The sequence below is a fragment of the Lynx rufus genome, unplaced genomic scaffold (assembly GCF_022079265.1).
Source record: "Lynx rufus isolate CCGP_SWC_20201006 ecotype Redwood Valley unplaced genomic scaffold, mLynRuf1.p SCAF_14, whole genome shotgun sequence".
Taxonomy (NCBI): domain Eukaryota; kingdom Metazoa; phylum Chordata; class Mammalia; order Carnivora; family Felidae; genus Lynx; species Lynx rufus.
In genome coordinates, this window is record NW_025814828.1 from 12,746,045 (window position 1) to 12,817,027 (window position 70,983).

At 41.2% G+C, this 70,983-nt stretch overlaps 1 pseudogene; it reads left to right on the top strand.

The window, feature by feature from the left end:
- The first annotated feature begins 36,863 nt into the window (after positions 1-36,863).
- On the top strand, positions 36,864-37,185 carry LOC124509650 (60S ribosomal protein L36a-like; annotated as a pseudogene).
- Positions 37,186-70,983: the final 33,798 nt, after the last annotated feature.

The window sequence follows — 70,983 nt, forward strand, 5'->3', positions numbered from 1 at the left end:
GGATGGCTTAAACAACAGAAATTTACTTTCTCGCAGTTCTGAGGACTGGGAAGACCAAGATCACAGGGCCAGCTGATTCACTTCCTGGTAAGAGCTTTCTCACTTGAGTTACAGATAGTCAACTCCTCAATATGTCCTCACATGGCCTTTCTTCAGTATGTGCACAGGAAAGGAGAGACCTCCTTCTCCAAACACTGTCACATTGGGGGTCAAGGCTTCAACACTGGGGAGACACAAACGTTCAGTCCATAATTTAGGCATTATGTGCAGTAGCTATTATTACTATTACAATTATTATTTATATTATATTATTAACAAGACAGGTATCGACACTCAGAAAACAGCTACAATGGCATGGCTTAGTCTAAAACAAAAGAACTCTCGTTCTGACTTGAGCATCCACTGACCTGAATTGACATTGGCAGAAAGTAAAGCGTCGGACTCTTGGTGCCCCTTCTGAGACTCCCACCGCTGAAGCAGCACTGAGCTATCTCACCTTCTTGTGCCTTGAGGCCTCTGGCGAAAACTGGTCTGCCATTACTGGTTGAGCACAAACGATCTGGGCAGGCTGCTAACCAGGATCCTCATGACCATCCACAGGGCATCCTCTGTGTCCTACACCACATCTAAAGTGTGACAGTCCTTGGAGCTCCACTCTCTTCCAGTTGTGAGACTTGAAATCTTGGTTGCTCTTCCTGATCCCAAGGATCCACAGCACCCAGGATCAAGATATTCCCCTCTTCAAACTGCTACACGGATGTCTCTACCTTCTCCTATTCTCTGATGATCCAACCAAGGTATAGGTAGTCTTCAGGGCAGCCTTCGCACCTCCCAGAAAATTCTTCCTTTTCCATCCTGGAAAGGGTGATAAGTATGTTTATTTCTACCCTGAAGAACAGCAACTTCAAGTAAATAAGTCAAAAATAAATTTGTCAGGGGGCACCTGGGTGGCTCAGTCGGTTAAGCATCCGACTTCGGCTCAGGTCATGATCTCGCAGTTCGTGAGTTCAAACCCCGCGTCAGGCTCTGTGCTGACAGCTCAGAGCCTGGAGCCTATTTCAGATTCTGTGTCTCCCTCTCTCTGATCCTCCCCCATTCATGCTCTGTCTCTCTCTGTCTCAAAAATAAATAAACATTAAAAAAAATTTTTAAAAAATAAATTTGTCAGTCATTTTCTCCATGACTTTCAAAAAATATTTGCTGATAGATAAGAGGATACAAAATTTCAAGAAATTCAGTTAAAGGGGAACAAACATCCTCATTTTTTTTCACGGAATATGGAATACAGTCTTTCATGGAATGTCGACCTCATAGGTTCTTAGAGACCATTTAATCTATACTTCCAGATGAAATGTTAAATTCTCTCTCAGTCAACTACACCTTTTGTCTCATCAAATGCCAGGAAAATATCTGATAAAAAGAACATCAAGCTGGATCTCAAGAGATCTGGGTTCTGAACCAAACTCAGTCTCTAATAGGGGTTTCAGCTTCCTCGTCTCTATCCTTAACATTCTGCAATGCTTCAAGAAACAAGATCCTGGACTCCATAAGTGGTTACAACATCTAAACATTGTCTTCTGTTGTAGAGGGGGCCCCCTTTCCGAATGTCCACTGTACTTCAAAGAGCAGCGAGAACCATCACTAACCATTCACTCCAGCAAACACTGATAGCATACCAATACAATTCCTGATGGATTCAAATATTTCAAAAGTCCTTGAGCACCTGTTCATTTGTGTCCTTATACAAGCTTATGATATATGCTCCTTTTATTTAGCACTATATTTTTAGGCATTCATCTTCTGCTCTTGAAACACAGTGAAAAAGGGATAAAATTTCAATATACGTAGACTGAAGCTTGCTTTCTTTGAAGGCAAATATCACCCCCAGCTTTATCACTCAAACATAGTATTATAATCTTCAGGCTGAAAAGTGAAAACGAGACACAAAGGTGGAGGCTTTCTCTGTGGTTATATCCTGCATTCAGATATAACAAAGTAGAACACAGGACCTGGCATAAACCCTACGATACCCCTCATGTGGCACACAAGAATCCAGGAAGCAGATGGTGTGGTACTCCAGGCTCTGCTTTTTCTTATGTGGAAAAGTGGATCAAACTGTGGGCTTCAAAGGAAGTTGCAAAAATAAAACTACATTCACATCAGAAGTATTTATTGATGGGACACCTGGGTGACTCAGTCGATTAAGTGTCTGACTTCGGCTCAGGTCATGAACTCATGGTTTGTGAGTTCAAGCCCCACATCAGGCTCTGTGCTGACAGCTCGGAGCCTGGAGCCTGCTTCGGATTCTGTGTCAACTTCTCTCTCTGCCCCTCCCCCACTTGTGCCCTGTCTCTCTCTGTCTCTCAAAAATAAATAAATGTAAAAAAAAAAATTTTTTTTTTAAAAAGAAGTGTTTATTGGGCCAGCCTGTGCCCCCGCCTTGTGCTAGCTCAAACGAAGCAGAAGGGCAAGAAAGTCCCTGTGCCCACCCTCATAGATCGCAGCCTCTGTCCACTCACCACAAAGTAGGACTGAGTAAATCTTTTCAGACACCATGAAGGATCCATTTGCACCATGAAAATTTTACTGGTTGTCTTCTGAGGTGAAGGAGGAAGTTACATTGCACAGCACACATGTCTCAAAAAATTCCCTATAAATCTCTCTCCCCAAGTCTCTTCTCTGAGCTGCGCAATTCCCTTTTTCCTCCATCTCAGACACCACCATCCTCTCCGCTTATGTGGAACATTTTAGCCTTTTCCTGGCTTCTCACCTTCAGTCTTGTGTATCCCCACCCAAGAGTGAGGTTGTAAGCTTCTTGAAGTCAAGAATTGTGTTTCATACTTCCATAGCACAACAAAAAACACTTTCATTTTTAAAATTTTCCATTCAGGGCACCTGGGTGGCTCAGTCAGTTAGACGTCCAATTCCTGATTTGGGCTCAGATCATGACCTCATGGTTCCTGAGATTAAGCCCCCATGTTGGGCTCTGTACACAGAGCCTACTTAGGATTCTCTCTCTCCCTCTCTCTCTCTCTGCCCCTCCCCTGCTCACACACGTGTACTCGCTCTCTTGCTCTCTCTCAAAATAAATTTAAAAACTTTAAAATATATTTAAAAATTAAAATAAAATAAATAAATAAATCTCTATTCTTTCCCTAGCAGCAGGCTGGGGATAAGCAGTTATGGAGAGCTGGAGATACCCCTGAATGCCTTATCCTCAGTAAAATGACTTTTCCATGCATGAGGAATACTGTTGACTGGGAATACACAAGACTGGAGAAAGAAGCTAGGACAGGAGGAGAAAGGAAAGAAATGAAGAAAGGGGAGTAGCCTGGAGGGATAGGTGGGGTGGGTGGTGATGTTGGGGCTAAAACCAGAGAGTTTAATGGCTGCGAGGAGAGACTTAGCAAGAGATACTACAGAGATTCTTTGAGAGACATGAGTGTGTTGTACGATATGCATCAGTACCTAGCATAGAGTGCAGGCTTTACATGCAATGAAGGAGTAATGACAGCAGAAGTAATGACAATTGCCCAAGCGTGAATGGTGAGGGCCTCCATAAGGGTGACAGAAGAGAATATTCTGAAATACAATGTCAAAATTTTGTCTTTTTTAACATGACTGAATAACAATTTGTAAATGTCCCCCACCCTAAAACCACTTTCTCCCCTCCCTCCAAATATCCTTTGCATCGTTCAAGGCTCAGATCAATTTCCATTCCCTCCATGAAGCCTCCTCAAACGTTCTGGCCATCAACTCTTCCCTTCTTTCAACTTATAGATATAATTCGTATTGTTGAGCTGCTGTCTTTGAATCCTGCCATCTATCCAATATGTTATTATGGAAGTAATCCTTAACCACAGCTTTCATCACATCACATCTTTACAAAAAAATTTACTGGCTTCTCTCTGGCAACAGGACTTTTTAAAAATTGAAGGAAATCAGTCCTTTATGACCAGGAAAAATTGATTCTACAGGTATCAGCTTAGTACCTCTCTTATACAAGCATTTTCCCAGAGCCTGAGTGAATACAGCAATCTGTCATATTCCATTCCTTTCTCATACTATTTCACAATTTAGATCCTGTCCTGCTCATCTACATGCCAAATCAATATAGCTTCTGAAAATCCAGAACCACAATGTACAAAACTTAAGGCAATATACTAATGTATTTCAAAGCCTAGCATGGCCTAACAATCAAAGATTTACTCACTGCATCTTCCACAGAAATATGTAAATGTTATTAAAAGGATTCTAAATACCCCCTTTGGAAGGAATCATTCTAAAACTTTCATTGTTGGACCATTGTAACTGCTATTTAAATATTTCCAATCCAGGGATGCCTGTGTGTTCAGACGGTTAAGTGACAGACTCTGGATTTCAGCTCAGGTCATGATCTCATGGTTTGTGAGATGGAGCCCCGCATGGGGCCCTGTGCTGACACTGTGAAGCCTGCTTGGGAATCTCTCTCTGCCCCCCTCTCTCTCTGCCCCTCCCCTACTCTCTCTCTCTAAAAAAAAAAAAAAAAAAAAAAAATCCCAGTCCAGTCACACTCTACCCACTACATGGTTTTCCTGAAAGTTTATCCTAACTTTGAGAATGTTCAAGAGTCTGGAACCAAAATTTCAACTGATTAAAGCAACGTTTTCATCCCTGGGTGTGCATCAGAATCCTTAGTGCTCCCTCCAGGCCATTAATTCAGAATCTCCAGAGATGGGCCTGGACATCGGTATCAGATTCTCATGTGTGACCAGTGTTGGGAGCCACTGTATTAGAGGAGTTACCTGCTGCTATCTTAGTAGAAGTGGGGGGGGGGGTGCATATCTAGGTCCGACAGAGGGAGTTCATAAGCCCTATAAGCACACCAATTCCTGAGAGGGCTGGCAAGAGCCAAAAAGGATGCCAGCTTTGGATAACCTGGGCACCATGCAGAAATGAGGCAGAGCACATCCAAGAGGGGGAGGGCACCCCAGCCACACACACTGCCTCCTTGAGGAACCAGCCATGTTTCTAAAGTGAGCTAGACACACAGAATTGTTCTGATATCAAGAGACTCATGTAGCAGTAAGAAGAATTGGTTAAACTTTCCTACAACACTCTCTTGCTTCTAGAGAAAAATCTATATGATCTGTAATTCTGCAGGGAAGTCCTATGTCCTCTGATCTCATTTAAACCACCATTAAATTACTTCTTCTCAACTGACATTAAAAACAGTAAAGATGGGGACATCCAGCTGGCTCAGTGAGTAGAGCATGTGACTCTTGATCTTGGGGTCATGAGTTCAAGCCCCACATCGGGTGTGGAGTTTACTTCAAAAAAAAAAAAAAAAGCAGTAAAGATGTTGTTGAATGGCTATGTATTGACATTGATTTTTATATCAACCACTCCTGTCTTTGGGGCCAAGCTCCCAGACTAAATTTTCAGGAAGACTCTGGGTAAAGTTCAGTGAACAAATATGACCTCAAATGGTACAAGTGAAACTGTTCATCAGGCTTGCTTTAGCTTGATACCACAGATGACACAGTAAGCCGGAGGCCAGTCATGACTCAGCTGTGATAATTAAAATCAATTACAACCTTCAGATAAGATTATCTTTCAATCCTGCTATGGTAAATGCTCTTTTTTACATTTATATCATTTTTACAGCTTCTAGATATTTCCAAAACGTGAATTCAGTTGTTGACAAAGTATTAACAGAGCCTTTACATTCTTGAGGGAAGTGAATCCTCAAATTGACAAATATTACACGGAGAAAAAATTATGTTTCCTCCGTTACATAAAATAAAAAGTAACTGTGCAATGTAAGTAAGCTTCCTAGGCTCCATGCCTAAGAGAGAAAAGCAAAACCTGTTGCCCTCCTTGTCCTTAAAATTCAGGGTCACAAGACCCTCAATCTTATTTCTCTCCTGCTCCCCCAACCACCCAAACCATGTCCCCCACACACCCTCATGCCAGTCTGTCCTCCCCCTCAGCCTGGAGTCCAGCCTGGAGCTGAGCCTGCCTTCCATGTTGTCCCTAGGCTCCAGCCCTCAAATGTAACTCCATCCTCCCAAAATGGTGAATGTTTTTCTTAGGAGATGTGCTTTGGACATCTGACATAGGTGTGAGCCATGCCCCATCAGACCACTCTGTCACCTCTACTCTCTCACTGTGCTCATTCTCTTGCCCACCAGCCTCCCAGCAAATGATATATACAGGTGTGTATGTGTATGTACATCAGTGTGATAAGTGAAAGAAAACAGAGGATCTTTTCCTCCTCCACCCCTCACAGCCTCCCTATCACCTCTACCCACTCCTAGTTTATGGTTGTGACAAAGAGCTAAAAAGAGCAAGCATATGAGCACAAATGAAACAGGACACCTCACTCCAGTACCATGTATCAACCAACCAGCCATCGATCTTTGAGACCTCAAGATGCAAAGACACATACTTCAAATTCTTACACCCCCAGACACTAGGGTGTCATTTTTCCATTGTATGGAATGTGTAGGGTGGCATATGCATGAAAAGAGTCCCAGAAACCTCAGCATTACAGGTCACACTGTAAGCTTCTGATAGCATCACCTTGAAAGTGAGTGCCGGGATTAGGGGGGTGGCAGGAAAAGGAAGGATGACTCCAAAGAGAAGGAAGTAAGGTCCTTTCCTAGACTCACAGAACTTGGAAGTTGAAGGTTCTTATTTGAGTTTCGTGGCTTCACAATGACCTCAAATAAGTGGTTATCCAACCTGTGAGTAATGCCTCCTGAAGCTGCCCATTCTATTTTCTGACTGCTAATAACCAGACACATTAAAATAAATCTCGACTGTAAGCTCCACAGAGCACAGATCTTAGCCTGTGTTGGGTTCGTTGATATGTTCGTTGATATGGGTACCCAAACAGTGCCTGGCACAGAGCAGTCAGTCATAAAATAGTTGTTAAATGAAAGAGTGCCTCCCAGTGGCTTCCCATGATTCTATTTCTACCCTGGAAAATCCAAAAGAAGAAGGCACCTGGGTGGCTCAGTAGGTTAGGCATTCGGCTCTTCATTTCAGCTCAGGTAGTAATCACTGACAGCATGGAGCCTGCTTGGGATTCTCTCTCTCCCTCTCTCTCGGCCCCTCCCCCTCCCTCAAAAGAAATAAACTTTTTTAAGAAAGAAAAGAAAATCCAAAAGGCAGCTATTTTTCTTCACTGTAACAGCCCAGCAAATATTTTAAGACAACTATCAACTATCATGTTTGCGCCTTCCCAATCCCCACTGCAAATCTTTTATTTTCCAAGTTTAACATCTCTGTTCATTTACAACCATTTCTTATAGGGTAGGACGCCACTTCCGGCTCCCAACAAGATTTACTAGATGCCTATTGTACGGTCACCACTGGGGAAGGGTGGGGCCCTCAAAGAATTATAAATAATATCTCTTCCATCAGAAACTGACTCTGTCATCCACCCCAATTGTTCTAATTTGTCCATCAGGACAATTATAAAAGACTTTGGCAAATGGCTAGCATAAATCCAGATGAACTGCGTCTACTACTTTGTCCCAATAGAGCTATCTGGCTACCTCATCCACCAGGGGAAGGAGGAGAGGAGCAGGAAGAGGAGGAAGAGGAAAAAGAAATGAGGTTAATTTAGCACTACTTCATGACTTCATGCAGTGGTTCTCAACCTTGGCTTCACTTTGGAATCACTTAGGAAGTCTCCATAAAAGACTCCTAGGACCTCATCTGAGAGATTCTGATTTAATTGCTCTGGGGTGTAGGCTGAGCACCAGGACTTTTCAAAGCTTCCTCTGAGTGACTCTAATGTGTAGCCAGGGCTGAGGACCACTATATATATTCATGCAGACTCCTGGGAATCAACCCATCTCTTTTAATGGGCTCACAATCTTTTTTTTAAGCTCGTTCTAGAATATTGCATCTGGCCTTCCACCTGGTTTTGAAAGTGAAATTTTATTGGAACACAGCCATGTGCATCCATGTACATATCATCTGGTTACTTTCATGCTTCAACAGCAGAGGAGAGTACTTGTGATGAAGACCATGTGGCCCTCAACACCTAAAATATTTACTATCTGGCCCTTTAGAGAAAAAGTCTGCCAACCTCTGGCTTAAAATCAATATCAAGTTCACCAGCCTATAGTTTGGGGAATTCATAGGCTTTCTCTTTTCAAAGATCAAGGTGCTGTTGTTTATTTGTTTGTTCTTAATATTTGGAACTTCCAACCTATTATTCTCCTGGACCCACTTCTACTATCCATGATTTCTTGAGAGACTGGCAATATCATATATCACAACTCTATAAATATTAGAATTAATAGATTTTATTCTGATGTATGAATGTATATAGTAGAAACTCTTTCAAGGTCGCCTTTGACTGCATTTAATAACCATCATGTACATGAGAGTATTGACCAGAATGCGTGTGCCTTTTATAAGTGTTTACTTACACTTCCTATCTGAGCATTCCACATACTGTGGTGCAGCCGAGTGTCCTACGCCATTGTCTGAACCCGCAAGCTATTGAAACCTAAGATTATAGTATACATAACACATAATACTTGATATATAATGTTTACTGTGTAATATATACCATATGATATCTGACAGACAAGTTATGTCTGTGAGGCAGGTATCATTGCTGTCACACTCTCTCTCAGGCATTGTGGATTCTGCCTTGCAGGCGTTTCTAAAGCTTATGATCAATGCTCCATGGGAAATGAGCCCTAACATAAATGTGTTTCACTGAAACTTTAGGCATGAAGAACACAAGGGAAGACACTGAGACTTGTAAGAATATCTACCCCACCCGACTTTCCTTAGATTATTCCCATATTGCACAATAATCTGGATTTCTGGTATCATTCAGCATGGTCTTCTGGCAGCGTGGTCTGAGCATTTGTAATTATATATAATTTTTGCATATATACTCTACCCCAGGTGAATCATCAGAATTAGTGGTGTTTTTCTCTATCACCTGCACAGTTAATGTGGGCTTTCTTAGAGCCTTGTTTCCCATTGGACACTGATAAGTCCTAGAAATTGCCACAGCCAGAGAAACTGCATCAGAGCACGGACCTGCTTCAATCACAGACTTGCTCTGGTCCTAACAGCTTGCAAGTTCAGAGGACATGATGCTGAGCCAGGATGCTGGCAGTCCTCAGAAATTAAATGTGTAATCATGCCTCCTGCATGAAAATCACTTTCGTCTCAGTCAATAAGCTTGTGAAGAAAATGGAATCATTAACTGGAATAGTGGAATCTAAAAAAGCATTTTAATGCATTTACTATATGAAATGCTTTCACCACTAGAAAGCCATTTGATTGGGGGTTGGAGGGGGGGGAATTGTTGGGAATTTACAAAGGCTAAACGATCTTTGGAGCTACTCCTAAACCTTTCACTGGTTTGATTCAAATCAGAAGTAATGAAAGGCTGTACGGCATACCCCACCACCAATATACACAATTTATTCATGTATACTTTGACAAGAAGATACAGGAACCCATTTGGATTACCTTAAAGACACAAATATTGAAAATACCCAATGGCACATGCACCTGGTCCTGGAATGGCCAAGAAAATGTCTCTCAGCTCCACTTCAGCTGAACTGCCATCTTATTACTCAGCGGTGGCTAGCCCTGCTTCCTGGTCCCTCAAGTTGTGACAGTCTACACATCACTGCCGATTTCTGGAAATCCACTTCAAATGGCTGCAAAGGGCTATTGTACTTTTAGTGTTGAGTGCGTGGTTTTTATGATCGAATTCTTTTCAAAAGCACTCTATCTGTGGCGGGTTTGTGCTTTATTTCTCTCAGACAGAATGTTTAATTAACCAGGAGACCTCAGTTTCACATGTAGTGGTACACAGTTGAGTACATCAAGTCACAGAGAAATAATTGTTCTGAATCCACCCCTGAGCGGGGAAAATCATACTTTGTTCTTTCCCCTATCAGAATATTCCACATCCCAGTAGAGAGGGGATTTGACCTCAACCCACAACCTCTGAGCACGGAAGATCACATTCTGTTTTTTTCTCCCTCTCAGTGTCCCACATCTCAGGTAAAAAATGGTAAAGGTGGGATCTGACACCAGCCAGACTGGCTGTAAAGCCCACATTATCTGCACTCACGATAACACGTTAGATTATGCTTTAAATGCAGTACGAAGGCTGCTTGCTCATTAAAATAAGGCTGGGGTAAATATTTTAATAAAGCAATTTGTCACCTGATACTCTCTGCTGGTCAAATTCAAAGTTAACACAGTCGTTATATGACCCAGCAATGCTACTCCCGGGTCGAATTCATTTCAAAAAATGTGAAAACATATGTTCACACAAAAACTTGTACATGAATGCTCACCGCAGCATTATTCACAACAGCCAAACAATGGAAACAGCCCAAATGCCCATCACCGATGAGTGGATAAACAAAATGTGGCATTTCCACACAATGGAATATTATTCAGCCATAAAAAGGAATGACATTCTGACACCTGCTACAACATGGATGAACTCTGAAAATACCACACTGAGTGAAAGGAGACTCACACAAAATCCACATACATATGACTATATTTATATGAAATTTCCATAAGAGGTGAATCTATAGAGACAAAAGGGAGGTTAGTGGCTGTCGACAGCTGGGGAGATGAGAGTGGGAAATTGGGAGTTACCGCTAACAGGTACAGAGTTTCTTTTGGGGGTGATAAAATCTTCTGGATTAGACTGTGGTGATAGTTGCATAACCCTGTGAATATTCTAAAAACCACTGAATCATAAACTTTGAAACTCTGAATTTTATGGTATGTGAATTATATCTCAAAATTTAAAAAGAAATGAAGGAAATAAGGGAGGGAGAGAGAAAGAGAATGAAGAAGGGAAGGAGGGAGGGAGGGAAAAGAAAGGGAGAAAGGAAACCCAGCACTAAGAGAGAGGACTCAGGTACCTGGGTGGCTCAGTTGGTTAAGTGTCTGACTTCTGCTCATGTCATGATCTCGCGATTTGTGAGTTCAAGCCCCACATCAGGCTCTGTGCTGACAACTCAGAGCCTGGAGCCTACTTGGATTCTGTGTCTCCTCTCTCTCTGCACCTCCTCTGCTCGTGCTCTGTCTCCCTCTCTCAACAATAAATGTTAAAAAAAAATTTTTTTAATTAAAAAAAAAAAAAAAAGGAGAGAGAGAGAAGACTCCAGGAAGAAACAAACTTGGAATGGAGGGGGAGAGAGGGCTCCCCGGGGTTGGCATTCAGCCCTCACTGGGGAAGGTGGAGCTGGGGAGCACTCGATAGCAGAGAAGTTTGTCCGATTGCCCTGGGCCAGAAACAAGCCAAGAGCCATGACTGGGAGCTACAGGCCAGGGCTGGCAAGCTGGAAATCCCCCTATTGGGAGCCAGCAGGGGAAGGTGGTGGGAAGGAAAATGCCCCTCACAGTGCCGATGAAATTCACCGGGAAGCTGCCCTTAGAGGTACTGTTGAATTTGCTGGGAAGCTGGCAAGGGTATTGGCCAGACTCTACAGAAAGCCACAAGGGTGCCACCCAGGGCGGGGGGCTGTTGAACTCACAGGGAAGCCAGCCAGGGCACCTAAGAAAGGTGTTGTTTCTGGGCCCATCCAGCAGGGGCACCTGCAAAAGTTGCCATGAAACTGCCTGCAGGGGTGCTACTGAAACGCACTGGGGGGAGCTTCACCAGCCCAATGCCACAGGAGGAAGAAGCGAAACACACCGAAAGCAGGAAAAGAAGCCCCTTCCTCCTCCAGAGTTTCTCCAGCACCCTCGACCTATTAAACATAACCTTGCGCTGGCTGGCAATGGAAAACCATTCCAGTATCACAATCAGGGCCACAAAGAGCATATTTGAGCTGAAAGACAAGAAATTGATAATGGACACAGATACTATCAGCTGTTCTTCAAATAAAAAGTTTGTGCTCACATAAAGTTTGGAAAACACTACTTAACATACCACCCTCATAATACACATTAGTGCTTTAGCGGCTAAGACATCCCTTGGGAAAGAATCCCACTGACTCTGCTCACAGTAGCATTTCTTACTTGATCACAAAACTCTGTTTCTTCTTCTGATGAGCACCCCACAGAACACTCCCTGGGAAACTGCTCCGAGCACAGTGTGGTGAGACTGGCATACAATAAACACAAGAGAGAAGCAATGGTGTTGGACAGCAGCTTGTGTGCCTTCACTGAGTCACATGGAGCCCGTCTGCTGTTTAAGGGACTCCTGCAGAACAGAATGCACACAAATGAAGTCATCTGGCTGGGCTCCTTCATGGCATTTCCATCATTTTATTTACTGCACACAAACCATAAGTTCTGCAGACATTGTGGAAATACAGTTTATTTAGGTAACTAAAAATATCCCCTGAATGGCATTTGGCCATTGCTACATTTCTCAACTCCTCCTGTTTGCCCAGTTCTTGCTCTAAATTACCCCTTGATGATACAATGGAAAGAGGATGGAATTTAAAAACCAGAATTGATGGTATTAGGGTCACGGGCCTTAGAATACCATAATCCTGCCTGGCCAATCACTCCATTTTCCCTTTGGGGAGTTCCTGAGTAAACTAGGAGGACAAAAAATAATGGATAAGAATCAAAGCAGTGTTTTATTGGGGAGCCTGGGTGGCTCAGTTGGTTAAGCGTCCAACTTTGGCTCAGGTCGTGATCTCACAGTTCGTAGGTTCGAGCCCCACATCAGGCTCTGTGCTGACAGCTCAGAGCCTGAAGCCTGTTTCAGATTCTGTGTCTCCCTCTCTCTCTGCCCCTCCCCTGCTCCCACTTTGCCTCTCTCTCTCAAAAATTTAAAAAACAAAAAAACATAAAAAAAAAAAAACAGTGTTTATCATATGTCCACTGAAAAGGGCAGAATCCAGCAAAGGAAAGGGTGAGCATAGGTGAGCTATGTGGGGAGAAAGTCCCTACATCATTCAGTCTTGGGATCAAAATCCAGTTCTATCCCACAACTGGCAATGTAGGGGAGGAAAAAATTATTTTCGGCTATCCTTCCAAATTCCCAGCTGGGACCCTTGCAGCTGAAGACAGATTAACAAGAGAAGCAAACTGAAGGCTATTAACATGTATACCTCATGTACATATGGGAGATACCCTGGAAAAACTGAGTAACTCACAGAGTTAGCTTAGAATTCAGGCTTAAATACCATCTTCAGCTAAAAACAAAAGAGACAGAGAGAGAGAGAGAGAGAGAGAGAGAGAGAGGTGTGAGGGAGGACAATTATGGGGAAGTGACCAGGAAAAGTACAGGGAACAAGAGTAAGGTTTGTTATGCAGATTTAAGCCAGTGTCTTCTCCATTAAAAAGGACATGTAAGTAGCAATCCAAGCTACCAGAAAGATTCAAATTACCTATCTAGAAAGTAGAGGATTCCAGCCCTCTCTGCTCATTTGCTCTGGGGGAAGCCAGCTGGTATACTGTAAGCATGCCTACGGAAAGACCCATGTGGTCAGGAACTGAGGGAGGCCTCCGACCAATAGTCATGAATATCTAAGACCTCCTGACAACAGCCATGTGAGTGGGCCATCTTGGGATCAAATCCTCCAGCCTCAGTCAGGTCTTTAGCTGACTGCAACCCCAGATGACAGCTTGGCTACAACCTCATGAGAGACTCTGAGCCAGAACCACCAGACAAACTACTCCCGTATTACTAACCCTCAGAAACTAGTTGATAATAACTTTTTGTTGTTTTAAGTCACTAAATTTTGGCGTAATTTTTTACACAGAAATAGATAACTAATACAGATTCTCCAAATGTAATTCTGAATAAATCATTCTGAACTCTGGGATTCTACCTCATTTCTCCACCAAAAAAAAAAAAAAAGTCTTGAATAAAATTCTCTGGTCATGATACCTGATGAAACCAGGATTGAGATCTTCTATTATATCACAACGACATTCCTTGAATTTATTCCTACATTCATTCACTCAACAAATGTCATCAAGCACTTAATATGTGCCTGGCAATGTTCTAAATCCCAAGGATAAAGCAGCAAGCAAGACAAAAATCTCTGTCCTCATGGTCCTCACATACTAGTTAAAGAGAAACGAACAACAATATATAGGATGTTAGGTAGTGATAAAAGCTAATGAGGTAAAACAAAGCAGTGACTTAGAGATCGATCAAACTTCACTTCTGGCTCTCAAAAGAGTTCAGGGCAGTCTCCCTCCATGTGGTGATTCGGAGACAGACTCCTTCCATCTTCTGGCTCTACATTCTCAGTTTCAGAGTCCTGTGAAGATGCCTAACAGATGAGGAAAGTAAAGGACAAGAAGGCAGACCTGCTTCTCAATCGCCTCCAACCAGGAGTGACACACATCCTTCTACTCACAAATGTTACATGGCCCCACCCAGATGCAAAGCAATCTGGGAAATGTAGCCCCAACCAACAGCTCTATGCCACAAAGGGGAGTCAAATCTTTGGTGGGCGGCAAATTTTCTCTGTTACAGCCTCATTGATCTATTCCAGCTCTGCCTGTTCTACCTGCTGGGGCAGACTTAAGCTCAGGCACACTCATGCCGGGAGAAAAATGCCTCCTGCCTTGATATCTAAAGTCCCATCACAGGGCACCTGGCTGGCTCAGTTAGTAGAGCATGCAACTCTTGATCCCAGAGTCGTGAGTTCAAGCCCCACGCTAGGGGTAGAGATTACTAAAAAAATAAATAAACTTTAAAAATAAATAAAATAAATAAATAAGAATAAAATAATAAGATCCCATCACAAGAAACTCAATCCTTTATCTGAGTCATTTCCCTATTTTTTAACAGCTTGCTAAAAATGCAGTCACCTGTAATGGTGGCATATGGAGTTCTCCCCCAATCCTTAAAGAAGCTTATCAGATTTTTTTTTTCATTCCCTGGAGTAAGAAAAACCAGTTTAGCTGGTAACTCCACGACTCTTAATGAGAGAATAAAAGGGAGGCAGAGAGGGCCTGTGCTGATAACCACTCACAGCTTTGCTAAGAGTGAGTGAGTGGTTGGGTTCTCCATCACAACTTTAAATTACTCCAGGCGTCATCTTACCTGCTTATCCACAGCTACTCTCCCAAGTCAAGGGAACACTTTACAAATGCACATTAGCTGCACACAGTCATTCTCAAAGAGAAAAGAATGGCCCCACTTAATTGCACGCGTAGCTAATGTCAGGAGTAATAACTGAGATGAAAGTGGTTCATCAAAGCAAGTCAGGAAAGATGAGTCTATTTAAAAGCTAAATGGGGTTCTGAAAGGCAGACCCTCAAAAGAGTGATTTCAAGGCTGATTTTATTTTAATGCAAAGATCCACTTTTTCTTCTCACTCCCTATGATTATTTTATACAAATTGCATTACATCAGTCCCTTGGGAAATACAGGTGTAAGCTCCATTTCCACTTCCTAGGACTGAAAATGACTTCAGAGGAGCTAAATTGGAATTTTAAAATATTCTTTAAACATTCATATGTTCTGGAAGCAATAGATGCAAATGCAGAGACACACTGCCTTGGTTGACAGTTTCAGAGTCTCTAACATCAACCTGTAACCTTCTATGCTAAAGAAATTTGTTCACTCAAAACAATTTACCAACTTCCTCTCGGAAAGGCAAATTCTCAGCATATTTCCATAAAAGTGAATTAATTTGCTAGGCCACAAGAATAAAATAAAATAAAATAAAAAAAAAACCCTGGGTTTTTATTAGCAATCACATCTGTTCCAGTTCTGTCTTTGAAATTGAATGTGCAAAATGTCACTACACAGACAGAATGTTGCAGTCATTTTAACCCTGGAGACACTAATATACATGCTGGTCTTTGTGTTTCTGTCTATGACATTAGAGTCAGACATTGTGTGAGGACATTACTCTCATCCTAAAGATGTTTCTTAAAGCCATGTGAGGGTTCCTCATTGGAAAACAGTGGAAAGAAGCAGAATCTACCACCGGGAATATATCACTTTGGTATGAAGATTATTTTGAGCTAAAGGCAATCAAAATTCAGAAGATTCAGGAAAAATTCTTTATCTCCCTCTCAACTACCTAAATTTACATCAAAAAAGGGGTCTGTACCAGGAAGAGAACTATTACCAGAGATATCTTTTTACCTAAGAAACTTATCTGTGTAACTGGGCAGCCTTTGTTTCCCAAATTTCTCCTTTTCCTTCCTGTGAATGGCCTTTCTCCCCTTTGGATCCCCAGACCCCTACCTGTCTTCTTGGCTCAGAATGTCATATAAGCCTCAACTGCCTGACTGCCTTTGGATCTCATAATTTTATGGTGCTTCTTTATGTACAAATCTAAATTTGTTTTTCTCCGTTAATCTGTCTAATGTTGACTTAATTATTAGAACAGCCAAAGACTCTAGAACAGAAAAAGGTAAAATTTTCCCATCCCTACAACTGTTTGCAACTTGGGTCAGTCCAGGGGATTATCTCTAAAGAATGAGGCTGATTTTCTTTAGGTGTCTCCAGGACCATCTTTGAAGGTGTATTAGTTTTCTAGGGCTGTAGTTATCAAGTACCACAAACTCTGTTTAAACAACAGAAATTTTATTCTCTTCCAGTTCTGGAGGCTAGAAGTCCAAAATCAAGACGGTGGCAGGGCCATCCTCCCTCCAAAGTCTATAGAAGAGAATCCTTCCTTGCCTCTTCCAGTTTTGGGAAGCCTCGGGGGTTTCTTGGCTTATCTTGGCATCACTCCGGTCTCCGCCTCCATCTTGACATGGCTATCTTCTCCCTGTCTTCTCTGTCTTCACTTGATGTTTTCCTCTTCTTATAAAGACACTAATCTTATTAGATTTCGGCCTGCTCTAATGACCTCATCTTAACTCGATTACATCTGCATTATATCCACACATTCCAGACCGATTTCTCACATTCACAGGTACCAAGGGTTAAGACTTCTATCTACCTTTGGGGGGCGGGAGGGGGGGACACAATTCAACTCATAATAAAAAGTAACCCAGAGAAGGGATTCAAAGCAACGTTGCAAAGATCATAAAGCCCTCAAAGCTGCTTTGCAAAGTAACATTTGCAGAGTCTGAAAGCAAGAATACAAATGAGGTTCACATTGCAGAAGTCTAATGATAAGAGAGTTTACAAACCAAGCTATAGCAATAGCCTAGCCCATGTTCCCAGCCAACACCCCACAGCCTGGGGGCCACCATTCCTCCGGGCGGGCTAAAGTTGCTGAGGCTTCCTCCAGTAGCCAGCCCTACTGTCTGTGTGTCTAAATGACAGAATAGTTCTTGTGGGGTCAGGCACAATGAAAACCAGTCCCAGGTCTAACTGGATCTGCCCCAAATCAACAAGGTCAAGTTCCCCAAGAAGCCTGTGAAGGCACTTTATCAACTCAAGATTTTCAGGCACTAAGAACTTCTCAAAACTACACCAGCTGAGCAGAAGGGAAGGAGGGAACACAGTTATCTGGTAATCCCATTTGCTTAATTACCCACTTAGGAGTGATTTAGGATGGTCAACTTGAAACAAAAGCAGCCACTCTTTCTCTGGTTTCCTGGGGCAGAAGTAGGGCTTTCCTGACACACTCACCCACACATAATACATTTACAGATTCCCAGTCTATCATCATCTTCTCTGGTCAAAGTGGTAAGATGGGGGGCGGGGGGGGGGGGGCGGTTTGCGGGACTTGCTTTCTGGCCTGGAGAGCCTGGGTCAGCCAGTGCATCTCTCTCCCATAATTCCCAATAACATAATTTAGTTGTCATACTTTTTTAAATGATTTTAAAACTTTAAAAACTCATAAAACTTTTTAAACTCTAAAATTTTATGAGTTAAAAAAATTGTGAAAGTCATTGCCTTTTATTATTTGTGATGTGCTGGGGTCCTCTAAGGTTAAGGGCCCAGAGCAGGAGCACCCCCAGCCCAACAATGCCCTGATCCAAGGGCAGCACTGATGCCAGGTTGTGATGCATTTGTTTAATAGAACTCACATTCCATTATAAGCCCTGGAGGGAGGTACAATTCCTACAACAGTCCCCACTGTGCGGAAAAGGCAGCCCACACTCATCTCACCACTAGGGGACGAGGTGGTTACTGAGGCAAGTCTGATCCCACTCACTGAACCACCACTGGCCAATCCACCAGGCTCTTCAGAGAAAGAGAGTGGCAAGACACCTGTTCCACTTGAAACACTTCAGTGGGGGCAGGAAAGTTCAGAGACCCAGCACAAAGAAGGTGTGAGCAGTTTTGAGATCCCAATATTGGAAAGAAATCCAGGCTCAAAGTGACAAGACCAGGATGAGCCCTACCCTACCTCGCTTAACCCTATGAACTGGCCAAGGCATTTAAACTCTCTGAGCCTCAATTTCCTCTTCTGTAAAATGGGAATAATACATCATAATGTCTATGCAGTATATTTATATAGGGTTGCTCTCAGGATCGGATGTCCAAGTGTAAACTAGAAATATTAGGTTTATTAGAAACTATTGCTTCTGCTCATACACCATCCACTGTGTTTGCTGGGTAATGACATTTTGTGGCTGTCATTAAACAGAACTCCCTCCAAAGAGTTAGAGGGTTTTTTGTTTTTTTTTTTTAGTTTTTTAAAGTTTATTTATTTTTGAGAGAGACAGAGACAGCTTGGGTTGGGGAGGAGTGGAGGGATAGGGAGCAAGAAAATCCCAAGCAGCCTCCACACCACCAGCATAGAGCCTGACATGGGGCTCAAACTCACAAAACCAAAACCGTGAGATCATGACCTGAACTGAAAGCAAGAGCCAGATGCCTAACTGACTGAGCCACCCAGGTGCCCCAAAGAGTTAGAGTCTTAGAATGGCTTACCCTCTAAGCCTAATAAATTCAAACTTATATGATAATAATAATAATATTGTTATATAATCAATTAGTTAATATTTTATATAAATACTGAAATAGTAATAAAACAAAGGGGTGCCTGTGGCTCAGTCGGTTAAGTGCCTGACTTTGGTTCAGATCATGAGCTCATGGTTCGTGGGTTTGAGCTCCGCATTAGGCTCCACGCTGACAGCAACAGCACGGAGCCTGCTTGGGATTCTCTCTCTCTACCTCTGTCTCTGCCCCTCCCATGCTCTCTCTCTCTCAAAATAAATAAACTTTAATTAATAATAATAACAATAAAACAAGGGCAAGTTTTACCTTCAGCATAGTGGGTAATGATTTATAGGACATAAATAAAGGGAGAAGTGCTGTGAAAATTCACAATATAAATGTAATACCTCTTCTATGCTGATGTCTACAGTTCAATCATCAGAGAGTTTTTCCTTTGAATTAAGCACTGCCCCTCTTCCTATGTCCCACTTTAAAAGTCAATAACCTTAAAAAGAATAACATATAAATTTGCTAACATGTCAATACAAACATGCTTATCATATGGTGTACTTTCCTGATAGGATATGACAAGCCCAAAAGGTCTCTAGGCCCAGGAAAGGAGTAGGAAGTTGGAGAAATGAGTTCAGGAACAGAAAGCAGGATGGTGGGACAGGTTCAAAGATAAACCAAAGGCAAACTGAAAGTCCCTTCCAAGACAATTCCTACCAACCTCAGATTTCACAACCTCATAACCTGGCCCAGTCTCAGGACAAAAAAAAAAAAAAAAAAAAAAAAAAAAATTGCAGACACACATCTAGCATACAGATATTAAGATTAAAGGAGAAATGAAAAAATATGACATAAATAGGTAACTCTTAAAAAGTAGGCATCACAATGTGAGCATTGTAGCCTTTCAGAAGGCTAATAATTTCTCACAAAAAAATTGAGACATCTTCTTGAAGTTTATCTGAAAGAAAAGTCTTTCCAGTTATAATAATCTTACAAAGTAGCAGGGCTGAAAAGGTTTTCTGGCTTTATTAGTGAAAACAGATCTGTCTTTAAGTGGCACAAGCCATGTCCTCTCTCATCTCACATCACTCCAGAACAAGCAGAAAAAAACAAATCTGTACCTGATAACTTCTAAAAACATAAAGAAAATCAAAAGAAAGAAATGTCAGCGTAGTTGCCAGAAGTCTTTACAGAGTAGTTCTTCTTAGAAATGACAAACAGGAAGAAAGTTACTGTCATCTGACAAACATTGGCTGAGACCAGACACAAATGAAACTCCTGCTCCTCCCAAAAGGTATGTATCACCTGTAGTGCCCTCAGCCACATGAGTCTGTGGAAGACTGACTGCACCAATTCTCCATGTGTCTCTGTCTCCATGACTTTGCCATGTGATTCTGTCGTTCATCTCACTAAAGACACAGGGTCTATTTCCTCACCCCTTCAATCTGATGTCACCCATGCACTTTGTCCAGTAGGTGAGGCCTAGACCACAAAAGGCCTTGCACGTTCCCACTTGCCCTCTCATATACCTCTGAAATTGCCACAAAAACATGCCCAGGATGGCCTGCTGGAGGATGAAAGACATATGGAACAGAGCCACAGTCAATGTGGCTGAGGTCAGCCTAACTCAGCCAATAGCCAGCTGACCCCCAGATAAAAGAGCAAGCCCACCAAAGACTGTCAGACACATGAGTGAGCCAAGCCATGATCAGGCAAAACCAGCCTATAGGAACCTACAGGCAGCCAAGCCCCAGAGGTGTGAGCCCAGCAGAGAGCAGCAGAGCCGCCTAGCTAACCACCCCAGGTGCACCAGCAATAGATCTTGTTATTTAAGACTAAGGCTTTGTGGTTGTTTATCATGCAGCTTTACCAGGGCAATAGGTAACTGGTACCAAGTGCGAGTTTTGGGGCTCCACTCTTGTGCTTGGAATATCTGGAAAGCCAAAGACAGCTTTATTATACCTGACTACTCAACAGTTTCGTGGGGCAGCCAACCAATGCACCTCCTGCAGCATTTTCCCTTTCTTCCCTAAAGGATGCAAACATATGGGTAACTCTGTGGTAACCTTCCTTGACATCTTTCATCAGAGGACCAGTCCTAACCACATGAATCATGAAGATACTGAAAGAATAAGGAAAGCATATGCCTATTAAAGATACTTGGTAGTAGCAGAGGATGGTCTATGTAAAAATTTATAATAAAACATGCACATATGCATGGAAAAGGACCTCAAAGGTTACGTACTGAAGATCCAAAAAGGTTTTTTCCTACGAGGATAGGTGAGATTATGGGTTAATGTTCTTTTGCTTGTCCATGATTCCTGACTTTCCTGAACTGAACATGAATGTATTTGTAATTTCCAAAAGAGAGAAACATAAAACATGAAAGAAACAGTAAAACTTTCAAAGAAAGTAAGAGCAAACATTTAAGTTTATTTTCAGGGGTTGAGCAGGTTATCATTTGTAGTTAAGTCAATTATTCATAACTGCTGGATGAAAATTAATTAGCAAAATTTATTTTTTTTTTAATTTTTTTTATTTTTTTTTTCAACGTTTATTTATTTTTGGGACAGAGAGAGACAGAGCATGAATGGGGGAGGGGCAGAGAGAGAGGGAGACACAGAATCGGAAACAGGCTCCAGGCTCTGAGCCATCAGCCCAGAGCCCGACGCGGGGCTCGAACTCACGGACCGCGAGATCGTGACCTGGCTGAAGTCGGACGCTTAACCGACTGCGCCACCCAGGCGCCCCTAGCTGAAATTTAAAAAGCAGAAATCAGGAGACAATTCTGAAAACAACAAAATCGCTTGCAGACATACAAATAGTTGCCAGGTGCATGCAAATTTGTAATGCTTTTTGTAAAAAGGACAAGATACAAGCATTTTCTAATAAACTTTTGCCTAGAGCAGGGTCAACAAATTTTTTCTATAAAGAGCCTGATGATAAATATTTGAGGCTTTGCAAGCCAGACTGTCTCTGCTACAACTACTCTGCCATTGTAGCACAAGAGTAGCCATAGACAATCTGTGAATAAATGGACATGAATATGTTTCAGTAAAACTTTATTTATAATAGCAGGTGGCAGGCCACATTTGGCCTATGGCCATAGTGTGCCTTCCTCTGGACTAGACAAATTGGTGCCAAAGCAACAACAGCTTATGATCGCATTGGCAATAACTTACTTATGCCAGAGTGATGACGTGTTTTCTGCACCTGACAGTTTCTCTATACCTTTGCCTGCTGTCAAATCCTTTTCCTTCTTTATGTCTCATCCTCCTGTTCAAGAACCCTGAGCTGCTTACCTTAGAAGTATGTTCTAACCACCTGTTTACTTGTACTTCTCCTCCATTAGGCTAACAGCAAGATTATGTCCTAATCACTTTTATATCCCCAGAGCCTTGGGGAGAGCCTGAACCATAATAGATTCTCAACAAATGAATGTGAAGTGAGTGATTATGCAAAACACAATAATGTCAAGAGGGGACAAGCCACAGACTGGGAGAAAATATTTGCAAATGACATCTCTGATAAAGGACTATTATCCAAAATATACAAAAAACTCTTAAAACCCAACAATAAGAATATGAACAACGCAACTAAAAAATGGGCAAGGTATCTGCACAAACACCTCAGCAAAGAAGACCAGAGAGGCAAATAAGCATATGAAAAGACGCTCAATGTCATATGTCATCAGGGACATGCAAATTAAAACAACAGTAGGATATCACACACACCTATCAGAATGGCCAAAATCTAGAACACTGACAATACCAAATACTGGCAAGGATGTGGAGCAACAGGAACTCTCATTCAGTGCTGGGATATTGCAAAATGGGACAGCTACTTTGGAAGATAATTTGGCAGTTCCATACAAAACTACACATGCTCTTTTATACCATCCAGCAATTGTGTCCCTTAGTATTATTTACCCAAAGTAATTAAAAACATATGTCTACACAAAAACCTACCTACAGGTATCTATAGCAGCTTTATTTATAATTGCCAAAACATAGAAGCAACCAAGATGTCTTTCAGTAGGTGAGTAGATAAACTGTCATATATCCAGACAAAGGAGTATTAATTCATGCTAAAAAAAAAAAAAAATCTATCATGCTATGAAAAGACATGGAAGAAACTTAAATGCATACTACTAAGTGAAGGAAGCAAGTCTAAAAAAACAACATATTGTACGATTCTGACGACATGACATTCTGAAAAAGGCAAAAACTATGGAGACAGTAAAAAAATTAGTGGTTACCAGGAGTTAGGGGCAAGGGGGAGAGATGAATAGGTAGAGCACAGAGGATTTTTAGGGCAGTAAAAACACTCTATGTGATATTATAATGATGGATACATGTCATTTCATATTTGTCAAAATCCCTAAAATGCACAACACCAAGAGTGAACCCTAATGTATACTATGGACTTCAGGTGATAATGATGTGTCAATGTAGGTCATTTATTATAACAAATTGCCCAGCAACAGGTGAACTTGAGCCCTGCTTTGGGTGAGCACAAGCCCCACTTTGGGTGAGCCCTGCTTCTCTCTCTCTCTCTCTCTCTGCCCCTTGTTCACTTGCGCTCTCTCTCTCTCTCTCTCTCTCTCTCTCTCTCAACAACAACAACAACAACAACAACCAACAACAACAACAACAAATACACCACTCTGGTGGGGAATGTTGATAGTGGAGGGAGCTAGGCATGTGTGGGGCAGGGAGTGTTTGAGAAATCTCTGTACTTTCTGCTCAATTTTGCTGCAAACCTAAAAGTGCTCTAAAACATTAAGTCTACACACACACACACACACACTCACATCATTATTGTAAATGCTCACTCAGCCTTTTCTACAGCCTTTAGGAGACATTAAAAGCTAATTACCTGATCAGGCAATGGTTTCACAGATCTGACATCAAAAGCACAAGTGGCAAAAGAAAAAATAAATAGAACGTCATCAAAATTAAAAACTTTTTTGCCACAAATGTTACCATCAAGAAAGTAAAAAACAACCCACAAAATGGGAGAATATTTTTTATAAATCATGTATCTAATGAGGGACTGGCATCTAGAATATGTAAAGAACTTTTATAACGCAGTAATAAAAAGACAAATATACTGATTTTAAATGGGCAAAGGATTTAAATAGACATTTCTCCAAAGATGTACAAATATATATTTCTTAGTGCAGTAATAATAATTATGATTATAATACTATTCATTTTATGTTTAAAAAGCAATTATTAAAATCTTTCAAATAATTAAATAGGGAAAGAGATTGGCAATAAAACATTCTATTAAGAGAGAGTTCATTAGGTAGATACATTTAGGAAAAACCTTTTATCCCCACCAATGTTGTACAATTTCTTTTATTTATTTTTAACCATCAGTTTGTTCTCTTTAGTTAAGAGTCTATTTCTTGGTTTGTCTCTCTTTTTTTTCCCTTTGCTCGTTTGTTGTGTTTCTTAAATTCCACATGAGTGAAATCATATATTATTTGTCTTTCTCTGACTTATTTCACTTAGCATTATATCCTCTAGATCCATCCATGTTGTTGCAAATGGCAAGATTTCATTCTTTTTATGGGCTGAGTTATATTCCATTATATTTATGTATATGTGTATATATGTGTATGTATACGTGTGTGTGTGTGTATACATATATCTCCATCCCACTTCTTCTTTATCCATTCATCTATTGGCAGATATTTGGGTTGCTTCCTTATCTTGGCTATGGTAAATAGTGCTGCAATAAACACAGGGGTGCATATATCTTTTTGAATTAGTGTTTCATATTTTGGGGGTAAATACCCAGTAGTGGAATTACTGGATCCTATGGTAATTCTGTTTTTAATTTTTTGAGGAACCTCCATGTTTTCCACAGTGGCTAAACCACTTTGAATTCCCACCAACCATGCACAAAGACTCCTTTTTCTCCACATACTCACCAACACTTGTTTCTTGTAATATTGTACAATTTTAATAATTATATATAATTCTAATTTCTGTAAAGTGTTTCAGTGTACACTCAGTCATAACATTAAGCAAAATACGCTTTAAGGATGCACCAAAAGGCTTTGCCCATCCCTTACCCCAAATTCCCCTTTTGGTGCATCCTGGATTCATCTCAGACCACCACCACCAAACTTCTGGGAGCTGCCTGAGCTGAGCCAGAGTAGGACAACATGTACTAAATAAAGCTCGGAGGAATCAACTCTGAGCGGTAGTCACCTACTTACAATTTTGAATGTTTTAAAAATACTTGAAATAAAAGTTATCGTTGTAATCTTTTTTGGACATTTTCAATCCTTTCTGGACTAAGACAGGTATTTAAATGTATAAAAATAAACCGCATGTCTATGTTTTAAATTGTATATACATATTTTTTAAGTGTTAAAAACGACATTGCCGGGCGCCCGGGTGGTTCAATAGGTTAAGCGTCCGACTTCAGCTCAAGTCATGATCTCGTGGTTCGTGAGTTCAAGCCCTGCATCGGGCTTGCTGCTGTCAGCACAGAGCCTGCTTCAGATCCTGTGTCTCCCTCTCTCTCTGCCACCTTACTAAGTGCGTGTGTGTGTGTGTGTGTGTGAGCACGCAGGCGTGCGCTCTCTCACTCTCTCTCTCTCTCTCTCACTCTCTCTCTCAAAAATAAACATTTAAAAAAAAGAAAAGCAAACAGAATTTTTTTTTTTTAATGGCAATGTCAACTTTTCTTACCCACTTCATTGGTTGTGAGTTCTTTAAAAAGAAAACAAAACCACAGGTCCAAAATGGCATCACTTAGGCCAAGTCACCAAACCAACGCCTAATATCTAACCTAATTACACTTGCAACCTCCTACAGAAATGTAGTCTTAACTGGTCAGGAATTTTCTGGTAAACACCAATGAGACAATTTGTCACATGGTCCTCTCCATCTCCCAAAGGAAGATGAGATAATCCACCCCCTAAAACCCCACTGTCCCCAAATGAAGGTGACCTCACCTGAAATAATTCTTTTTTCTATTTATGATTTCCCTGTCTTGCCTCTAGAAACCTTTCCCTTTTTGGAGCCCTTTGGAGCTCCCCTCTCCTTGCTACACAGGATGCTACCCAATTCATGAATCATTTAATAAAGACAATTACATCTTCACATTTACTCTGTTGAATTTCATTCTTTAACAGTTCTGTTTCACAACAGACATCCACTAATTAATTTTTGACGATCTTCATAGCAAAGTAAACAGGCAAAGAATTGCAAAAAGAGCACTCCATTGTTTTTTGCAAGTCTGTCTCCAGAGTCTTTTTATTTAAACAGAAAAAGAATGCATTTCCTTTAAAAGAATAGTACTTTTGTTAATCAAAAATAGGGGATGAAAAAGTCATACTAGATCCAGTGAACCAACAGCCAGGCTTTGTTTCCAGCTAATTAAAAAGTAGAAAAGAACCTGGTTTCCATTCCATTATAATTGTGTTCCTTTTAACAACAGTGTGATAAGCTAAGGAATTATGACAAAATGCAATTACTTAATCTAATATTTTCAATAATTCCAATTGTGTTTGATTCTATTCTATACATTTCCTAAAATACTTGCATTACTCTCAGGGCACCTGGGTGGCTCAATTGGTTAAACGTCCAACTCTTGATTTCAGCTCAGGTCATGATCTCACAGGTCATGAGTTCGAGCCCCACATCAGGCTCCTCATTGACCACACGGAGCCTGCTTGGGATCCTCTCTCTCTGCCCCTCCCCTGCTCCTGCGCTTGCTCTCTCTCTCTCTCTCTGTCTCTCAAAATAAATAAATAAAACTTTTAAAAAATATATCTGCATTACTCTCAACATTTTTACCTTATTATCAGGACCTTCGTAATTCCTTTTTTTTTAATGTTTATTTCTGAGAGAGAGAGAGAGAGAGAGAGAGCGTGAGTGGGGCAGAGAGAAAGGGAGACACAAAATCTGAAGCAGGCTCCAGGCTCTGAGCTGTCAGCACAGAGCCCGACACAGGGCTCAAAATCGTGAATTGCGAGATCACGACCTGAGCCAAAGTCTAACGCTCAACCGACTGAGCCACCCAGGTGCCCCAGGACCTTCATAATTCCTAGAGCATTGTTTTCTGGAATTTCACAAAAAAAAAATATGTATGCATTTAACATTTCCAGCTGACCCCGCCAGGATTATTTAATTCTACAGGGGTACACACCTTTGACTGACTATGGTTCCAGTGACTAGGCTATTTTACAACTCTGTAAGTTTAGAAGTTAATTTGTAGAAAACTATCAGTAATGCAAATAACTGCCATTGATTGAAATGCAAATTAATTTTGTTGGGTAGAACTAGAATTAATTTCTGCCCTATAGAAAGGATGACCTCAAATATTATATTTTATAGCATATAGAACAGCACTGTCATATATACATACATATAGTACCTATAAAAGACATATATATGTCATAATGCCATATATAAATATATAGATATATCACATGCCACATATGTAATATCACATTTCTTTTTTTTTTTTAATTTTTTTAACGTTTATTTATTTTTGAGACAGAGAGAGACAGAGCATGAACAGGGGAGGGGCAGAGAGAGGAAGACAAAGAATCTGAAACAGGCTCCAGGCTCTGAGCAGTCAGCACAGAGCCCGATGCAGGGCTCAAACTCACGGATCATGAGATCATGACCTGAGCCAAAGTGGGACGCTTAACCGACCAAGCCACCCAGGCGCCCCATGTAATTTTACATTTCTTAGCACCATGTTAAAAAAGGTAAAAATTTAAGAGATGAAATTCATTTAAATAATAGATTTTAACTTAATATATCCAAAATATTGTCATTTCAACAAGTAATCAACTTTTAATTTTTTTTTTTCAACGTTTATTTATTTTTGGGACAGAGAGAGACAGAGCATGAACGGGGGAGGGGCAGACAGAGAGGGAGACACAGAATCGGAAACAGGCTCCAGGCTCTGAGCCATCAGCCCAGAGCCTGACGCGGGGCTCGAACTCACGGACCGCGAGATCGTGACCTGGCTGAAGTTGGACGCTTAACCGACTGCGCCACCCAGGCGCCCCTCAACAAGTAATCAACTTTTAAAATATTGAGATGTTTTATATTCTTTTTTTGTACACTAAATCTCCAAAATTCAATATGTACTTTACATTTACAGCACATCTCAAATCATATTGGCCATAATTCAGTGCTCAATAGCCACATATGATTAGTGGCTACCATACTGGATGGTGCAGCTGTATAGTCTTTATTTGTTTGCATCGGTCTGGATGGTTCAACCACTACATCTGCTCATGCAAGTATTTGCCAGAACATTTTTGGTGTTAATCCTAGATATTTCTTCAGCACCTACTATATGCCTGGGTGTTCACTATTTACTAGGACAGGTATATAACTGCGTAATGGATGTCCCCTGCCATCAAAGAATAAGATGAGATAAGACATATAATCCTTATAAATTTAGAAAACAAGACATCAAATAAATAAATTCTTAAATTCAGTGGACAACACATAAATGAATAATCAATACAGATAGGCATAGTCAAGGAGAAGGGAAGAAAGGAGCCAAGGATATTCAAAGCTTAATAAACAGGATGAGGAAGGAAAGGTGTAAGTTAGAGCTTAGACAAAACAGAAAGTCACTGGTCTGATTTTATCAGACTCTATTTATTTGGTTCAGATCATGGTTTTCATAATATATGGTTGCTCTTTGGTAAATAAAATAAAATAGCTTTAGAATGAAAATAGATCTTGTATTTTATATGTTATATGATCTCAACCCTGTTCTAAAAATGCACTTTGAATTTTTTTTTAATGTTTATTTATTTTTGAGAAAGAGAGAGAGAGAGAGTGTGTGAGCAGGGGAGGGGCAGAGAAAGAGAGAGAGACACAGAATCCAAAGCAGGCTCCAGGCTCTGAGCTGTCAGCACAGAGCCCGAAGCAGGGCTGGAACTCAGGGACTGTGAGATCATGACCTGAGGCAAAGTTGGATGCTTAACCGACTGAGCCACCCAGGCGCCCCTACAAACGCACTTTAAAAGACAGGAAGAAAACACTCAAAAATGGCCCCTAGATAACTGGATTGATTATGGTAGGGTAGAGGATGATCCTGGCTTCTTTGAAGTTATATCCTTCATTTTTTCAATAATCATGTAATATTTTTATAGTTAGAAAAAATATATACTGTTTATAGTATGTAAAGAAGTCGCACTTACCTGATGGCTCCAGAAACAAGATTGTACTAAAAGGCATGTCTAACAATTCCCGTATGATCTCTTGATGTCTTAAAAACTAAAACAGGAGTCCAGGGCTTTTCATATCACATATTCCAGAACCACTGGCTATTGGAGTGATAAACTTTCATCCATTTTCATCCATTTTCCATGAATTTCATCTTACAACTGTGAGAAGAATCAAGTATTAAAAAAAAGAGAGTCAAGTATTACTCAAGTTAATGACTACCTAGGGTTGATTTTACTTTTGGAAAAGCAGCTTGCTAAAGGTGACTGCCTCATTGTTAAGTAAGGTTCATGGCTAATGGTTTTGACAAGTAAAGCTGTTCAAATGCCCAAGGTGGCTCACTTGATCACACATCCTCTGCTGGCCATGCAATTGATGGGAATTTTAAACACAGCTTTCATCTTTGACCTTTGTCTTTATGATTTAGTTCATAGAGCGAACTATTGTCATATCTTCCAGTTAACTTGACCAAATAGCTCTTGAAGAATAATTGGATCCTTTACCTTGCGCTTTGCCCACCCTACTTCTAGCACAATCATTAAGCATGTCTTATCCTTATTTGCTTTTGATATTTACTAATTACTATTAACCACTGCCCTTTGTCTACTTCATTCTCTCATTCTGATTCTTTCCACCTACTCAGCTATTTCTTGTCCTTCCCACATATTCTTCTGCTTTAGCCCAGTAGTTCCAAGTTGACTTCTTGAAATAAGCCTGGCACACTTTCAAAATGCTAGAACGTTTAGTAGATTTATAATGAGATGCTGTTTAAGTGTGGTAACTCCTTATCAATCAGTAAAGTTAACAATTTTTACTGATCAACCACAGTATTTTTGGATTTATGGAACTATTATAGGGAATTTTTTAAGCAAGTGTGGACCTAAAGAAGTCCTAAATAGCTTGCTTTTACTCATGCAGTCAAGCAGTGAGAAAAAAAAGTGTGAATTATAGCATAAGAATATATTTGAGTTCACTACATTGCTCTTTATGCTAATGAAAACAGTGAAAACAACCTAAATATCTAATAAGGAAATTGAGGGGAATTATATATATATCTAATCAGTGAAATATCATGCAGTTATTTGAATACTAATTGTGATGTCATTTGAGCAAATAGTTACCAGGAATAGCCTTTTAACATTACTTGCTTTTACATATATGATCCCACTCACTTTCCTGTCTCTGGATCGTTAATGATCCTTTGTGACCTGTATGAGATACTTTTTCTCTCCTCTCCCTGCCCCAAACCAATCTCCATGACTTCAAATCCAAATGCTACACGTTTACCAACAAACATTTATTTAACAAGCACTTGTTGTGTACCTTGCCCATTGGCACCTGCCCTCGTGGGGCTCAGGGTCAAATAATCACACAAGTAAGTATATGATTACAAATGGAATGAGGACTGTCAAGTAAATAGTTATAAAAGAGAGTAATCCAGGGACAGCTTCCCTGTAGAAGTGACACCTGAGCTGGAATCAAAAATACAAGATGAAGCACTGGGCGGGGGGGGGGGGGGGGGGGGGCGGGCAACGTGTGCTATGACCCTGTTACAGAAAATGCATGGTTTTTTCAGAGAATTGAAAAAAGGCCAGTTTGGCTGCGACACAGGGAAATGATGAGGAAGTACTTTGAGAAGAGGTGGAGAGGTAAGATTGTGACTATGTAAGACTGGAGTTTTTAACATAGGACAGTGGAAATCACTGAAGAATTTTAAGGTCAAGACATGGAGGGGTGATGTGATCCAACTTGCATTTTGAAAAGATGATAATGGCTTCAGTGTGGAGCCTGGATTGGAAAGAGACCAGGGTGGACACAGGGAGAACAATTAGGAGTCTACCACACTGGTCTGGGTGAGAGTTCTAGCTTGACCTGGGGAGCTGGCTGTAGAAACAGAGAAAAAGGACACAGATCTAAGAGGTATTTAAATGATACAGTTAGTAAGGCTTGATGACAGACCACAATAAAGAATAAAGGAAAGAAGTGGCTGGGATGACTCCTAGGTTTCTGTCTTGTGGAATCAAATGGACAGTGGTGTCATTCATTACAAGATAAGGTTGAGAACTGGTGATCATGAGTTTGGTTAAGTATGACCACCCCATCATGGACTTATAGGTAATTACTGAAGTGCGCAGTGATAAATCAATTGTTGGTTGTAGTAGTCATGTGATCAATTTACAGAACATTTCCTTCATTAAGAAACTCGTAAGTTGTGGTGAGAGGGCAGGGGGGACTTCAGAAGCCATTTGAGGAGAAAATTATTCATACCCCTAAAAATCTGTGTCAAAAGCATTAGGGTCATTAGATTAACTCAACTACAAGAGGTTGTCAACAGGTTCCCATGTAAATAATCTGTTTATTTCTCTGCATTCATAGCCTTCTCTTCCCACTGCTGGCCCCACTTAACTATCATTCAGAAACAAGGTCTAATCAGTATGGCTGGAGAATCTATGGAAGGCTTCATGAAATAAGAAGGCCCTGAGAGGGGTCTTGAAGAATGGGAAAACCTTCGGCAGAACAGGTATAAGAAGAAGAGTCAAGCACATTAGTGCTAAGCAATGGAGCTGAGAAGTAGTATGAGGTCCAGAAGATGCTGAACTGACCATAATAATAGGTTCAGCTGGGAGGAAGTGCAAGGTACAGTGTGGGGAGCCACATTAAAAAGGTTCTTAAATGTTTGATGCACGAGTTTAAATGTTATTCTGCAGTTGGTCACGAATCCGTGGTGCAATCCTCAATTGGATGGAAGGGGAAAAGGAAGAGAACAGAATATCAGCATCATAGATGGAACTCCTCCAAACTAATTATGGTCTCCCATTCTACAGTTGAGAACCATTGCTATAAGACAACAGCACTCAGATACACCCTTAAAGGCAGAGAAAAGCTCCACTGGGATTTAACAGAAGCAAAGTGGTAACTATAAGAAAGCAACACTCTCACTCTTTAGCTTCGTATTCACCTCTTTGTTATTCAATTTTGACAGCCTCGGGACCCCCCCCCCCCCCCCCGCCAACATACTTTTCTCCTTCATTCTCTTTAGCTGAACAACAACTCAGAAAATCTTTTTCTTTGTATTTCCATGGCTCAGTGGAGACAGATTGACATTTTCCAAAATTACATTAGAAACTACTAGGAGAAATAAAACAAGAAGATAAGAATAGCACAAAATGAGTCAAAATTTCCCAAATAAAGATTTGGGGTCCAAAGTTCCCTAAGATAGGTAAGGTCATCAAAGCAGTGAGCCTGAGAGGTTCTGCTGTTCAAGAAGCATCTTCCAACCAGGAACCCCAATCTCTACATAAAAGGATGCAACTACATGGAGCTTACAACTTTTACTAAAAGCCTCTTTCCTCTCCAATTTTCAGGCAACCCAAAATTCCCAGGAGCTTTTTCCCTGTCCTACCTGAGAAGCCACTCTCTCATCCATGCTGTCTAGTCCCACTATCCTTCCCCCTTGACTATTTATCCTTTCCACAAACCAACACACACATCACTTCCTTAAATATCACAAAGTCTGTGCTACAAACCACTATACCAATACACTTCGGTCTCCCTCTCATTCTCATTCTGTCTCTCTCTCTCCTTTCCCTTTTCAACCTGCACTTTTTTTTTTGAAAACTCTGTTGCAAGAAAGAAAAGACCAAAAGCTGTGAATGTCATACTTTCACCTGAGAGTCACTGTTTCCAGTTCTTCATCTGACTCTAAGCTATGTGGTCACCAAGCTCTGCCTACTCTTCAGCACCCAGGAAAAAATGCCAATGTTCACAAATCCAACCTTATTCTTTTTCAAACCTCCCTTATCTGCTTGAGGCTTATGGCCAAGCTCCAAATCCCTGATGGAAGTACATACTACTTCACACATGAAGAAGGGCAGTGGTGACTGGAACCTCGAACACACAGTGAATGATACAGGTCATGTCCCCAAAGCCACCTGCTCTGCCACCCCTGAAATAACCCGCTCAACATAGTCTTCCTCCTCTCCTCCCAGCACTTCTACCATGTACGTGGAAAAGATATTATCATAGAATTCCACAACATAACAATTCCTTAACTTTAGGAATTAGCTGAAAGAAAGCTGGCAAACATTGAGAAGAAGGAAATAAGAGAGAAACTTAGGTAACTTGGTGGCAAAGGTCTGTTCAGAAAAGGCCCTCTAAATTTTTATGAACTTCCCTTCAGTGGACTTTTTCAGCAAAACGTATTAGAAAGTTACAGGAACTACAATGTCATCAGGAACTCTTAGTATTCACCTGGAAGTGAGGACAAAGTAGAGTGTCCTGCAGAAGACTGTAGTACTTGCAGCCAAGTTGAAAAGGGAACTCAACTCTTGTGGTGGATCATTTCCAAAGATGACCACCAAAAATCCCCTCCATCCCTGAACACACATACCACTCCTCACATCAAGAAGTGGAGCGTACTTTCCCCTGGACCGGTTTTATAACTTGCTTGGGTCAGCAGAATGACACAAAAGTGACATTCTAGTACTCCTAAGAACTATAAGAACTTCAAGGCCTTAAGAAGAGTTATAGTTTCTGCTTTTGTGTTTTTGGGAATCACCTGACAGGTTAAAAAAGCTCAAGCTAAATCACTAAATAAGAAGAGAGAGGCCTGGCTAGCCCCCAACCATTCCAGCTGAGGCCAGACGTGTATTTGATACCATGTTAGACCTTCTCACCCCAGCTGAGCTCCCAGCTGAATGCAGCCAGCACCACATCTAGGAGAAGAACTGCCTAGTGGAGCCCAGCCCACTCACAGAAACCATCAGAAATAGGAAGTTGTGGGGCACCCGCAGGCTCAGTCGGTTAAGCATCCAACTCTTGATCTCAGCTCGGGTCATGATCTCACGATTCATGAGTTCAAGCCCCCGTCAGGCTCTGTCTCTGCCCTTCTGTGCTCATGTGCATTCGCTAGCCCTCTGTCAAAAGAAATAAACTTAAACAAAATAAATTTTAAAAAAAATAAGAAGTTGTTATTGTCTTAAGCCACTAAGTTTTGAGGGAGTTTGTTACACCGTAATACAGATAACTGGGATCTGTTTAACAATTCAACCCATCTCAAAGTTATCAACAAATCTAGATCCCAGATAACCTCTTAATTTGTCCAGTTTTTATGTATGAACGGTCCTTTTGTTACTTGAGTCTTCTATATTGATCTCAACCATGAATTCCAGACAGTTCTGATTTCAAATATTATATCCCATAGTTCCCATAAGAATAGTTGAAGTTATTAGGGCTTACTTTGAGTTCAGAAACTCTGGCCACTTTATCTATATTATTTCCTTAATATAGTTAATGTTCTAACTTCCTCTTTGATTCTGAAGATACTCTGCATTTTGTTATTGGCCCGAATTTTAAATTTTACTTTCAAAATGTCCAGCGTCTGTATTTGCTGTGATAGTTTCCCTTTGAATGTGTTTTGCAGGTTTATTCATGCTTTTCAAATGTAAATTCAATGTGAGAGCAATGTGTATTCAGACAATAGTATTCATCAGATGTCACCACTGAAATGAAAGGATTTTCAAAATATTCAGCTCTAATCCTTCTCTTCCTTACTCTACAGAATCTGAGACTTAATCAGTGCCAGTGACTTCAATTAGCATATGTAAAATGATGACTCACAAAGCTAGACTTCCCCTTTGGACTTCTCTCCTGAGATTCAGATATAGTTCCAAATGCCCACCAGCTATCTCCACTTGGATGCTCCACAGGCTTTGAAACCTCAGTAGCTCCAAATGAAATTCACTGACCCTCAAAACTTACTCCTTTTTTTTTTTTTTAATGTTTATTTATTTTGAGAGAGAGCACAAGCAGGGGAGGGGCAGAGAGGCAGGAGGCAGGGGGGGTGGGTAGAGAATGAATCTCAACTCGGCTCTGCACTATCAGCCCAGAGCCCAACACGGGCTCGAACTCAAAACACCAGATCATGACCTAAGCCAAAATCATGAGTCAGACGTTTAAACGACTAAGCCACCCTGGTGCCCCAAAACTTATTCTTCCTTAATCCTTCAGTCACTGAAAGACACCAACATTCTTCCAGAAATCTGGTATATGGGTCTCCCCACCAGACCAAGAGCCCTAAGTCCCATTCATCTCCGTATCTCCAAATCCTAGCACAGGACCTAGTATATTATAGCACTTGCTAAGCATTTTTTTTCAATTAATAATTAAATAAAAACTGGTTCATTATGGTTCTGGTTACCCCAATAAGAAAGATTGGCCCTTGTCTGACCCAACTAAATGTGTCAATACTTTCAGCACCATCTAGTTGCGTCCAAGGCAAGACTTTGTGAAGGACCTTATCACCACCAGCATAAAGAGTGAAAACGAAGTGAGCCACCATAGGCCACATATGCTTGGGAAAATCTTAGCCTCAATATGCCCATGATGTACAGCCTTTTTTACCAGGACTAACAAAGTTCATTTGAACAGGTTACATGATGGACCCACTGCCTCAATTCCCAAGCCCCTAGTGGACTGGCACTCTGGTCTAAGCAAAGCATATCACCTTCCTAATTACAGGAATGAGAGACCTTTTCCTGGTCATTCATGCTGCCATGTCCCCAATGTATTCTTGTGCTTCACAGCTTCACAATATCAAATGGCTCTACCTTTTGAAAAACAAGCTTTTAACTTGATTCTGTTTCTGGTTGAAAATTTGAGCCAGTTCCAAGAATTCAATGTCAACTCAGTTCAAATCTATGGTTTCTTTTTTTTTTTCTTTAAGTTTATTTATTTATTTGGGGGGGGGGGGGACTTGCAGAGAGAGGAGAGAGAGAATCCCAAGTAGGCTGTATGCTGACGGTATGAAGCCCGATGTGGGGCTCAATCCCACGAACAGTGAGATCATGACCTGAGTTGAAATCAAGAGTCGGACACTCAACCATCTAGGCCACCCAGGGGCCCCAAATCTATGGTTTCTTTTTTATTTTTTTTTTTAACATTTATTTTTGAGAGAAAGAAAGAGACAGAGCACAAGCAGGGGAGGGGCAGAGAGACAGGAAGACACAGAATCCGAAGCAGGCTCCAGGCTCTGAGCTGTCAGCACAGAGCCCAATGTGGGGCTCAAACTCACGAACCACAAGATCATGACCTGAGCTGAAGTCGGACACTTAACCAACTGAGCCACCCAGGCACCCCATCTTTAAGGCACTGTGTTGTAGACATTAAGTGCTCTTTGTTGTTGGGTCATGTATACAAACCCAAATCCAGCCTGGCTCATTATGTCCCCCTTTCTCTCTGTGTAGCTCTGTAAGTCCAACCTGCTTCAAAGCCAAACCACTCTGGGTCATACGCATTTTGAGTATGTCTTTGTAGCCTAAATGTCTTTCATTCTCTTGGTACGGTCATGAGTGACAGCTTTGTGGTCAATGTATTTTTTTTAATGTTTATTTATTTTTGAGAGAGTGACACAGAGTGCAAGCGGTGGAGGGATAGAGAGAGAGGGAGACACAATGCAAAGCAAGCTCCAGGCTCTGAGCTGTCAGCACAGAGCCCGACAGGGGGCTCAAAATCACAAACTGAGATCATGACCTGAGCCTAAGTTGGACTCTTAACTGACTGAGCCACCCAGGTGCCCCTGTAGTCAATATTTTTAAGATTTATGTCTATGATAACTGCTTTTATATTTCAGATTAATTTATAGCATCTTAATAAGTTATTTGATCTGGCAATTTCTTTGTGAAATCAAGCACATCCTCACATATGCATGAGATATCTGCTGGGTTTATAATTCTAGACTCTTAAAAGTAACTCTTTTTCATTCAAATACGTTTGCTTTTCTGGAGTTTTGGGTGATTATAATGGGTTCATTCAAAATATTCATTCTTGCTTTTCCATGCTGATAGTGCTCTCAAAACATGGTGAACATTCCTAAAACCTGCTGGACTCTCTGTAAGAAGTGTGGCAAGTACCAACAACACAAAGTGACACAATACAAGAAGGGCAATGATTCTCTGTATGCCCAGAGAAAGCAGCATTATGACAGGAAGCAGAATGGCTACAGTGAGCGGATTAAGCCGATTTTCTGGAAAAAAAACAAAAACAACAAAGAGGGTTATGCTGAGGATTGACTGTATTGAACCCAACTACAGATGTATGAAAATGCTGGCTATTAAAAGACGCAAGCATTTGGAATTGAGAGGACATAAGAAAAGAAAGGGCCACATGATCCATTTCTAAGCTTCATATTTCACTTTATTATGAAGACAATAAGATCTTGAGGTTATGTTCAAACCAAAATAAAAAAAAATACTCTTTATTAAAACAGCACTTCCCATTTTTATAAAATTTGAATAAAAAAAAGAAATTTAATCTCCTTGAAAACAATGTTGGCATTAAAATTCATTATATTCATTTACATAATTATGGGGAAAACTCAGCAAAAACTACCAATCTATTTAACATCTTGAGTTTGATGAAGCACATTAGAACATGAAACACAATACGTTGGAACATGAATACACAGTCAAAAGACAGGTCCTTTCATTACCAGGCTGTTAGACAACTTCTATAACAAATCTTATCACCCTCTCCTCATCCTTTGCCTTTCCATACGTAGTCTACAAAACTATGCAATTGTAAACTGAACTAAACACATTAGCAGTTTACATGAGAATGGATAAAGCTCAAGTATCAGCAAATAACAACTGAGTTTAGCAAATGTTTTCATTAAATTTTAAAAGTAATCTTTAGATCTATAAATTTAATGCACTTCCTATCAAAATCCCAACTGCCTTTTTTTTTTTTGCAGAAGTTAACAAACTGATACTAAAATTCATAAACCATAATAACCAAAACAATCTGGATAAAAAGAACAAATCTGGAGAATTCACACTTCCCAATTTCAAAATTTACTGCAAAGTTATAATAATCAGGACAGAACTGGCATATGGAGATAGACAGATAAATAGATAGGTAGATAGATAATGTTTTTAATGTTTATTTATTCTGAAGGGGGGAGGAGGTACAGAGAGAGAGGGACAAAGGATCCAAAGCAGGCTCTGTGCTGACAGCAGAGAGCCCAATGTGGGGCTCGAACTCACAAACCGTGAGATCATGACCCGAGCCTAAGTTGGACACCTAACTGACTGAGCCACACAGGTGCCACATGGTCAAGTGATTTTTTACAAGAAATAGCAAGACAATTCAGTGGAGAAAGATAGTCTTCTCAACAACTGGTGCTGGGACAACATGCAAAAGAGTGATGCTGGATCCCTACACTCTATGGAAAATTAACTTAAAATGGGTCATAGAGCTAAATGTAAAAGCTAAACCTACAAAACACTTAGAAGCAATCATAAGAATACATCTTCATGCCCTCTGGTTAGGAATGATTTCTCAGATAGAACACCAAAAACACAAGGGACAAAAGAAAAAATAAATCAGACATCATCAAGATTAAAAATTGTGTACTTTAAAGGACACCATCAAAATAGCAAAAAGACAACCCACAAAATAAAACATTTGGAAAAGACATATCTGACTGGTATCCAGAATATGTAAAAAAAAACTCTTACTACTCGATAATAAAAAGACTAATAACTAAAAACATGGGCAAAGGATTTGAATAGACATTTTTCCAAAAAAGAAGATATACAAATGACCAATAAACACATGACAAGATGCTCAAGATCATTAGTCATCAGGGAAATACAAATCAAAACCACTATGAGATATCACTTCATACCACAAGGATAGCTAAAATCAAAAAGATGGACAATAACAAGTGGTGTAAAGGATATGGAAAAAATTGGAACCCTCATACACTGCTGATGTTAATATAAAATGCTTAATATAAAATACTTATTCTTCAAAAAGCTAAAAATTGTATTGTCATATGATCCAGAAATTTTACTCCAAGGTATATTTCCAAGAGAAATGAAAACATAAGTCCACATAAAAACTTGCACACAAATGTTCACAGCCCTATATCAAAATGACCAAAAAGTGGGATACCTGGGTGGCTCAGTCAGTTGAGCATCCGACTCCTGATTTCGGCTCAGGTCATGATCTCACGGTTCTGAGATGGAGCCCTGCATCGGGCCCTGCATCAAGCCCTGCACCTGGCTCTGCACTGGGTGTGGAGCCTGCTTAAGATTCTCTCTTGCCCTCTGCCCCCCCCCCCGAATAAAAAAAAAAAAATTTTTTTTTAAGATAACCAAAAAGTGGAAACAACCTAAATGCCCATCAACTGATAAATGAATTAAGATTTGGTACATCCACTCTTTAGCGTTCTTGGGCCCAATTCCAATATGTGCGTGGGGGGGGGGGGGAGGGAGGAGGGTTCCCACAGAACACTAAGCAATTCTTAGACACCCTGCTGGTACTCAACTCAGTTCTAATGTTATGGAAACTGATCTGGATCACCCTGCAGAAGAACCAAGTGGCACTCAGAGATCTTGGAAGGCAGGAGGTTTATTTTACACCAGTGGGTTCAGAGGAGATCATTCTCCAGAGATCTGAGCCCAGAGCATCAACAGAGGGGACCATTTATAGTCTGTTACTTCCCAATCCCTCATTAGTAGTAATTTGGCACCTGTGGCAAGCAGGGTAGGAAGAAAATCCCAGAAGGGGTGTCTTCTGACAAGGACTGGAATTCCCCTATCAGTCCTGTCAGCCATCTTATAACAGATTTTTCCCTAACACTATCTACCCCAAGATAGCTTCAGATTCCACAGGTTAAGTGTTCAGTCCTGCCTCCCCACCCACTTCAGACAGCATTTGCAACCCCAGGTCGTTATCTATGCTTCTGACCGACTGGCTACAGATTGGAGGCTCTAACAATCCCCTCCAACTCAGGATGCCAATCGCCAAGTCTGAGTTGTTCCAGGTACATCTGACCAACTGGCTATAAATTAGAGGCTTCCATGACTTCCTCAGAAGTTAACTGAAAGAGGTTTACTTAATTTGCTAGAGCAGCACATAGAACAGAGCAAAATATTTTTTTTTTTTTTTACTAGATAGCCAGTTCATTATAAAAGGATGTAACTCAAGTGCAGTCAGATGGAAGAGAAGGGGAAAGGGTGCAGAGTGACCATGCTCTCTCCAAGCTTACCACTCTCACAGCACCCCTGCTTATTCACCAACCCCAAAACTCTCTGAACCCTGCACCTCCTTTCAGATTTTCATGAAGGCTTCATTATACAGGCATGAACAATTAAGTCACTGGCTATTGCCAATTGATTCAACCTCCATGGCCTCTCCTCTCCCCAGAGATCAATGGGTGGGACTGAAAGTTCCATCCCTCCAATCACAAGGTTAGCTTCCCTGGCAACCAGCCCTCATCCTTAAAGGTTTTCCAAAATCCACCTCATTAACATAACAAAGGACAGCCACCTTTATCATTCTCTTCACTTAGGAAATTCCAAAGTTTTAGGAGCTCTGTGCCAGAAATGGGGGATGAAGACCAAATATATATCTATTACAAATCACAATATCATTTCCATACAATGGAATATTATTTGGCAATAAAAAGAATAAAGTACTGATAGGTAAACTTTGAAAACATTATGCCAAGTGATAAATGATACAATTCAGTCACAAAACACATACTATATGATTCCATTGATCTGAAATGTCCAGAATAGGCAAATCCATAGGGACAGAAAGTAGATTAGTGGTTCCTTAGGGCTGGTGTGGGGGTGGGGGGTGAGAGACAGACTGGGGTAGGAGTGGGGACTGACTGTTAATAGGTTCCAGGTTTCTTTTAGGCAGAATGAAAATTAGATTGTGATTATGGTTGCCCATCTTGTGAATATAACAAAAAAAATCATACACTTTACATAGGTGAATTCTATGGTATGTGAATTATATCTCAATATAGCTGTCAAAAAATTAAAAAATAAAAGTAATCATCCCACCTCATGTCAAAATTCATTATGAAACCTGAATTGGGGAGCCTGAATTAAGAAAGTTTTATGAACTGCCTTTTTTCCCCCTCAATAGTTTTGATCTGTAGCTGAACATTTTGTAACTGAAATGCCTGCTAAATTAATCCTATTTCTCTCCCCAAGGCAAATTTCATCAAATTTCCCTTCGATTGTTCTTTCCCCAATAAAGACCAGTATTTTTGTACTTAAAAGATGCAATTCCCAAATGACTCATCACTTATCTCGTGGGTAGCAAGCAGTTTTGCCACAAGAAACCATTTTTCCTTTGTTTCAGAAGACCTGGCCAGTCTGCAATCTACATTCTGCTTCCTAATAGACTGCCCAGAGAATATTTCTTTACTTCTGTCGGGAAAATTTGTAAAAAACTTCGAAATGGACCAAAATTATTTTCTGGGTGTCCCATCTGGTGCACCCTTCCAGGTTATCTGATTCCATGGGAGCTCAGGCCTTTTAAGGTCTTTGAGCTATTTTACAACTCTGTAAATTGTTGAAAAATGATAATGATGTAAGTGATTCACATCCATCAAAATGCAAATGAATAGTTTAGTGGATGGAATGGATTATTGCCTGTGGATGCTGACCAGTTTTGCATCTGATAGGGAAAAATCTGTTATATGATGGCCAACAGGACTGATAGGGGAATCCCAGACCCTGCCTGAAGACTCCCCTCCGGAGTTCTTCTTCCCACCCTGTTGCTGCTCATGCCAAATTACTACTAATGAGGAATGCAGAAGTAACAGACTATAAATTGTCCCCTCTGCTTATGCTCGGGACTCAGATCTCTGGAGAATGATCTCCTCTGAGCTCACTGGTGTAAAATAAACCTGCTGCCTTTCAAGATCTCTGAGTGCCACTTGGTTCTTCTGCCGGGTGGTCCAGACCAGTTTCCGTAACACATCTATTTCTAAATTCTTGGAAGTCTTGGGGCTCAGAGCAGGCTGCCCCAAGAAATGCCACAGCGGCATACTGATTGAGTTAAAGTTATTTCAGAAACAGCCAGTGCAAGAAGAACACTCTGACCCTCCTGTCCCTCCAGAAAGGAGGAAAGAATGTCTCATGTGAAAGGTACCCTTCCTGGACCAGGAGATAAAGAGACATCCTTATCATCAGAGATGGGAATTCAGAGCCAAAGAAGCTTATATAAACAAACCTCGTCACTTTATTTTTTTAATGTTTATTTATTTTTTGAGAGGTAGGGGGAGGGGCAGAGAGAAAGGGAGACATAGGATCTGCAGCAGGCTCTGTGCTGTCAACACAGAGCCCAACACGGGGCTCAAATTCATGAACCATGAGACCATGACCTGAGCCAAAATGGGACACTTAACCGACGGAGCCACCCAGGCACCCCAAAAACCTTGTTACTTTAGCTAATTTATTAACCCAGCCTAAATTCTATTTAGAATTCCTTATTAATTGAAGCTCCCAAGTATAAGTTTGCTTTGTCCTAACAAGTCCTTACAGATCTTCATCTAATGTCTGCCTGCACCGGTCACTTGTGTTAAAAAGAAAATTTGGTCAAAATTTGGTCAAATTTTCCTCCATGACAGCAAATCAAGCCTATTACAGTTTCAACCTATCCCAGGAATGTGATCTTTTAAAAAGTCAATGTGAAATTTCCTGATGAGCACTTGCATGATAATGTATTTTATTTCAATAATATATCCAAAATATTATTTCAACATGTAATCAATATAAAAATTATTAATGAGATACTTTCCCTTTTTTAAACTAAATCTTTGAAATCCAGTGTGTATTTTGCACTTATAGCACATTTGAATCCAGACTAGCCACAGCTCCAGTGCTCAATAGCCACATGTGGCTCCTGGCTACAATATTGGACAACGTGACCGTGAAAGAGAAAGGACCGTTGTATAATAACCTCTCATTCACTGTGTTCCATTTAGTGGCAGAACTAGGACTCTATAGAAATCAGAGACTGAGGCTAGCAGGAGTGAGCCATGAGAGAGAAATCATCTTAAAGCCAGCCGGAAGCCAGCCCTTATCTTAAAGATAATTGTATTTACCCAGCCCTACTATCTGGGCCACATCTGGTCTGTTAAAACCCAACATGGATTCGTACATTCTACTGTGTCAGAACAAATCGTACTTCCTGATTACTTTATTTTCCCCTGTTATTCCTTCTATAAATTTCTCTTTTAAAATAAGAAAATAATTTCTCACTCATTCTGCTTGCTATGCTGTGAGCAATGAAGTCCTCTGTCTCTGATCTTATGTCTTCTGGCAGCCTCTATGAAACTGTGGCAAGCTAGTTCATTAACTTGCAAGAAGGGTAAAATGTCAGAGCCTGAATTTGACAATACCGTCCCATCCTTCAATATCTCCAAGGTAACTTTATTAACCTCTAAGAGCTCTCAACATTTCTTGTTTCCACTCGGCCTGGAGCATTTGCCCTACGGGATATTTTGGTTTAGTTTCGCACGTGTTTATATTTTAACATCTCCAATCTCCCCACTCCATGTTGCTCTATGCACAATATTCACTGAAATGTTTGCTGACACATTCATTTTTGTCCCATACATGTGAAACCTCAGAGAATTTTTTACACCACGTGAAGATGGAGACCTACCTGCCCCCTTTCCATCTTCAGGTGTGATGATGGGGCACAGTCGGCTCACCTCCTCTCATGCACTATTTCTTTCCTCCTTCACCCCCGCTCTCCTTTACTTTCCCTTTCACCTCTAGCCACTTACTACACTTTCATTTTCATAACACGAAAACAGATCAAACTGGTGAAATCAAGTCCACTGAATCTGGAGCTATGGGATATAGAAGCTAAAGAAGATCACTTTTTAATGGAACCAATGAATGCCTAAAACACATGTGTCTTCAGATAGCCTCAGGAAAAAATTTCTTTCCTTCACCAACGCAAATCTCTTTAGAAGAAGGCTGCACTAACATGACTAAAGTTAAAAGATCTCCAGTTCTTTTCATCATAGGAAAAATGAATAATTATGGCATGAGTCCATTAACAGATGCAGAATATTAACCACGCTATTGCAAGTAATCACACCAGAAATTTTCAATTATTTTAACCTACCCTCTACATAAAATTGGAAAAGATACAGAAATAATCTTTCATTAGGGGGGGTACCTGGTAAGCAGCTCAGATTAATCTATAATATCAAAATATTATAGTTCAACTTAGTGGCACAGAAATGCTCTCAGACCACAGAATGTACCTATAACGTTCCCAAGAGGGTAGCCAGATACACAGCCTGTGGAAAAGAAGACAGCAGCAACAGAGTTAATATCATGCCTAACCAAGCACCAGACAGCTTAGAGTGTGTCCAGATCCACATAAGTCACCATTCCCGATGGCACGTATGTCTCTGTGGCAGAGTAGTCCTAATGAGTCCTGATCTCATTTGTAGTGAACATTTGTTTTTTTTTGACTACACAGCTTCCAAACACCCTGCCTTTTGTGGGTAGCCCTCTGATTGACAGGTCCTGGCCTCCAACCATGAAGTCTAGAGAAGTACTGCTCTACTTGGTAGCACACTGTTTAATAAAGCTGACACTTTTTCCATAGATACTTTTTCTCAATAGAGAAAGCACTAAAGTGGTTTACATTCTAGCACAAGTTCTTTGCCTCATCACAAAATAAAAACAATTAGTCCACAGCCTGGCACCAAGTCTGTAGACTACACTTTGAGAAGCACAGTCTGGGACCATGTATTTCCTCTCCCAGCACACTGCTAGCTGTGTAGATGCACATGACCTAAATTCAACAACCAGATGCTCCTATCTGGGCCTTCGAGTCCTGAAGGAGAGCAACAAAGATGCAGGGACAGTTGAGAAGGTATACACGGTCGTGTGAACATTTTCAAAAGACCTGCAGTAGTTTCAGCATTGGGAATCCATAGCTGGCAGCAACATCACGTGCTCAGACATGGGACAGCAGTGGTACACTAAACAGACTAGAGCATGCCCCACCACGTTCTCCATTTGTAGCCTCTCTTGGTTCCCGTTGTTTTCTGAGCCTGGTTCTCCAGGCTGCCTATCATTTCTGGGAGCTACTCAAGAACTTTCAATGAATTCCTTTTCTGGTGAAGTGAGTCAACAGAGAATTTTGTTGCCTACACCCAGGAAACTTGACTGATAAACCCTTCACATTCCAATCAAATGAATGATGATGCCTGTTTCCATACTAAGCTCACCAAGCAATTTTCACATTGTAATTTGGCTTCTCACATGTTAACTAGAAAGCTTGGGGCCTCTTGGTAACTATATTTCCCACTGAAAATTAATTGGAATTTAGGTTTTAAATTTCAGGTGATGCGTAGGGATAATGTGAGTCCACTTCAAAAAGAAAGATCGGGATGCCTGGGTGGCTCAGTCAGTTAAGTGTCCGACTCCTGATTTCAGCTCAGGTTGTGATCTGGTGGTTCATGAGTTTCAGCCCCACATTGGGCTCTGCACAGAGAGTGCCTGCTCAGGATTCTCTCTCTCTCCCTCTCTCTCTGCCCCTCTTCCTCTCTCTCTCTCAAAATAAATTAATTAATTAAAAAAAAAAAAAAGATCTACTCCAAAAGATGACAAACATGGATTTCATATCCTACAATGCTGACACCCAGAAGGTGAGTTCTGGCAAATTCACCACATTAAGGGCATCCTATGGAGACCTGGCCTGAACAGCCACCCAGCTCTGCCCAGGTGACCCCCTTCTGCAGAGTTATAACTACCCTCTGACACCTGGAGTTCAGTTATCCCTATGGCTTTCTTACAGAATTATTGCAGCCTGAGTCAAACTTATTAACAATCTACTAAATTTCAAACAGGCAATAGACTGAACAGGTTCCAATTAAGCTCTCAGAAGTTCATAGCTTGCCAGCAAGGTAACTTATGAATCTTGAAATGAACTGTGCACATGCATCACATCTGCATAGTTCCCCATTTATCACCAGTAAGCATCCCATACTAAAACCATATGGAAAGAAATCATCAGAGAGCAATCTGTGTCTCCATATTGACCATACCTCATTAATTTCTGGCTTGATTCTCTTTAACTTGTATTATTAAATATTTGCTTATTGGCTTCATTTCTTTAAACATGAGTAATGATAATAATTATATCACCTTATATTTATGGAGTCGTTTATCGTTTTCAGAGAATTTTCTAACCTAGTGTCTCAGTTGATCCTCACAATGATCCCTAGGAGAACGTTTAGCTTTTCTGATGAATGAAAAAAAACAGATCATCCTGGGTCATACAACTACTAGGTAGCTGAATACGGATTTGAACCTACATCTTTCAAACTCCAATAAGCCAGTACAGTGGAGGTTTCTGCCATTACCTGGAAAATCTATAATTTTATATTGCATAAGCATTACTTTATCCAAAATATCTGGATAAAGTGCCTCCAAAATGCTGTTCTAATATTACCCCTCCACTTTCAATAAAGGTATTGGGCAAAGAAACTGGTGTTGTCATCTTCTAAAAACAACAGGGTGCTTGGGTGGCTCAGTTGTTAAGCATCTGACTTCAACTCAGGCCATGATCTCACAGTTCCGAATTTAAACCCCACATTAGGTGAGCTTGAGCCCTACTTCAGGTGAGCTCTGCTTCTCTCTCTTTCTCTCTCTGCCCCTCCTGGGATTCTCTCTCTCTCTCTCTCTCTCTCTCTGCCCCTCGCTCACTTGTGCCTTCTCTAAATAAATAAATAAATAAATAAATAAACAAACAAACAAAATATAAACAAATACCAAAAAACTTTCTACAAGACAAATCTTAAACCTCCAAATAAGTAAAGTTTGGATCTCTCTAACAATGCTTTTAAGAAGTCAACTCTTGGAGGCAAACCATAAGAGACTCTTAAATACAGAGAACAAACTGAGGATTGCTGGAGGGGTGTTGGCTTGGGGGTTGGGGGAAACGGGTGATGGGCATTAAGGAGGGCACTTGTTGGAATGAGCAATGGGTGTGATGTGTAAGTGATGAATCACTAAGTTCTACTCCTGATGAGAAGTGAAGCCAGCAAGAGAACATAAAGAAGGTCAGCCAGATGTCCAAGGCAGGATACCCCACCTTGCATGCTTTTGGCTTCTGTAATCTTGCTTGCCTCTCGCATCAGCCAACTGCCCATGTAACACAACCAATAGTGCCCCCCTTCTTTTTTCCCTTGAGCCCCTGCAATCCCACCCACCTGTGCAGCCGATAGCAAGTTGCCAAGTACCCAAAAGCTAGCCATAAACAAAGGCCAGTGCCAGAACCCAGGCTCAGCCTTTGGAGGTGACTCTGCTGGACCAGCACCAGTGGGAAATAAACAGTCTTTTCTGATTCTCCGAATGCGCGTCGCTGGTCTCTTCCTGTGTGCCGAGTATTGCTGTAACAGTGAAACCGTTATTACACTATATGTTAACTAACTTGGATTTAAATAAAATGAAAAAAAGAAAAAAAAAGTCAACTCTTAGTTTTAATGTTTTGTACTCCTCTGACCCTGTAGGATCACATCTCCATCATCAGGGAAATAACAGCACAGTTGTTACAGCTTGCATAGTGCTCTTCCATGCATTTTGTTAAATTCTTACAAGTACCTCATGTGGTGGTATATCGTACAAGTATTTTTATCTCCATTTTGCAGATGAGGAAATCAAGGCTCATGGTGATCAAAGGTCTTTCTCAAAACGACTCATCTCAGAAATTCTAGGGCCACAACCCATTCAAATTTCAGTACTGCCATCCTTCCCCACACCCACACCTATAAAGCAATAAAGACCTTCACGTAAACCCCACTGGGCACGTTCTTTCTTGTCTATGCCAACAAAAGGTGTGACTTCATTGCCTTGATACATGCATCCTATTTTTTTCTAAGTCTCTTTTTCTTCATGGTTGCCTCCTCCAAAAGATTAGTGCAAACCTGTTATTGACAGGTCCTTTATGTTCCTGCTCATTCTATGGAATAGCTATGAGGATTAGACGTTCAATGTTTGTAAAAGGACTTTGTAATCATGTACAGCACAAATATATGTATGAAAGTATCACTGTAATAATTACCACTTACTCAGAAGCCAACAAGACCAGCCTTCCTTCCTCCTCCCCACTCTCTCTTTCCTTTTCCCTCTCTCTCCTTCCATACTAAATAATTCAAAGCAAAAGGCAGTAATCCATCAAATCAACAGCCAACATAGATACCACAGGACACAAAATGCAAGAAATATAAAAGACCACAGTCTCCTGAGGCAATAAATAGCTCTGACACTGGCCTAAGATCAGGGCAGTGGCTTCATAAAACTGAGTCCCCATTTCCTATCCCAACTATTTGTGGGATAAGCTAAGTGATGAAAGACAACAAAACAAAGGCAATTTGCTCAGATATCAGTGAAGTATGCTTTGCATTATTCCACTAAATACCAAAATTTTAAATGCAATCAAATTAACTCAGATAAAAAATTAGAAAAATAACAAAACCCACAGTTTTCTTTTAGAGGACAAATCTAGCCTTTATCCATATATGTCTGCTTTTGAAGGTACCAGAAAGATAAGGTCCCCAAATTTTGGCTTTGCCAAGGGAAAAACAAGTATGGCCATAGAAAGAGAAATTGCCCTTCTCAATCATATTATGACATGTGCTTTTTTGTATGTTAAATCATTCCTCGATATACACAACAGTTCTAAAAAGAATTATTCTTATATTAAACATTAGAAAAAGTGAGACTCAGAAAAAGAAATAACTTTCCACAGCTCTCTACTGCCAAAACCCAGGCCAAATAGTGATGAACAGAGTAAAGTGGAAAGACAAAGAGGAAGAGTCATGCCAAATGGAAGTAGGAACAGAGGAGACAGTGGGTCAGCAGAGAAATCCATTGGACAACCAAAACAATGTCAAATAGCACAACTAACAAGCTAGAAGACCTTCCATGCCATAGCAGTAGTAGGCGCTGTTTGCATCTCACCCACACCCCCCACTTACAATTTCCATGCACACTAATCTGACTTCCAACTGCCAGCACCTGCCACTTTCTGCCTATGCTCTGGCTGCTAGAGCAGCTTTCTCTGGTGGAAGTACTGGGGGACTGACATCCCCCGGGACTAACCCTCTACCAATGACTGACAAGAGTGGGTGGATAAATACCCCAGTCCCCTTGCCTCTCAGGAGAGCTAACTCTGAGATGTGCGTTCTACGTTGTTTTCCAGGGTTTCCCTAGTGAGAATGTCCCCGGTTGCCCACAGTAGTAACTGGCTTAATAACCCACCCTTTACTGGCAGCTTCTCTTCTCTGTCTCACTTCCCCACTCCCATCAGTGTTTCTTGGGACTAACTCACCAATGAACTATTTGCATAGAATCTTTGTCTCAAGGCCTTCTTAGGGGAACCCACACTACGAAAACAGCCTGTCCTATGAATTTAGGACAGTGGCAAAACTGTACTGGATTCATCTAACTCCAATGAATTCATGCAATAGAACTCATTCAAGAACTAGTCTGTAAAAGATAAGTTACTATATCATCCATTTTCTGGGCTGCGCTAACTAGTGGGTACTCTGCAGAATGTGAGCCACATATCACTGCCTCCTATCCCTGCATTCCAGACCCCTCTAAGTTATTTTTAGGAACTCCCAAATGTGTCTCCCATATGCTGTAAACCACTCGATCAGGTCCCTACCACTGCCCCCTGCCCCATTGAGGGTCACCATCTCTTCCCCAGGGTTGTCGACACACTGAGGTGCCCTGGGCTCCCCAGGAAGGGAGAAGAATGTCCCCTTCCCTACCTTGGTCATACTTTGTCAAATGGGCAACCACACAGCATTTTTTGTGTTCTTGAGGTACATATACCCTCTGTGGAAAAGCTCCTCTGGAATCTGCTGCCTGCAACCCCTCCAACCACAAACCTCAACCATGAGCCCATGGAGCCATTGTGGAGAGCATCTCCAAGACAGACACCATGCTTTCCTTCCCAAAGTCTTCTCTCATAATCATCCCTAAGCTCTTGTTCTTATTCCTCCTCAAACCTTCCTGTCTAACGACCCTTGATGCCCCATTAATAATCTCTTCCCAAGTATATGTGAATTATAGGACTGGTCATAGCTTAGGCCCAAGCAGGGATCCTTGCTTCACTTATTATCCAACATAAACATCTACACATCATCCACACTTCCTATCTTTATTCAGCTGACCTCAAAAATCAGAACTGAAATCAACTGGATACGGTGATGAGTTGGTCTGCTAATTCCCATCATAAAACCAGCTCTATAACGTGTGGTCATAAACTCAGTGACTCTCATTCTGTTCTGTCTGAAATCTTATAACCTTTTCTAAAGAACATAATGTACTTTTACTTTGCCCTAGAACTTTTACAAAGGCTTTGGTCCAAAGTCATAAAGTTCTGACCTGATTAGATTGAGGTAGTTATTGGGAGAAATCAGAGGTCCAGGAGTTTTGAAGGGTTTCAAGCAGAGTATAACTGGAAAGTTAAGAAAAGATCAAGATGTGGCAAACTGAACATAGAAGCACATGAAAACAGATATAGTTCAAATGCCACATCTTTTTTTTTTTTTTTAATAACCTCTACCCCCAAGGTGGGGCTTGAACTCACGACCCCAATATCAAGAGTCGCAGGCTCCAGTGATTAAGCCAGCCAGATGCCCCTCCACAGCCTCTTTAAATCCCATTCTGCTCCCTGCACAAATGTGCACACAACACACATACACACATGTACACTCATGCATACACACACAGGATCACTCACTTAATAGGTACATAGCACTTGGCTTAACACAGAAATGCTGATTCTAGAATTGGACTATCTGGGATCAAATCCCAGATCTGACACTTACTACTTTTGTAACTTACACAAGTTACTTTAACTGCTATGTGTCTCAGTATCTCCACGTGAAAATGAAAGTAATAATAATTGCTTAAAGTTCTAATGATTAACTATTTTTATTTTTTTTTTAATCAAAATATTTTTTTTCAGGAATAGAATTTAGTGATGCATCACTTACATATAACACCCAGTGCTCATCCCAACCAGTGTCCTCTTTAGTGCCTCTCACCCCTTTAGCCCTTTGCCCCACCCAACACCCCACCAGCAACCCTCAGTTTGTTCTCTGTATTTAGGAGTCTCTTATGGTTTGTCTCCACGTTTTTTATTATTTTTGCTTCCCTTCCCTTATGTTCATCTGTTTTGTATCTTAAATTCCACATGAGTGAAATCATATGATATTTGTCTTTCTCTGACTGACTTATTTTGCTTAGCATAATATGCTCTAGTTCCATCCACAGTTACAAATGGCAAAATTTCATTCTTTTTCATCACCGAGTAATAGTCCATTGAATATATATACCACTTCTTCTTTATCCACTCATCAGTTGATGGACATTTGGGCTCTTTCCATACTTTGGCTATTGTCAATAACACTGCTATAAACATTGGGGTGCATGTGCCCCTCCGAATCAGCATTTCTGTATTCTTTGGATAAATACCTAGTAGTGCAATTGCTGGATCACAGAGTAGTTCTGTTTTTAATTTTTTGAGGAACCTCCATACTGTTTTCCAGAGTGGCTGCACCAGTTTGTATGATTAACTATTTTTAAAGTGCTTAAAAGAGTGACTCACAGAATAAGTACTTTATATAACGGTATGTACTTTGCTATCTTCTTTTTTTTTTTAATGTTTATTTATTTTTTGAGAGAGAGAGAGAGAGAGAGAGAGAGAGAGAGAGAGAGAGAGAGAAACAGAGCACAAGCCAGGGAGGAGCAGAGAGAGAGGGAGGCACAGAAGCCAAAGTAGCTCCAGGCTCCGGGCTGTCAGCACAGAGCCCGACAGGGCTTGAACTCATGAACTGTGAGATCATAACCTGAGTCAAAGTCAGATGTTTAATAGACTGAGCCCCCCAGGCATCCCACGCTATCTTCTGTCTTATTTTAGTAACCTGTGCATTTTATCTTATCATTTCTACTGAATTTTAGACACCATAGGTCAGAAATCACACGTTCATACTGATATTTCTCCTATCAGTCTTTGCATTTGCAAGATGCTTAACAGTAAATGCTTACAGAATTTGATATGATTTAGTGTGGACCAAAGCTGAGGCCTCCACCAGCCCCATATTTTTATCACCATAATGATGAAATTAATTCAATAAAACAAAAGTATAAAGAAAGGAATTTGAAAGAATATGTAAATACGCAACTAAGGGAGCTACTGATACCAAACAGAAGTAATGGTAGGGGCCAAGTCTCAGGCCACAAAGACCCCCACCAAAAATACCAACATGCTTAAGGAGATGTTATTTCCTTGTGTTTCTCACAAAATGAATTTAAATTGAATACTTCTGACAAAACTAAGAGGAAACAAAGAACACAAAAATCCACGAAAGCATAAGAAATATGTGCATTTTGTTTTTTTTTAATTTAAAAAAATGTTTTTTTAATGTTTATTTTTTGAGAGAGAGAGAGAGACAGAGTGTGAGCGGGGGAAGGGCAGAGAGAGAGAGGGAAACACAGAAACCGAAGCAGGCTCCAGGCTCCGAGCTCCGAGCTGTCAGCACAGAGCCCAATGCGGGGCTGGAACTCACAAGCTGTGAGATCATGACCCGAGCTGAAGTCAGACGCTTAACCGACTGAGCCACCTAGGCGCCCTGAAACATGTGCATTTGGTATGTAGCAGGTAGAATAGGCTCATCCAAATTTATGAAAAGCTCAATTTCATATATAGGAATAAAGGTAACATATCTATTGATTCCAAGAACCCCACCCCTGCCACCTCCCACAATAATAGCTATCATTTTGTGTCTACCCATTCTGGGCCAGACAAATATCTAGTGGGACCTTCCAAGTTAAAATGACAGATAAAAAACATATCCAATTTGTTCTTCCCCAAACTACACTAAAACTATCAAGAAGGGATTTTTTTAATGTTTTTTTAAATTTATTTCTGTGAGAGAGAGAGAGAGAGAGAGAGAGAGAATAAGCAGGGAAGAGACAGAGAGAGAGAGGCGGGGACAGAGGATCCAAAGCAGGCTCTGAGCTGACAGCAGAGACCCTGACACAAGCCCGGAACTCACGAACCATGAGATCGTGATCTGAACCAAAGCCAAGAGTCCGATGCTTAACTGACTGAGCCACCCAGCCACCCCAAGAAGGGATTTTTTTTTTCAATTTTTTTTTTAAACGTTTATTTATTTTTGAGACAGAGAGAGACAAAGCATGAACGGGGGAGGGTCAGAGAGAGGGAGACACAGAATCTGAAACAGGCTCCAGGCTCTGAGCTGTCAGCACAGAGCCCGACGCAGGGCTCGAACTCACGGACGACGAGATCATGACCTGAGCTGAAGTCGGCCGCTTAACCGACTGAGCCACCCAGGCGCCCCTGGGATTTTTTTTTGTTTTTAAGAAGCATTTTTTTAAGTTGAGGTAAAGGAGAGGAGAAAACAACATAAAAATTTTGGAAGTTGGGGAAAATAACAACCAAGTTACTGGAGGAGCTCTTTGAAAATAATACTATTAATAGTGATTTTTAATGAATAGGCTAGGAAACCTCAATTTTTCCATTTAGATTTCACTTGAAATGGTCTATGGTGTGGAACAAAGTCTTCAATGTCTGAAGAGAGAAGTAATATTTAATGTATTATCAGAAAATGTTAATTTAATTACGAGTGAAAGCAATTATCTTTCTGTCAGCATTAATACATCATTCAAATACCTTTAGACATCTGTGAATTGCATAGGCAAGTTTCACAGCTTAGGAAACTATTTGTAAAATTTTTTTGGCCAAGGATCTTTAAATGATCATGAAGATTAGATTATAACCCCCAAATGTATTTACCAGTAATGAAACACAATTTTTTAAATACCATAACAAATTATCTGATCCCCTTATGTTTAAAACCCACATGTGGATTTGGCAATAAACTAAAATCTGAGAAATATATTACCCATGAATTAACTTAATCAGATGCTTGGATGCAAACATGAGGGAAAATATTCCCTCCCTTCAAAGGACAAATTTGTAAAAAAGTAGTTTGTCTTTGAAAAAATAAGTTGATGTATTTATATGTCTACTTTCTTAGTTGCTAATACCATTTTTCCTTGTAAATTGTCTACATACAAGACTTTGAGGCTGAAGGGGAGTATTTGCCACCTCAAAATATGCCTCTTTGGGGGCACCTGGGTGGCTCAGTCAGTTAAGCGTCCAACCTTGGCTCATGTCATGACCTCGTGGTTTGTGGGTTCGAGCCCCCATGGGCCTCTTTGCTGACAACAGCTCAGAACCTGGAGCCTGCTTCAGATTCTGTGTCTCCCCTTCTCTCTGCCCCTCCCATGCTCATGCTCTGTTTCTCTCTGTCTCTCAATAATAAATAAACATTTAAAAAATTTTTTTTAAATATGTCTCTTTGGCATAAGGATCATTTGGGTCTGCTTATTTTTAAGAAACAGCAGACTTTGAAAACCGAAGGTAAAGCTCCAAAAACTGAGTAGAAGTTAATCCTTCTATAAAAAGACATTTACATCTATAAGGGAAATCTGCATTTGTAGGGGTATCTCCCTCAGTACTGGAAAGGGGGAGATGACTCTAAATCTCTAGAAACTCCTACCAATGGAGAAGGCAGGACTCAAATCTGCATCACAACCTTACCCCTGTTTACTGTGCTTCACCCAGTAACCTCTCATAACTAACTCCCCAACCCCAACATTTTCTTTTGTATTTAGATGAAGATGGTATTTATTTAACATGCTGACCTGGGCCATCTCCAGGAGGTACTCAGTTTTCTGGAGTCTTTCCCAAGTATACAAGGTATACATGGTTATTAAACTTATTTGTTTTTCTCCTGTTAATTTGTCTTTTATTGCAGGGCGTCTCAGCCAAGAACCTAGAGGGTAGAAGAAAAATTATTTTTTCTTCCCTATAAGACAATATGTATTCAATATATATGTTTTCCGTCAGTCAGGACATTTCTGGTTGCAAGTGATAATAAAACCAACTCAAACTCATTTATAATAAAAAGAGAAATTATTGGTTTCATTAATTGAAAACTAGTTTCAGTCACAGTTGTGTCAAACAATGGCATCAGGGCTCACTACAGTCCATGCCTTGACTTCCAAACATCTATAAACCTTTCTTGATTTTTTTTTTTTTTTTTTTTTGTTTTTTGAGTAGGCTCTGTGCCCAACCTCCGGCTAGAACTCACAACCCCAAGATCAAGAGTCATATGCTTTCCTGATTGAGCCAGTCAAGCGCCCCCTAAACCTTTCTTTAGGTATAGTTTTAAAAATGCATCCTCCTGGGGCACCTGGGTGGCTCAGTCGTTTACGTGTCTGACTCTTGGTTTTGGCTCAGGTCATGATCTCATGGTTTGTAAGTTTCAGCCCCACACTGGGCTCTGCGATGACAGTGCACAGCCTGCCTGGGATTCTCTCTCTCCCCCTCTCTGTGCCCACTCCACCCACGCTGTCTCTGTGTCTCTCAAAATAAATAATGTTAAAAAGAATTATTAAAAAAAGAATTAATAAATAAAAATGTATCTTCCCAACATTATGCAACTATTCAGTATACCACCAAAATTGCACTTGCCTGCTTCCCAAAAGGATATACTCCAATACTAACTCTCATGAAGTTATTCTACTTAAGATATCTGTGTGCTATCTCCCAGACAAGTGTACAGTTCCTTGTTGCCTGGACATCTATGGATAGAATATTTAATCACCCCAACAGGCCCAGTATACAAAGGCTGGGGGGAGAAGAGAGTGGAAAACAGGACACTATTAGAAAAACAATTCCCATTTGAAGAAAAAACAGGAAAGAGGAAAAAAACACAATGATCATTAGCAGTATATCCTACTTGAGAGGAATATCAACAACACCCTGCTGTAGAAACCCAGCTGCCTCTTGTTTTGTTCTCTGACAGAAGCCCCCTTAATCGCTGTCTTGTGTGCATCTGCATCTGAGATGGGCACTGGTGGGAGAATCAATCCCCTCTTAGGGGGCTGTACCTTTTAGCAGCTTGGCTCCCATTGTTGCAGGTTTGGGAGACTGAAAATGACCTTCTCGGTTAAACAGGAGACCACAAACCTTTGCCCACCAGATGTAGGGTTTCTCTTGCAACACAGCCTTCTTAAAAGCTTAAGAAGTCTTTTGCTTATATGCATTTGGTCAATTTTCTGAGCTAACAACCAAAGTCAGAGATCCTGTCAAGTCACAGTCCATGAATTTAGACCCTAACCTAAAAATTGCTGTCTTAGTGCTCTGCCTAGCCTCCAGCCTTCAGTTTCATGGTGTCCATCTTGACATCTGATTCAGAGAAATGCGAAACAGTAGCAGAATTAGGAGGCACAGGTACTCTGGGCTGCATGTTCTAAATCTTTATCAGGCAGGAAACACACTGCAGAAGGTGGCCAGAAGGAGCAGCAACATGGAGCATTTCCCAGACTCAATTTCACTACCTTCCGTGTTTCCTGCCTCTCTTATTTTTTAGCTTCTAATAAAGAATTCACCTTTTCCAATCCTGCATGGGTCATGATATCTTCTCAGAAAATGTGGATTACTAGCAGAAAGCTAGTAAAGTCTTGAAATAGCCCCAAATTGAGATTCTTTTCTCTTTCTTGTAAGAACTATTGGAGGCCACAGAACGTCACCAGCATATTCTAACACCCTGACTTGTTTTCTTATCAATTCCCCCAAAGCTTTAGCCTCAGTACCTATAAGGTCTAAGTCCCAATGATGAGGTTTTGGAGTGGGGGCTGTGGGGGTCTGGAGCCAACGGCCAAGAAAGAATTCTTGAGGAAGTCTTTGGTGCACAAAGGTATTTTTTTAAAGCAGGGGGGCAGGACCTATGGGCAGAAAGAACTGTACTGGGGTTGTGAAGACTGACTGATTATACACTGTGGAGTTGGGGAGGCCTCTAGAAGGACTTTGATATGCTAAAGAGGACTCAAAGATACCAGAGACCTTGCTATTGTCAAGTTAAAGTTGTTTTCCCTCTAGTAAGGCATTAACAAAGGACAGTTGGGAATTCCTGGAGAAAGGTTATACTCTGTATTTGCCTCAAGTATTTGTCATTGGGCTGCAGGTTATAAAGAAATTTAATTTTGGGAATGCAAGCTGGTGCAGCCACTCTGGAAAACAACATGGAGGTTCCTCAAAAAACTAAAAATAGAACTACTCTACAACCCAGCAATTGCACTACTAGGCATCTATCCACGGGATACAGGTGTGCTGTTTCGAAGGGTCACATGCACCCCCATGTTTATAGCAGCACTATCAGCAATAGCCAGAGTATGGAAAGAGCCCAAATGTCCATCGATGGATGAATGCATAAAGAAGATGGGGTATATATATACAATGGAGTATGACTCGGCAATCAAAAAGAATGAAATCTTGCCATTTGCAACTACGTGGATGGAACCGGAGGCTATTATGCTAAGTGAAATTAGTCAGTCAGAGAAAGACAAAAATCCTAGGACTTCACTCATATGAGGACTTGAAGAGACAAAACAGACGAACATAAGGGAAGGGAAACAAAAATAATATAAAAACAGGGAGGGAGACAAAACAGAAGAGACTCATAAATATGGAGAACAAACTGAGGGTTACTGGAGGGGGTGTGGGAGGGGAGATGGACTAAATGGGTAAGGGGCATTAAGGAATCTACTCCTGAAATCATTGTTTCACTATATGCTAACTAATTTGGATGTAAATTGAAAAAAATTAAAAATTAAATTAAAAAAAAAAAAGAAAGAAATTTAATTTTACCTGCCATTCCCTTGTTGCCTTAGTTTCCCACTTCACTATGGAGGGGAGGGTGATGTTGGGGCTCCAGGAAACAGAGTCTATAGGGTTCTGGAGATTAGGCTATTGGTAGGATTGCCTTTTTCTTGTAATTTATTAAGACATTTGTAAACTGATGGAGACTCATGTCCTGCATGACTGTGATCTCTCTCAGTTAACCATTGGTTTTCTTTCCTTTCCTTTGTTCTTGGGCAGTCAGGAGTGCTTAAGGAATATCACACATATCCCACCTTGGGGATGGGTGTGCTAGCTTATGCTTGGCCCTCTGCTTGCCTTATGGTGGGTGCCTCATGACCAAGATGCCATGGACAACAATTTAACCAACTTCTTTGCTAACACAAAACAAACTGCCAATTTCCCAGCCAGGACTAAAGAATCCCCACAGCCCTACACCCATCTTGATCATCCAATTCCACATCTTAGTCATGAGGGAGCATGGGGCAAGCTGAGGGCAAAGTACAGGCTAAAAGCAACCCCCCATCCAGGTGGGGTATGTATGATATTTTCCCCTCCCAGGTGGGGTATGTGTGATATCCACCCCCACCAGGTGGGACATGTGTGATATTCCTTGGACACTCCTGGCTGCCCAAGAACAGAGGAAAGGAAAGAAAGCAAATGGTTGACTGATAGGGATCACAGTCCTGCAGGACAGGAGTCTCCTTCAGTGCACGGATCACTTAGTAAACTGCAAGAAAAAGGTAAATCTTACCCAAAGCCTAATGTCCAGAAACCTATAGACTCCGTTTCCTGGAGCCCTAATAATCACCCTCATCAAGATGGAAGGGGGTTTAAGTGCTTGCCATGGTGACGTGGGAAACAAAGGCAAATGAAAAATGGAATTCCCTGACTGCCTACAGCCCAGTGACGAGTCCTTGAAACAGGCAGAGTGACTTCCCTCTAGGAGCCCAGCTGCCTCGATGATGACACTTTGCTGGGGGCAAAAGGGAATCTTGGCTTAACATTATCCTGCCCCCCCCCCCAGGATCCTGTGAGTCTCCTTAAACACATAAAAACTCCTTTCCAAACCTTCTTTATCTTTAATCACCAAGTATATGTTGGCAATTAAACTCCAAGCATATGGCCCCTGATATACATCTGAAGAGTCTCATGACTGAAGTGTTACTAAACGGTAATAAATGACGTTTTCCTAACAACATCTAGCCCCTCAAGGTCCTGGAAACCTTGCTTCCAAAATTCCTTAGAGACTTACGCTGTCCCTGTCCCTCTCCCAACCTGAGAGTATATAACCAGTTACCCGTCACAACCCCAGTGCAGTTCCTTCTGCCCACGGGTCCTGTCCCTGTGCTTTAATAAAATCATCCTTTTCGTACCAAAGCTAAGCTATCTTCAAGAATTTTCTTGGATGTTGGCTCCGAACCCCACCCTCACCCCTCAAACTTCATCATGGGCACTGTCGCTCACAGTCCTCATTTACTGCTAAGCTCCTTGACACTTACTTGGGGAAAGGCACTAAACTAAGCTAATCAGAAACCCCTTGACATGCTAATTCCCTACTGCATCATCACAGATAGTTCCTGTTTAAATTCAACTTTCTCCCCATTTTCCCATTTCAAAGGAATTTTGGGGACTCCCCAAGAACCCTTAGTTTGGGAGCAGACCCTTGAAGGCCAACTTATGTTTTCCTTACAAAATTTCTTCCAATTTTCTCATGCTAACAAGCCTCCCACCACCCCACCTCACGACTGCGGCATTTCGGGTCTTCCATGATACCTCTGCGCTGTAAGTGTAACCCAATCAACACGAGTTCACTCTTGGTGAGTCAGAAACTGCACCAGGTGGAGCTGTCACAGAAAGAAAACTTATTTGCAGCAAATAAGGAGATGGCAGGGAATGGCTTCCAAAGCCAAGGCTCTGAGAGAGGGTTCCTTTTGTTTAGGGTTAGGATGAATATTAGGTAGGGAAGCCTTGTCATCAGATGTAGAGGTGGACATAATGTCACACGTGTACTTAAGGAAACATGTCTATACATAGGTTGAAAGGTATAAAATGAGGCTGAGGCTCATCCTTGAGCGGAAATTCTAGTATTATTATGAGATAAAGGTGCTTGTAAGTCATTCCAGCGGTCATTCCACAGTCCATCTGCACAAGTGCAAAATATGGGTTTAGCTCAAAAGGTCTGGGTGGTCTGGGCCTGCAGGAGGTAGTCACCTGGGGGTGGTTTAGGGTTTCATTTGCCTGAGTCAGGAGGAAAGCTGGAAGAGCTTAGGGGGAAAATGTAAGACAAAGATTAATGAGTACAAACAATTGGCAGTAAAGGCCAGGTCTTGGGGTCCAGCCGGTGACATAATCATTGTATCCCCTTCTCCCTTCACTATCCCCACGCCCCGACACACACAGGGAAAGTAAAACTGCATTGCAATCCCACCACACGCTGGCCTAAGCATTGCCTTAATTGGCTTCTCACCCTCACACGTAGACAGATATGTAATGTGGTAGTTCAAAAGTCAAAAATTCAGTGAAGTTCTTTAAAATCAATAAGATAAGATCTTCCCTGCTATTTTTAAATTATTCATATATAGCTGCTGTGTCCCCAGAGCTAATCAACCTCTCAGCATCCCCTAAATAGCACCTTCTTTTCTAAGATATGAATAAATATGTACATAAATAGAGACAGGGATTAAATAGCAATGATTACTGTGGTTGTGGACTGAACATAATCTTTATTTTCTGCTTTCTGCTTTTATATATTTTCTAAATTGTCTGAAGTGATTTTGTATTGTTTTTATGAAGAGAAAAAAATTGTTTTTAATTCAGTTAGCACAGGAGATCTTCTTGGGGTGATGGAAATGTTCTAAAACTGGATTGTGGTGATGTTGCACAACTCTGTAAATTTACTAAAAATCATTCACTTGTACACCCAAAATGAGTGACTTTAATGGTGTGTAAATTATGCCTCAATAAAGCTGTTAACAAAGAGAGCACTTCCATTTGACTAAATTTCAAGGACAGTGATCCCATCCCACCTCCAGAGTGTTGGGAGAAAATAACAAGGACAGGTCAGATGAGAAAGTGATGTGGACAACGAAAGGAAGAAATAAAGGCAGAAAAGCAGGAAGAACAGAAGAAAGGAAAGAGTGAAGCAAGGGAAGGAAGGAGGGGAGAAAGGAGGGGGAGGGAGACAAGAGCTCAGAAATTAAACAAGAGACTGAGCACCTGGGTGGCTCAGTCAGTTAAGACTGACTTCGGCTCAGGACATGATCTCGCGGTTCATGAGTTCAAGGCCCGTGTGAGGCTCGGTGCTGACAACTCAGAGCCTGGAGCTGCTTCAGATTCTGTGTCTCCCTCTCTCTCTCTGCCCCTCCCCCACTCATGCTCGCTCTCTCTCTCTCTCTCTCTCTCTCTCAAATAAATAAATATTAAAAAAGAATTTAAGAAAGAAAGGAAGGAAGGAAGGAAGGAAGGAAGGAACGAACGAACGAACGAACCAGGAGATGTCCTCCTATAGCATAGCTAAAGGCAGCCAAGCTGCACAGCTCCACAATCCCCAGGTTGTGGGATCCACACGGCACAGCAACATGTTGGTAAGTGAACTTTCCTTGGCCTTCCAAACAGCAGCAGAAGGCTGGTACTTTGGATGGGGAAGAGTGGGACTGAGAAAGAAAGCTGGTAAACACCAGCCAGATGTCCAAGGCCAAATACTCCCCTTGCATGCTTTTGGCTTCTGCAATCTTGCTTGCCTCTTGCATCGGCCAGCAGCCAGGAACCAGAAGCTTGACTATACTAGTCCCACCCAACCCAGAAGCACATAGGTATAAAAGACCAGTAAAACCTGAGCCAAATGCTCAGCCTTTGGAGGTGACTCCGCTGGGCCCGCACCGGTGCGAAATAAACAGTCTTTTCTGATTCCTAGAGTGCTTGTCGCTTGTCTCTTCTTAGGCGCCAAGTATTTGCTGTAACAGGGTAAGCTGAGGGCAAAGTACAGGCTTACACCACCACCACCTCGGGGATACAGGTGATATTCCTCGGACACTCCTGGCTGCCCGAGAACAAAGGAAAGGAAAGAAAACAAATGGTTGACTGATAGAGATCACAGTCATACAGGACAGGAGTCTCCTTGAGTTTAGGGATCACTTTGTAAACTGTAAGAAAAAGGTAATCGTATCCATAGCCTCATCTCCACAAACCTATGGACTCTGTTTCCTAGAGCCCCAGCGATGTGGGAAACAAAGGTAGAAGGAAATGGCAGGATTAAATTTTCTTATAACCTGCATCCCATTGACAGATACTTGAGGCAGACAGAGTAAAACATTTCTCCAGGAACTGCCCACTGTCTTAATAGTAATGCTTTACTAGAGCGAAAAACAACCTTGACTAGGCCTCCAGTATCCTGTGAGTCTTCTTTAGCATATGAAAATCTCTTTGGAAACTTCCTCTTGACTTTACCTCCCCTGACCCCCAAGTATACAATCAGTCTCTCTTCAGGGTCCTGGGCAGCTCTTCCTGCCCACAGGTCCTGTCCCTGTGCTTTAATAAAATCACCTTTTTAAGACACAAAGAAATAGAAAAAGATTCCATGCTCCTGGACAGGAAGAACAAATATTGTTAAAATGTCAATACTACCCAAAGCAATCTACATATTCAATGCGATCCCTATCAAAGTAACACCAGCATTCTTCACAGTGCTAGAATAAATAATCCTAAAATTTGTATGGAACCAGAAAAGACTCCAAATAGCCAAAGCAATTCTGAAAAAGAAAACCAAAGCAGGAGGCATCACAATCCCAGACTTCAAGCTATACTACAAAGCTGTAATCATCAAGACAGTATGGTACTGGCACAAGAACAGACACTCAGATCAATGGAATAGAATAGAGAACCCGGAATTGGACCCACAAACGTATGGCCAACTTATCTTTGACAAAGCCTGAAAGAATATCCAAAGGAATAAAGACAGTCTCTTCAGCAAGTGGTGCTGGGAAAACTGGACAGCGACATGCAGAAGAATGAACCTGGACCGCTTTCTTATACCATACACAAAAATAAACTCAAAGTGGATGAAAGACCTCAATGTAAGACAGGAAGCCATCAAAATCCTCGAGGAGAAAGCAGGCAAAAACCTCTTTGACCTCAGCCGCAGCAACTTCTTAACCTCCAGAGGCAAGGGAAACAAAAGCAAAAATGAACTACTGGGACCTCATCAAAATAAAAAGCTTCTGCACAGCGAAGGAAACAATCAGCAAAACTAAAAGGCAACCAAAAGAATGGGAGAAGATATTTGCAAATGACATCTCAGATAAAGGGTTAGTATCCAAAATCTACAAAGAACTTATCAAACTCAACACCCAAAAAACAAATAATCCAGTGAAGAAATGAGCAAAAGACATGAATAGACACTTCTCCAAAGAAGACATCCAGATGGCCAACCGACACATGAAAAAATGCTCAACATCACTGATCATCAGGGAAATACAAATCAAAACCACAATGAGATACCACCTCACACCTGTTAACAACTCAGGCAACAGATGTTGTCAAGGATGCAGAGAAAGAGGATCTCTTTTGCATTGTTGGTGGGAATGCAAGCTGGTGCAGCCACTCTGGAAAACAACATGGAGGTTCCTCAAAAAACTAAATAGAACTACCCTACGACCCAGCAATTGCACTACTAGGCATCTATCCACGGGATACAGGTGTGCTGTTTCGAAGGGACACATGCACCCCCATGTTTATAGCAGCACTATCAGCAATAGCCAAAGTATGGAAAGAGCCCAAATGTCCATCAATGGATGAATGGATAAAGATGTGGTGTATATATATATGTACAATGGAGTATTACTTGGCAATCAAAAAGAATGAAATCTTGCCATTTGCAACTACATGGATGGAACTGGAGGCTATTATGCTAAGTGAAATTAGTCAGTCAGAGAAAGACAAAAATCCTAGGACTTCACTCATATGAGGACTTGAAGAGACAAAACAGATGAACATAAGGGAAGGGAAACAATATAAAAACAGGGAGGGAGACAAAACAGAAGAGACTCATAAATATGGAGAACTGAGGGTTACTGGAGGGGGTGTGGGAGGGGGGATGGGCTAAATGGGTAAGGGGCTTTAAGGAATCTACTGAAATCATTGCTTCATTATATACTAACTAATTTGGATATAAATTTTTAAAAATAAAAACTAAAGTTAAATCAAAAACAAAAACAAAAACAAAAAATCACCCCTTTGCACCAAAGACATCTTCAAGAATTCTTTCTTGGCTGTCAGCTCCGAACACCCCCCCTCACCCCAAAAACCTCATCATTAATATCACCCTCATCAAGATGGAAGGGGGTTTAAGTGCTTGCCATGGTGACGTGGGAAACAAAGGCAAATGAAAAATGGAATTCCCTGACTGCCTACAGCCCAGTGACGAGTCCTTGAAACAGGCAGAGTGACTTCCCTCTAGGAGCCCAGCTGCCTCGATGATGACACTTTGCTGGGGGCAAAAGGGAATCTTGGCTTAACATTATCCTGACCCCCCCCCCCCGAGGATCCTGTGAGTTTCCTTAAACACATAAAAACTCCTTTCCAAACCTTCTTTATCTTTAATCACCAAGTATATGTTGGCAATTAAACTCCAAGCATATGGCCCCTGATATACATCTGAAGAGTCTCATGACTGAAGTGTTACTAAACGGTAATAAATGACGTTTTCCTAACAACATCTAGCCCCTCAAGGTCCTGGAAACCTTGCTTCCAAAATTCCTTAGAGACTTACGCTGTCCCTGTCCCTCTCCCAACCTGAGAGTATATAACCAGTTACCCATCACAACCCCAGTGCAGCTCCTTCTGCCCACGGGTCCTGTCCTTGTGCTTTAATAAAATCACCTTTTTGCACCAAAGACATCTTCAAGAATTCTTTCTTGGCCATTGGCTCTGAACCCCACCAGCACCCCAAAACCCCATCACTTTGAAGATGTTGATATAATTTGGAAATTCTACCAATTCTGTCGCGGTGCCACCGCACAGAGCAATTTTGGCATTGTGTCTTTCAAAGACAGATTGTATGCAACAAAGAAAATGCTATCATGGTGACAGTGTACCACGTGGACACAAACAGCTCAAAGTATTTGCTCTGCCTAAGTTGCAGAAGTGCTATCTTCATATAATTTAATTCATCCTTTGTAGAACATCTGTTGGATGCAAATGAAATCTTCCTGTTTTGAGGGATCTAGAAACAAACAAGGTACAGTTTTTGTCTTCTAGGGATTTACAATCAAATAGAGTGGATATATTCTATCTGGGGGCAGCTGTCACACTCTATGAAAGAAGTAATGTATGAAAGTAAGACTAGGGCTTTTGCAGAGAATTTGAAAAGAAAGAGGTAAGGGAGTACCTTCCAGCCAAGGCAACAGCATTCATAAAGGTACAGAGAATGATAGATGTAGGGTGTGATTAGGAAATGGTGAATCATTTGGCTTGACTACATGCAGGATTCATAAGCAAGTGATGGAAAATATGTAATTAGGACCAGATGGTGGAAGACCTGGGAAGCGTAGGTGCTCCTATATATGTAAAGTGGAGTCCATAAAAATATTCAGAACAAGGACGTGTCTCAAGATCCCGGTTACTGCGAAGTGTAAGGTGGTGTGGTAATTTAATTTTTTTAAATTTTTTTTAATGCTTATTTTATTTATGAGAGAGAGAGAGAGAGAGACAGTGTGTCAGCAGGGGAAGGGCAGAGAGAGAGGGAGACAGAATCCGAAGCAGGCTCCAGGCTCCCAGCTGTCAGCACAGAGCCCGACGCGGGGAGCGAACCCAGGAACCATGAGATCATGATCTGAGCAGAAGTCAGACGCTTAACTGACTGAGCCACCCAGGTGCCCCTGGGGTGGTAATTTTAAAGATATGTCTACAAAGTCTTTGATATGGATTTTGCATGTGGGAGAAAGAGAAATAATTTGTGGCCAGAGGACAAATTGTGGCGGCTTTAAAGATCCAACCACAAATTCTTTGATATTCCTCCTCTCAAGAGATGGAACTCAATCCTCTTCCCTTGACTGTGTACTGCTCTTAGCGACTCTCCTCTAATGAATTAAATATGGCAGAAGTTATGGATGTTGCTTTCAAGGTTAGGCTATAAAAAGACTGCAACTTCCATCTGGGCAGAGCATTCAGTCTCTCTCATTCTCAGATCAATCTCTGTGGGAGAAGCCAGCTTCTTCTTGCTAAGGCAGCCTGGTGGAGAGGCCCAAGTGGTGAGAAACAACATGCTATAAAATCCTGTGAGTGAGCGTGGAGGCAGCCGAATCTCAGATGACTGCAGCCCTGAATAACACCTTGACCGCAGCTTCAAGAGAGCTTCTGACCTAGAACCACTCAACGAAACGGCTCCTGGGCTTGTGACCTGTAGAAACTGTGAGTTAATCATTTTAAGCCCTTAAATTTTGAGGTAATATGTTATGCACAAATAGATAATGCAAATGGCTTAGAGGGAAGAGAGACTGGAGAAGGCAGAGAGATAAGTGAGAATTGGCCTTAGGCAAGGCAAGAGACCATGAAAATGTAAATCAGAACAGTAATGATGACTGGGGAAGAAAGGATCTATGCCCACAGCCCGATAGGAATTAAATCAACAGCATTTATGGGCTAATTAAATTGAGGGGTAATATTGAGAAAGAGACAGAAATGTTATAAGGCTCTTTCCATGTCCAGTTGAGATGACCAGGGAAATGGTAATGTCATTAATGAAAAGAACAGTAAAGGTTGCACATGAAGGGGGTAATCGTGAGTTGACTGTGGTCATGTGTCTGCATGTATTTGGGTTTTAAGCATGTTGACTCTCATAGACTAGCTGACATCTACAGAGATATCCAAAAAGCTACTGCAAACTCATACCCAGCACACTTAGGGCACAGCTGATTCCCACTAGAGACGGAGATTGAACATTGACAGACACAGGGCAAAGTGATCCACATTTGGAGTAGTAATGCTCTAAAAGTACCTTCTAGACTTTCAATTTTGTCATTGCCTGAAAACAGAGGAAGGTTGTTTACAATATAATAAAGGTTCAATGGTCCAATGCTAAGAAATTCGGAAGTCACAAGACTGAGATGGGTGGAATAAAAGTATAGAAGAGGATACTTTGCCACTGGGATCATTAGGGCTAGAAAAATGCTTCCTGTCTGTACATCAACAGGATTTTCTTTTTCTTTTTTTTTTTTTTTTTAACGTTTATTTACTTTTGAGACAGAGAGAGACAGAGCATGAACGGGGGAGGGTCAGAGAGAGAGAGGGAGACACAGAATCCGAAACAGGCTCCAGGCTCTGAGCTGTCAGCACAGAGCCCGATGCGGGGCTTGAACTCACGAACCGTGAGATCATGACCTGAGCCAAAGTCAGATGCTTAACCGACTGAGCCACCCAGGCGCCCCAGGATTTTCTTTTAAAGATTTGTTTGTGTGTGATACAGGGTATAAGGAAAATAAGAAAAGAAATGCTTCAGGACATCTAGTCCCACTACTAACAAGGTAATAGTATAGTATAAATAAATGATTTAACAATAACATAATCAAAAAGCCAGGACTCTGAGAGTAAATAAATATGCATGACTTTCCTATGACACCTGATAACAAAAACAGTTTCCTATGGAAGTTGTTTTACTTGCATGAAAGTGTACATTTGTATATTAAATAGGATACATCTAGATGGCCAATTTATTCACTTAAATAAAATAACAACCTGTGATGCTTTAAGTCAATATTTGAAAACACATCGAAGATTCAAAGTTAATATAGAAGACTCCAAGGAAAGAATTAAAAGCCTCAAGGAAAATTATGCTCCCAAAACTGGAATGATAATGAGGTGAAATTTCAAATTTTGTCCTTGCATTAGTTAATGCACTTGGGCAGAAATGCTGCTTAGAATAAATAAATAAATTTCAGGGCTTCTAACAGCCAAATGTCTTTCTCAGCCTCTACCCATCACAAAATCACAAGTCCCTCAAGTGCCCTTCTTTAGGTAAAATAACCCTACAAGTGCACCTCTTCAACACAACTATCTTTATTTCTCTGCTTGCTCTGCAGCAGGAAGTAGCCATATCGATCCTGGAAATCTGTGCATCAGACCATTTCTGCTTCAACAGCTGAGTCCCACAGTGTGCCAAATTCAGGGAACTAGAATTAGTTCCTACACTAGAATTATGGATATTCCCTACACTAAAAGCTATCAATTACTAGACATTTTTAATAGGAAACAGGTGTGGATCTCAGCTAACAAATTTAACTGTGCAAGAAAACTCCCATTTCTTTATTGTCTTTAAGTCAACCTAAATAGGACTCTGAGCCCTAGTTCCTCCTGGCTGGCAGTAAATCCAGTCTTAATCATTTGTGCCCATCTCCCCTCCCTTCCTCGTGGGTTGGGACATTTTACAACCAAATCAGTCATCAATCACTTGTCTGCTGTGGTTACAGCTGAAAAGTCCAATGACCTATGAGTTACAATTACTTCCTGCCTCCTATTCATCAGTGAATAATAAGAGCCAGAAAAAACTCCCTTGCCCCTAGAGGCTGTCTCAATGACAGTGCCATAGTCTTGTTCTAATTTCAATGTGACATCTCAGACCTTTGCCTGCTCTGACTCCACACTTTCACCTAGTAAAATATCCAAATTCCTAAGCCCTTGTTGCCACCATGAGGAATGTAGACAACCCTAGACTAGGACCACAAGAGCTGAAGCAAGACTGTGTAAGTATAAAGGACAGAGTCAAGGAACCAATCAGATCTATACCAGCACCCAGAAGTTCATAGCCAAAGTGCAGCTAGGGTAAATGAGCAATCCAGTGGTGGCTGCCAGAAGACTGGAAAGTATCCATTGGATTGAGCAGTTAGGAAGGCCATTTGGTCATTTTGATAAAAGAAAAACATTTCAGGGCCTGGGTGGCTCAGTAGGTTAAGCATCTGACTCTTGGTTTCAGCTCAGGTCATGGTCTCACGGTTCATGAGTTTGAGCCCCGCATCAGGCTCTGCACTGCTAGTGCAGAGCCTGCTTGGGATCCTCTCTCCCTCTCTCTCTGATCTCTCTCTCTCAAAATAAATAAATAAACTTAAAAAAAATTTCAGAGCCGTAATAGAAAGGGAAATCTGATTGAAACAACAGTCTTTTAAGAAGTGGGAAAGGGATACAGAAGTTTAGTCTGTTCTTTTGAAAACGTGATAGCCTAGAGATGGTTTGGGGGGTTGAGGCTCTGCCCAGGCTTGTTTTTTTAAGATGACAGCAATTTGAGTATGTTTAAAGGCTACAGGGAAGGAGCCAGGCTGATGCCCTAAGACAAAGAAATATGGGAGAAAGGCTTATCTTTATTCCAGGGGAGATATGAGGGATGGTACTTAAAAGCAGAGAAAAGTGTTTGTAAAATGAGAAAGGAAAGGGGTGCTCCCTATGAATATAGAAAGGAGACAAGTGTGGGACTGATAGGAACGTTTGAGGTCACAAGATTGGGCAACTGTTGAAACTCAAACCTCAGAGCCTCATTTTTCTCTATGTAGTACAAGACAAGATCATTGCTGAGTGATGGGGTGGACAGTGGGTTTGAGGCATGAGTCAAAGATTTTAGTTTTGTTTCCATTTTTTGTTTCTGCATATACATATACAGTGATCTCACTAAACTCATTTATTAATCCTAATAGTTTGGGGATTCTTTTGGATTTGCCAGATCCACAATCGTGGAACCTATAAGTAATAAGTTTCATTTCTTCCTTTATAAAAGTTGTGCCTCTCATTTATTTGCCTTACACCATTGGCTACTGCTGGGCTTACATTAATTCTTTGGCCAGGCATTCCTACACCATGCAGAGACTATAAATTCAGGCTCCACACCTTTCTGATACAGGTTTGGGGTTTTAATTTCTCCAGGAGATTTATTTTTCTTCACCCCAGACCACACCTGGGACAAGACTGCTTCTTTCCTAGACCCATGGGCAGAAGCTTCCAGTTTACACACAGGGGCAGCCTTTCCTGGGGGACAGATGTAGTCTAGGATTCTAATTCCAGCTCCCCACCTCACACAGACCCAAGGACACCTCTTTTTGGTGGACAGTCCTAGCCTTCTGTGGCCCTAGCGTAGGGTTGTCTACATTCTTTGTGATGGCAACGAGGGCTTAGGAACCTGAATCTTTTCCCATGTTGTGGATGTTAAACTTTAACCCCTAGAGCTGGGTTTATATCCAGTCTTTTGGGCCACCAGAACAAAAGCTTGGATGCTTTGAGTTCCCTTCCTTCCTTCCTTCCTTCCTTCCTTCCTTCCTTTCTTTTTTTCTTTCTTTCTTTTTCTTTCTTTCTTTCTTTCTTTCTTTCTTTCTTTCTTTCTTTCTGACATCTGGTAACTTCCCTTTCTTATTTCCAGTTCAGTTCTGAAATTATGCCTTTTTAACCAACACTGTAGCGAGGTGGGATGAGCCTTGAGGCCTTACCGCTGGTATTCTAGTGGTTCCTTCATGGTGCAAATCTGCAGAGTTAGAGGATTTTCTTCGGGAGCCCTCAACAACTGAGGTGGACAGATGGAGAACAAGGGCTGCATTTATCCTAGTCTGGGCTTTGTAGGGCAGGCCAAGATAGAAAGACAAGGGGGAGATGGCATTGAAGATAGTGGCAGGAAGATGTCGAAGTGATGTGCTATGAAGTCTACACTGGAGAGGAAAGGAAGGGAGTCCAGGAAAAGGAACGGTAAAGGGATTTGGCCAATGAGACGGCAGAGCATACGTTCTAGGAAAAAAGGAATGTAAGATTAGGCAGGCCAGGAGATTGTGTTCACAGGAGGGATAATGAAGCTTAAGCCTTTAAAAAAAGATTGCTTCCAGATGGTGTCAAGACCATGGAAGTGGCTTACTTAGGAGGAAAGTGGGCAGAGCCTGCTGGGATTTGATCCCAGCAGATGGTGCTTCAGATCCCTCACCTACCATCCAGTCTTCCAGACTCAGGTCAACCATTTCCAACCCTTACAGTCATCCCTACAAATTTTACTGAAGCCAGTGGTTATCGAAGTGTGGCCCAGGAGCCTCTGAAGGCTGTGTTGCCTAGAGTCAGAAACATGAGCTTGGGAATGAGACTGCCTGAGAAGCATCCTTCCCTGATATGTTTACCTTGGACAAGTTATTTAACACCTCTGAGCCTCCATTTCCTTGTTTCTAAAATAGGGATATGAGTGGCATCTACTTCACTGGGTGGCTATGAGAAGTAAAGAGGCAATACATGTAAAATGGTTTTCTGAGCTTCACACATAAATGATTAGAAAAACCCAGAGATGAGAAAAGCACTGCTGCAGAAATGCAATCATTTATTCCATTCTTAAAGAAGAGAGGGGCACCTGGGTGGCTCAGCCAGTTACGCATCCTACTT